At 44.3% G+C, this 72,089-nt stretch overlaps 1 protein-coding gene across 1 annotated transcript; it reads right to left on the bottom strand.

The window, feature by feature from the left end:
• Nucleotides 1–33,813: 33,813 nt before the first annotated feature.
• On the bottom strand, nt 33,814–67,416 carry STMND1 (stathmin domain containing 1). Its single transcript, XM_047797347.1, has 5 exons — nt 67,164–67,416; nt 56,105–56,285; nt 52,436–52,587; nt 35,274–35,405; nt 33,814–34,577 (listed from the first exon to the last, which is right to left on the bottom strand). Exons 1-5 carry the CDS (start codon nt 67,242–67,244, stop codon nt 34,293–34,295), a joined length of 831 nt encoding a protein of 276 aa, XP_047653303.1. The 5' UTR covers nt 67,245–67,416; the 3' UTR covers nt 33,814–34,292.
• Between the last annotated feature and the right edge of the window lie 4,673 nt (nt 67,417–72,089).

The following is a 72,089-nucleotide window of genomic DNA, read 5'->3' as shown; positions in this document are numbered from 1 at the left end:
CTTATTTATTTATTTATCTATTTGCTTTTTAGGGCTGCACCTGTGGCATATGGAGGTTCCCAGGCTAGGGCTCGAATTGGAGCTACAGCTGCTGGCCTGCACCACAGCCACAGCAACACGGGATATCTGAGCCTCGTCTGTGACCTACACCACAGCTCATGGCACGCCAGATCCTTATCCCACTGAGTGAGGCCAGGGATCAAACCCGCATCCTCATGGATACTAGTTGGATTCATTTCTGCTGTGTCACAAAGGGAACTGCAGGACTGTGATCTTATATTTCCCGCTGTAAGGAAAGAGCTCCTTGGAGAGATGACTCCTCCTAGGTCACGGTCAGGAAATGTACAGGAAAAACCTGGAGTATCTTTTTTTTCCTTTTTGCGGCCACTCATGCAGCATATGGAGGTTCCTAGGCCAGGGGTTGAATCAGAGCTGCAGCTGCAGGTCTATACCACAACCACAGCAATGCCAGATCCAAGCCCCATCTGCAACCTACACTGTAACTTGAGGCAACACAGATCCTTAACCCACTGAGCGAGGCCAGGGATCGAACCCACATCCTCACAGACTCTATATCAGGTTCTTAACCCACTGAGCCACAACGGGAACTCCTGGAATATCCTTTCAGATCAGCAGTCAAGGAAGAAAGGAAAATAGTAAAGACATCTTACTAAGGCCTGTCAAAAAGACTTAGGGGCCACCTAAAGAGGCTCTCCCTGACTAAAGATGGAGCGGGTTTAACATTACTGAGGATAATAATTGCAGCGGATTGAAACACATAAAATATGTTAAAATCCACAAGTGTGTAATGGCAACCCCCCACCCCACCCCCCAAATCAACTCAGACTAATTATCAATTGGTCGCCTTTGGAGAATATCGGTGAACCAACACATTGATTGGAAGCCAATAAACAAGGGGGAAATTGTCAGGCATTTATCCTGCTGTTACTGTATGAATCGTACTAGGTAACTACGCAGTAGCTGAGGGCAAGTTTCTCTTTATAGGATTATTCTCACTAGTAAATGAACAAGGATCAATAGCATATTATCATTTTCCATCTCTTAATGAATTCATGGATCTATGTATAAATCATCTGTGGCTGCCAACATCCCACAAAGAAAAACAACAAAATATTTTATTCATTCACACAGAAGATCATACCACCCTTCTCAGACAGTTTTTAAAAAACTCATCCTGAATCTTTTAAAGTCTACAGATCCAACTAGCCATTTATAGGAAATCATAAAAGAGAGAGAAACAGGTTAAGATACCATGAAGATATAATGAGCAAATCCAAACAGGGAAGCCCCTATAGGATTAACCATCTGGCTTTTCCCCACAATAACGTTAACCACAACAATAAATTCAAGGAAATAAAATAATGAAAGAGGACCCAATAGATTGTAAGAGACTTAAGTGATACAGTAACCACTGCCCTTATTTGGATCTTGCTTTAAATAAACAACTTGAAAAAATAAAAATGCACACATTCATGCATTTATGAAAACAATTGGAAACGAATTCTGGATACGAGATAGCTAATGGTGTTGAGGAATTACTGTTAATGGGATGTGATAATTACGGTTATTTTTGAAGAATCCCTTTATCTTTTGGAGATACATACCAAACATTTTATGGATGAAATTTTAAAAAGAGATCAGCCCAGAAATAACAGAAAACTCACCACAGATGTGAAAGAGGTAGAATTAGTTTCAGGCGTGTTTCATTCCCCCCTCACCCCCCACCCCACCCCACCCCCAGAAGCCAGTGTACACTAATGATTCATGGATGAATAAGCAGAGCCTACTTGGGAAGGTGGAATTTCAGCTGCAGACAGAGAAGAGGGTGGATGGGGAAATGCTTCCGCATTGTTTTAATCTTGTCCCTCTGACATGATGCCCCTGCATCCATCAGCTCAGGTTGCCATAACAAAATACCCAGAGATGGATGGCTTAAACAACAACTAATTTTATCATCGTTCCATAGGCTGCAAAGTATAAGATCAAGGTACTAGCTGGTCCAGCCTGCAGACAGCCACCTTCTTCTTTTTTTTCTTTTTTGACAGCCATCTTCTTGATGTGTCCTCATGTGGCATGAGGGGGTGGGGAGAGAGAAATGGAGAGAGAGGCCACAGGTCTACTGGATCCTTATGGACACATTTAACCTTCATTACTTCCTAAAAGCCCCATCTCAAAGTACAGTCATGTTGGGGGGTGAGGGCTTCAACATGTGAGTTTTAGGAGACACAGTTCAGTCCCTACCACCCCCGTGCAGGACTCTTCTGCTCGGCGCTGGGTCCAAGCCAGATCTCTGTGTCCGCAGCCAAGTACCTGGAAGGATCCAGCTACATGAATATTTGCTGGGCTTCATGACAGCCCATATGGCTTTGCACTATCTGCCAGGGCTGAATTAATTAGATCAAATCTAAGAAGAGAGCCCAATAGGATCCTGCTTTTTGCTAATTCTTTCCCTTATATGAACAAATACTGATTGTGATTAATCACGTGACACAAATGGGGAACGTTGGGATTTTGTTTGTTTTATGTTCATCTAGTTTAGTTTAATTTTGCAAGAGTTCTTCTGCAAGCACCATGCCCAAACATTCCATTCACCTGCTTTTTAACATAAGGATAATGAACATAAAACAAATCTCATGAAAGGATAGATCCTACCAGGAAGATTTCACTATTAGGAGCAGTTGAAAGGCAGGGAGGAGCAAGAAAGACAAAAGAAATAAAGGGAAAAAGAATGGTAACTAGAGAGAAGGCCCAGGGCTAGTCTGGAAGGAGAGGGAAGAAGGGGGGAGGGAAGAGGAAGAGGAGGGGGAGGAGAGGGGAGCTCCCTGGAGGAAGGGCCTACTCAAGACAAGAACCAGCAATCCAGAAGGAGAGGGTATGGCTCGGGAGCTCCTAAGCTTGGTATTTTTTAAAAAATAAATAGCTCTTGTTCCTTGCTGAGGTTGATTTGGGCTGAAAACATAAAAGACCAAATCATAATTTTTTCTAATTGTAAGGTTACCTCAATATTGTTCACACACAGCTCTTTAGCCTTAAATCATGGGAGTCTGTTCAAAACACTGGAAGTCTCAAGTGAATGGAATTAGTTTTAGCATTTTGGAATAATGTCAACACGACTGTAGAGTGAAATCCAATCAAGGACTAAAATGTCTTCTTAATGCGCTTTTTAATTAGTAGGATAGACATCATTGGTTGCCTCCCCAATAGCCATTCCCCCTTCTTTGCTAATGGGACAGTGGTTTTGTTTGAATGACAATGTCCCCCACCCCAGGGACCAATCCTGGTGCCGTTGGTAGTGGCAGGACTGGGGGTGAGCAGAGAGGTAGAAGGGAATATTGGCACGTGAGTTTCTGGGAAAGTTTTCCTACTTGGTAAAGGAGAGACTTCCTTCCTGCTCTGGGCGCTGTTGTGTGAGAATGAGCTGCTGCAGCCAGATTGTGACCAGGAGGAATGGGTCATGATTCCACAAAGACACTGCCCTGAAATTCAAGTGTTCTTGAACCACAGCCAAACTTTGCAGGTCCCTACCCCAAGAAGATGGGACGAATTCAGCATCCTCTTGATCAAATTCCCCCTACCTATTCTGTCCCTTGCAGCTAAGCATCCTTAACTGAGGGCATTAAGTTCAAAGCTAGGGGATGGAGTAGGATTTGGTTCAGCTATGAGGGACAAACCCCCAAAGAGCAGTGGTTCAAAGGAGATAGAAATGTATTTCTCTTTCACAGAAGAATCTGGAAACAAACAGTCCGGGATGCCATATACTATCCTATAGCCTCAGAAACTCAGGGTCCTTTGGGCTTAATGATCAGCCATCTATGACTTCATTTTCCAAGGTCACCTCCTGGTCTATGTTGGTGGCTCCAGTTCCAACCATTAAGTCCACTTTTCAACCAATAGGAAACAATAAAGAGGGAGAGAGGGGCATAGGCATGTGGCTTATGTCCAAGTCCTTGAGAAATAAAGGTAATAACCCCAAATAATCATCTACAGAAAGGCTTCTGTGTGATGCATGAGAGAGTCTCCCTTTCAGTAGCATCCCCAAGCAGTGCTTTAGGAGGGTTCTGACCAGAGGACATGCCAGCATTGGTGGGGGGCTGCATGGGGTGGTCTCCCTACTCACCCCACCTGGGGTGGGGGCTCAAGGTGGGAGAGGGGGCAGGAGGGCTAGGGAAGGAGGGGATTGCAGAGCCAGAGGAATAGTTTGTGTCATTGTCATCAGGCCTCGTTCCCCATCCAGGTCAGTGCGAACTGGGAGAGGCAGGCCACACAACTGAGCATCTGAGTCACACTTGGGAGAGACTGAGCCAGGCAGGCAGGGGTGGGGGCAGAAGCAGTGGGAGATGCGAGCTGATTCTCCAGTCCCCAGAGCTCACCCCTCTTCCAAAAGTGACCCCTACCTTCGGCTGGGCCTGATGGAGGCTGGGGTGGCTTCTCTGGCTGATGAGAGACCATGAAGGGAGCAGCAGCCCAGGGCCGAGCTCTCTGGAGAAGGAGAGCTCATCTCCCAGGAGAATGAATGAGACAGAATAGATTGAAACTGAGCTGGGTTTGAGTGGGTCCTTGGACCTCCCAGTCCTTGGTCCAGTTACTCAACGAAGCTCAACTTCAGATTTCTCCCCTACCAAACAGGGTGTCCCCATTGTCCCTGTCTGCTTGGAGTTTTCCTTTGCCTTCCATCCTCTCTCCTCCTTTTCTTTGACCTTCCCCAATTGAGGCGCTGGGTGGGTCCAGAGTAAGATAAGGAAAAAGACCAAGACTTCGGGATTTCCCTGATGGGCTAATGTTTAGGACACAGAGCTTTCACTGCTGTGGCCTGAGTACCATCCCTGGTCCGGGAACTGAGATCCTATATCAAGCTGCTGCATGCATCAGGTAAAAAATAATAATAATAATAATAGTACGACTGAGGCTTTGTGTGGATAACTGCCCAGTCCTTAAGCATTACCACGAACAGCACTCATGTTGGAAAGAGGATGTTTCTCCTGTACATATTCCATGACCGGCATACTTCCCTTTGGACACACCTGAGGTCTTGAAAGCAAACCCTTCCCATGAGAAACAGGACCGACTCTCAGAATACCCAGACCTGGAGTTCCCACTGTGGCACAGTGGGCTAAGGGTCTGGTGTTGCGGTAGCTGTGGTGGGGGTTGAAGCTGCAGCTAGGATGTGGTCCCTGGCCTGGGAACTTCCACATGTCGTGAGTGTGGCTGAAAAAGGAAAAAAAAAAGTATAGACAGAATAAATGCTGGAGAAGGAGTAGAGAAAAAGGAACCCACCTACACTCTTGGTGGGAACAGTAACGGGGCAGCCACTGAATTGGCACAGCCACTATGGAGAACAGTATGGAGGTTCCTTAAAAACTAAATACAGAACTACCATATGATCTAGCAATCTCACTCCTGGGCATCTATCCAGAAAAGACAAAAATTCTAAATCAAGAATATACATGCACCCAGTGTTCACTGCTGCACTATTTACAATAGCCAAGGCATGGAAGCAACCTAAGTGTCCACTGACAGAGGAATGGATAAAAAGGATATGGTACCTATATACAGTGGAATGTCACTTAACCATAAAAAGAATGAAATGCCACTTGCAGCAACACGGATGGACTTAAAGATGGTCATACCAAGTCGAGGAAGTCAGACAGAGAAAGACAAATATATGATATCACTTAGATGTGGAATCTTAAAAAAAAATGATACAGGTGAACTTATTTACAAAGCAAGAACAGATTCGCAGACATGGAAAACAAAGCTATGGTTACCAAAGTGGAAAGGGGGTGCGGGAGAGATGAATTAGGAGTTTGGGATTAACAGACACCCAAGAAAAAGGAGTGGGGCCTATGATATAGGGATGGGAAGGCAGAGGGCAGAGGTGAGATGCATGGGGAGGAAGGAAGATGGTATGGAGGAGAAGGGAGGCCTGTGTGGCCTGGGCAGGGATGCCAGAGGGCTTGGAAATTCTATCAGTGTCCTGTGGCTGCTGTGGAAAAATCTCTACCAACTCGGTGGCTTAAAACAAGACACACATTCTCTCAGTTCTGAAGTCCAAAGTCAAGGTGTCAGCAGGACCACGCCCCCTCTGAAGGAAGCCTTCCTTACCTCTTCCTAGTTTCAGGTAGCTCCCAGCAATTCCTGGCTATGGCAGCATCATGCAGTGTCCACATGCCCTTTGGCACAGCCCTCTTCGCTGTACCTGTGTCCTCTCTTCTTAGAAGGACAGCTGTCATTGGATTTAGGGCCCATTCTTAAATCCAGGAGGATTTCATCTCAAGCTTCTCCACCACTTGCACCTGCAAAGACCCTACTTCCAAACGAGGTCACATTCTGAGATTCTGGTTGGACATGAATTTGGTGTGGGATGCTTCAGCCACTCTACGGGCATTGCGAGAGTCAGAGAGAGGGGAGTGGCCTGACAGGTGGTGCTGGATGGGACGCGAACAAGCCGCCAAGTTAAATGTTTTCTCTAGAACTGGTCTTTTCTCCACTTCTCTTGTCAGGTGAGATGTGGCTTTTCCCTTTGGAAAATGAGGCCCAAGGGGGTAGGAGATGGTTCCCGCAGAGCCCGCCTAGGGGTTGCGCTCTCTTCCATTCCTTAGACCTGCTGTACATCTGAGCAACATTCTCTCCTGTCCCTCCTTCCCCGCCTGCTTGCTCCTCCCTACAGAGGACCTGATTCTAAGATGCCTGGGCAGGCTTCGCAGGGATTGGGTTGTAGTGTGTTCTGCACGTGATCGCCTGGTGTTTGAGCTTCCTGCCCAGAAAAGAACTTACTAGTGGCATTCCCTCATATGCATGGCTTTCTCTGACTGTCTAAACATCATTGTTAATTACTGCCATGCCTTGAAAGTGATCGAATCGCCTCAACCTCGCTATCGAGCCCTATTTTTGAAAAGTGCATCTCTACCTTCAAAGGCTTGAGCTTCCCGGATGTCTCAGTGCACTTCTCTGGAGACAGAGCACAAGCCCTGGCGGAGAGAGTGCTGGATTCCTATTCGCATTTTCCACCAGCCAGGCTGTGCGCTCTTATGCAGATGCGCTGAATGCTTTCCTTTTATGTAAATGTCTGATCAGCAACAGGACTATCCTCTGACTGCTTTCATCTTGCTCAGATCTTACAGAGCCCTTTTAAGGGAGGGACCATTTGGCAAATTTGTCAAAGAAGCTGACCTCCTTATATCAAGAAGTTAAAATTCTGAAACAGCCCTGAAATTTCTTGAGACAAGGAGTTCATATATTTTCAGTTTGATGGCACATTAGTCCTGAATTGTTTTTTGTTTGAATGTGATGAAAGAGTGACTCAAATGAGCTTAAGTACAAGGAGGAATTTAATATGATATGGGGCATAATCATCAAAGGAAAGTGACAAACAGCAAGAGGGGTAAGATGCAGCCCCCCCCCCCCCCCGAAGAGAGGGGAAGATGACAGGGATGTGTGCTTTGTCTATGCTGTTCTCTGATGTTGGCATCATGATCACGAATCACTGGCCCAAATTTTACATCTTGCTGCTCCCACAACTACAACGGGACAGACTCACTGTCTCCCCAGCCCCAAAGTCAAGTGAAATGCCACGGAAGGGCTGTGGTGGGTTCAGCTTGGGCAAGCCCATCACTCCTGGGGGCCAGAATCCTCGAATATGTGGAAAAGTTTTCTTTGGACTGTTTTGCCAATTTATATGAAGTGCTTGCATCTAAATCATCTCTCTGTGTAATGCAAATCTTGATGATTTTGCTGTGTACATGTTGCTTTTTGAAAAATGGACTCTTTGAACACGGTGTTTGCTTCTAGTAGAAGATTCCTGGGACGGGTGGAAATATCCACCTCAGCCAAGAAGTCTGCCATTCCCAGTTGACTAAAATGGGTCAGATATTGTTTAAAATCCTGTGTTAAGTGCTATTGTGTAAAGGATACTTAGCGTTGTAGATAATCTATAGACTTAATAAGTATGGTAATATTGTGTCTAGCAAGAAAAACCAGACCTTTTCTGGGGGTCTTTTTAGGGCTGCACCTGCAGCATATGGAAGTTCCCAGGCTAGGGGTTGAATTGGAGCTGCAGCTGGTGGCCTGCGCCACAGCCACAGCCACACTGGATTGGAGTCTCATCTGTGACTTACATACACCACAGCTCATGGCAAGGCTGGATCCTTAACCCACGGAGTGGGGCCAGGGATCGAACCCAAGTCCTCATGGATACTAGCTGGGTTCCTTACTGCTGAACCATGATGGGAATTGCAATAAGGCTGTTTTAAATGCACTTTTCATTAGTTGGGGAACTAAAGCTGAGGTTGGGGGGAGGGGTTGATAAAAGCAGCTCTGGGCTATGTCCCCATATCTTAAAATAAAGAATGAGCATTGTTTCTATGTGTCACCATCCTCCAAAAAGCCAAGTATTGGCTGCAACAGAAAGGCAAGCTGGCTTCTACCATCAGGATCAGGTTGGTTGCACTTCATGGTCCCTTAACAGAGCAAAATTCTCCCCTTATCCCGCCCGTTCCCCATTCCCAATCCTTGGGGGTAACTAGCACTTCATACAGAAATACAATTTTGCCTCCTTTGAAGGATGTGGATGAAACCGGGAAGACGAAGCTGAAAAGCTTGATCTCACAGAAGGTGAGACCTGGAGGCAGAGGGGCCCGGATTCAGATGGAGACCTGGCCATTTCTGGCCTGGCACCAACTGCCGTACTCATCGATTTTAAGGTTTCATGTTTCCGTTTACAAAGCTGGGACGACGGTCCCCCACCCCCGCCCCCGGGGGGGGGTACGGAGGGGTTAAAGGAGGTCGTTGATGTACCAGCACGTGACAGGCATGACGTAGCAACCATTGTGTTTGGTCCCAACCTGTCTCTGACCTCGCTCCTTGTTCTGGGTCATCCACGTCTCTCCTCTCCCCCGACCGCCCCCCACCCCCCAACCCAAGGGCATTGAGGAAAAGCCTCAGTGCATCCACATCAGCTTTATGTAACCCACGGGGTCCTTCCTCTCTATTGTTTTACATAAACAGCAGCTCATTGCCGGTTGGCGGGCCTCGTGCAGGGTGACCGCCCACCGGATGTGGAGCATCCGCCTGTCCTGAGGGCACAGCCGCCCCCCCCCCCCCGCCCGCCCCCACCATCGAGGTGAGACATCGGCACTGCTCTTTTTGAGAAAAGCTAGGGCTTAGTGGGTGTTCCAGTTCTGTGTTCCCTCATCCTCCATGTTTACTTTTGTGCTCCTTCCAAGGACCGAATGTTCTCTGGGGAAGGTTTCTTAGAAGGAGGAAGCAGTGTTTGCGTAAAAGCCCCACTGCGGATCAAGGGCTCTGCTCTCCCAGGCGAGAGGCTGACTTGGGCTCTGGGAGTGACGGGAAAGAGAATCAACGGGCAATCAGAAAGAGTGCCATGGCAACCCTCGGGCATGGCCACACAACATCCTCATCCAAGGGTCGGCTGTGAATGTCAAGTGCATCATGTTCGCTGAGGCAGGCTCAGAGACCGGCCAAACTCTGGGCCATGCCAGTGAAATATGACTGTCGTTTTCCCTGCTCCTTAATACCCGGCTTTCCTGAGGTGACATTTCTCGGAGTGCAAGACGGGAGCAAACCCATTTTGGCCTCTTCTGGCTCTTGATTATCAAGCTTAGTTTTCTGACAGAAGAGTCCAAGTTCGGTCCAATTGTCTATCCATATCAACAAAAATGGCAGAGAGGATCTGACCCGGCAGGTCCTAAAGTTAGAGGTGGCTGAACACAGGACGCACTGTGGCATTTGGGCTGCTGGATGGTCAAGAAACCTGCCTTTTCCAGGGCAGCTGTAGGGAAGGCAGTGACCAGCTGCCTCTGGAAACTCGGATCAAGCTTCCTGAGAATTGCACAAGCCCGGTGAGCAGCCACTCCATCCTGACTTGCCTTTTGCTGAACACTGTCTATTAGTCTAGCCGAGGCCTCAACCGCCCAGGCCTAGGGCCAAGGATGGACCTATTTCTGTTGAGAAGAGTCAGAAATGCTTTCCATTTAATCCCGTCTCAGATAACATTGCAGATGACTTAACCCATAAAAATAAATTCAATTATTTGAGGTCTAATGTGTGTTTGGATCTTTATAAATAGATGATGTGGGCTATATTTCATTACTGGCTTTAATAGAAAAAGCATGGGCTGAGTGTCTGTAAGATGAAGCCTGTTTAGCCATTTTAAAGCCTATAACCATCTTGATAATTGGAGGGAGATGCCCTAGAATTCAATAACATAATAAGGTAGATTTAAAAAGTTCTAAAGACAGTGTGTGGATTGATAGTATAAATACAGTTCACGCAGGCCTAACTTTGTAAATAAAAGGTAAAACACCATTTCTGATTGTGGTAGGTCCAGACTATGAATGAGTAGCCATTTCTGCCTCAGAAAAATTGAATTTCTCTAAAAGGATATATTAAGGACATGAACCGTGGCAAAGCCCGACAGCTTATGAATTTGCTCAGAGCACCACCTAGTGGACAGATGGGTATTGCTGCAGAAACTCAGGAAGCTGTAGTGGAATGAGTTTAAATTTCTTGAGAAACAGGAAAATCCTTTTAAATCTCTAGTTTCTAAATAAGTTTTCTAATCACTACATATATATTTTTGCTTCAGTAAATATAGCATAGGGAACAATAACAAGCATTTCTTAGGCAAGAAATAGTTCTTCGGAATCTGTGCTTTAAAGGCCATTCTTTGGAAAGGATGCCACTGGTTGATCAAATTATAGGTTATAATTAATTAAGTGGCACATATAGGTATGTATGTGTGAGCATATATACATGTGTATACACATACACACACACACACACATATATATATATACCTCTCCCTTAAACAATTTTTAGAATGTGCTTTGCTACCCCGATGGCCCAGCTGTGAGCTCCCAGAGGGCAGGTGCCACTGCTTATGGGTCTTTGCAGCCTGAGCACCCAGGGTCTTTGGATTTAAAGCAGTGGTTCTCAACCCTGGCTGTATTTCGGAATCCTCAGGGGAACTTTCAAAAACACTGATGCCAGGTGCCACCCCTAGAGACTCTGATTTAATTGGTGTTGAGAATGTGCTGGGTGTTGGGAATTTTAAAAGCTCCCCAGATGGTTCTCATGTGCCATTAGTGCTGGTAACCACTGATTTCAGAAACAAATTCTCCCAGGTGCAGAAATGGCAGCATCGCTCCTCTGAGGCAGCAGAGGGCAGCAAGAAGGAAGGAGGTAACAAAGGCAGGTGGGGATTTGCCTGGAACCTCATGGCAGTGAACTGGTTACCTAGTATTACCCACCGAGTTACCTAGGGTGGGAATAGAGCATTATGGACATTTTCTGGCCTGCTAGTCACAGGTAGTTGAGATGAAAGGAAGAGTTTGAGGACATTAGAAAGTTCCAGAAATAAGCCTGACTTTGGTTTGCACACTATCACGAAAAAATACAAACAATTCACAAAAAGGGAACTAATTAATATATGGAAAATGTAGTAGTAGTAAAAGTTCAGTAGTAATAATATGAGTTCAAATGAATATTTCCTCCCTATTCCAATAATGATTATCTTAATGATACTTAACAGGGAGAGAAGGAACTTGATATTCAATTGATTAAATCCGTTTGGTAAATCAACTGAGTGGCATGGAGCAAGGCTGATAAAAATGTTTACCATCTGACCACATAATTCCTCTGAGAATCTATGGAAATGGTTCACAATATTGGAAAAGCTGCACAGACAAATATATTCATCATGGATATTCCTAACAGCGCAATATCAGGTATAGTCAAAGTATTATACAACAAAAGAAAGGCTAATGAAAGATAAAGTTAGGAGTTCCCTTCATGGCCCAGCAGTTAACAAACCTGACTAGGATCCATGAGGATGCAGGTTTGATCCCTGGCCTCACTCAGTGGGTTAAGGAGCTGGCTTTTCGGTGAGCTGAGGTGTAGGTTGCAGACACAGCTCAGACCTGGCCTTGCTGTGGCTATGGTATAGGTCAACGGCTATAGCTTCAATTCGACACCTAGCCTGGGAACTTCCATATGCCACAGGTGCAGCCCAAAAAAGCAAGAAAAAAAAAAAAAAGATAAAATCATATACCCAGTAAGTGGAACATTATGTGGTTGTCAGAAACAGAAATGAAAATGTTTCACATAAAAATCATTATGCTCTAATGCTAAATAAATCTTGACATAATGCTGTTTGCAAACCATGATTTCAATTTTTTTTTGTCTTTTTAGGGGCTCACCCACGGCATTTGGAGGTTCCTAGGCTAGGGGTCCAATCGGAGCTGTAGCTGCCGGCCTAAGCCAGAGCCACAGCAACGAGGGATCCAAGCCACCTACACCACAGCTCACAGCAATGCCAGATCCTTAACCCATTGAGCGAGACCAGGGATCAAACCCCAGTCCTCATAGATGCTAGTCAGGTTGGTTAACCACTGAGCCATGACGGGAACTCCTCAACTGGATTTTTTTAAAACATCACCTGGAACACTTTCAATTCCAAAAAATTCTTCTCCAGGAAAGCTGCTATTCTGACACCCCATCCATGTGCTGCCTCTATTGATTGGCCCATTATGGTACAACTTGGGTTTTGGGGTCTTTGATCTAAACTGTCCTTGGAAATAGCTGTTGGTTCTTTTCATCAGAGCTTATTATGGGCACAGACTCTTTTTAAAACTATCTTGCACCCTTCTTACAAGAGCTAGATATCAATGAAAGGGGAGCTAATCAAATCCAATGGAAGTTCTCTTTTTGTGCTAAAAAGAGGAGAAGCAAGAAGCCCATTCCATTCATCTTTTAGGTGAATTTTCCCGAGGCCCCTCCCCTTCAGACTGAGATCGCTGGACTTTCTCAAAGGGGCCTGCAGACCACTTCAAAAAGCAGTCCGGGAGCAGGGTGCATCCCCAGCAGATCAGAGTCTCCAGCTTGAACAACGACAAAAATAACCAAGTAGGACAGAGGATGGACAAGAAGGGGAATGGCTACAAAGTGAATATGGATCATCTTGCAAATCCACGTGAGATTTTTAGAATTTACATAGATATTTTTGGTGCTTCGGAGTATTATCAAACAGTTACGTGTGAGAAAGCAAAGCTGTTGCCCCTCACAAAGGTCACAGTTCATTTTTCTGCTCACGAACCCTGTGCTCTTAAACTGTACCGCAAAACCTGTCCCAGACAATCCATCGCCGGTTAGTGAATACATGGAGCTAAATGCACATTCAGTAAACCACTATTCAGTAAAGTACTATTAAACTTACTATGAAAAGGTTAGGAACCTATTATTTAAGAAATTATTTAGTCCAAGTTATTTGTCTCCTTGTGATCTGAAGGATGAAATAGAAGTCAGGCTGGATCCTATAAGATATCTTTCTCTTTTTTGGGGGGGAAAAAAAAAAAAAAGGAGTTTGTCTCTCCAAATTGAAAATGCCAGTGGTTTACTGTTTCAGGTCCAACTTGACCCAGGGGCTCAAATGATGCCACTAAATCTCAGTCTGTTCCCATCTTTTGCATGCTCTCTCTTTTTTGTCCTTCATGACTGCACCTGAGGCACATGGAAGCTCCTGGGCCAGGGATCCAATCAGTGCCTCCAGAGAGACAAGCAGGATCATTAACCCATGGCATCACAGCAACTCCCTTTTTTTTTTTTTTTCACTTCTAATTTTCTTTGAGTTTAGTTTTGTGTAGTTTTGTTTTCAGTCATAGAACACCTACAGAGCAGACAGAAATCCTTCATGCTTTAAATAGCTCTGCTCAGATGTCTAATTGCTCTCATCTGGCGGAATGGATTCTACTTGATCTGCTCCCTACCTTGTTATGTGACGAGTCCATTGTGCCTTTCCATTCTGAAGGCTAGATGTTGCTTTAATTCATTTTTCTGTAGCCTGGTGGTAGGCAGAGGGTGGAGGTGGAATCAAGCTGGGGCTGAAGCCTGAGCCTAGGAGACATGCGTGTGCAAAGTGCTTTGAGATTCTGTCAAATGTAGCAGCACTAACTCAACCCAGCAAGGGAAGTACCCAACTCCCATGAGGTTTGGCGCAATCACCTCAACTCAACCTGATGTCTTGGAGGGTGGGAAGCCCTTGTAGACGTTTTAGCATCTTTCAAGGAGCCCAGGGGAGAAAAGGGCTTCTAATCTTGAAGACTTTTCTAGTCTTTCCCAGGGATGTCCCTCTCTGCCTTTGGTCTTCTTCTCTGCAGATCAGAAGGTGTTAGAGAGAAGATAAGATTTTGTTGGCAGTCACCTTCTCTCTTCAGGGTAGTGCTTCTGGGGAGGGACAAGCCGAAGCCACATCACCTCGTACTCCTCTAGCATCATCTGGTTCTTCCACTGATGGCTCTTTTTCAAAGTGTCTGACATGAAGTTATTCCATTTTTCTTGCCGCTTATTTGAGGCTGGGAAATTTGGTTGTCTTTACTGTTTCTTTGGCTTTTGTGTGTGTTTTCAATATTTTGTTTGTTGCTTCAGCACGTGGGGATCCAGTCCATGAGTTGTCTTGGTTCTGCATCAGTTCCTGGAAGTCCAATTGTATTGTCCTCACCAAATATAATGACTTTCTCTCTGCACTCACTCCCTCCACCTTTAAGCATTTTAATACAGTTGACTATGCTCTTATCTGACTCAAGTTACATGGTCTGCTCCTCTTTGACCTTAGGATCTCTTTCTTTCTCTTTGTCACTAAAATGAAACTGTCGGACTATATTACAAGCTGCATCTTAGAATCACACAGGGAGCATTTGAGAAATACATCACTCCCAGGACTTCTAATGTATTGAGCTTGAAGTTGAGCCTGAGCATCAGGATTTTATTTTTAATTTCTGTTTTTGTCTTTTGAGGGCCACACCCAGGGCACATGGAAGTTCCTAGGCTAGGGGTTAAGTCAGAACTGTAACTGCTGCCTACACCACAGTCACAACAACATGGGATCCAAGTCAATCCAGGAGCTACACCACAGCTCACAGAAATGCTGGATCCTTTAACCCAATGAACAAGGCCAAGAGATCAAACTTGCGTTCTCATGGATACTAGCTGGTTTGCTACCACTGAGCCATGATGGGAACTCCCACCATCAGGATCTTAAAAGAAACCAACTCTCCAAGGGATTTATTGAGTGGTGAGAATTGAGTCATCAGTCTCTGGGGAGTGACACCCCCCCCCAGCTCTGATGTTGGAAAGCTGTCTTCCTCTGTAAAGAAAGCAGCTAGTACTTGCAGAACAATTTTAGCAAGAAGGAAGTTTCCATGAACAAAATCCACAGAATACAAAGATGACCTAGGAAGCGCAGAGGAAGAGGAGCCCAAATACGAGGCTGATTCTGTTTGGTAAAATGAGAGTGGGACCCAGAAGTCATAATTTTTCAAAGCGACCCAGAAAATGCTGGTAACCAATGAGATTGGAACGCTGGTGCTTCAGCTATCTTTTGCTTATCTCCTGCCAAATCAATGTAAGCTTTCAGAAACGTCTCTGATGCATCCTGTCCTGTCCCAACTCATGCCTCTGGCTTTTTTTTCAGGGCTGAGCTGCTTGGAACCACCTTATCGAGCTTCCATCTGCATTTATCCCACCGCATCTTCCATGTTGTTATGAGAACAGTGCTGCTTGAACTTAAGTGTGCCCCGGGATCAGCTGGGCGCCTTGAAATGACACAGATTCCCAAGACGCATGACTGGAATGTCTGATTCTGAGGTCTGGAATTGAGGCTGAGAATTTGGATTTCCATCAAGGTCCCAGTGGAGGCTGCGGCTGGTCCAGAGCCACACTTCAAGAAGTGCCCCACTGAAATGATCCTCCTAAAACAGACTGGTGAGTTTGCCCCTTGCCTAAAATCCTTGCACATTCACAGCAGAAAGTCCAACCACTGAGCAGGGTCTGAAACACTTCATCTTTTCCAGCCACCTCTCCCTCCATCCACATGTCTGGCTCAGGCACACAAAGCATTTCCCTGGGCCCCCACCATGTGCATTCCTTCACATCTGCTGTCTTTGCAGATACAAGTCTCCCCCTGAAGAGATTCTCCTCTATCTTTTTTGGGGGGGTGGTGGAGGGGATTCATGCCCATGGCCTGGGGAAGTTCCTGGGCCAGGGACCAAACCTGTGCCACAGCAATAACCAGAGTCACAGCAGTGACAATGGCGGGTCCTTTACCTGCTGATCCACAAGGGAACTCCTCCAATTTCTGTATTGGGTGGACTCCCTTTCATCAGTCAGGATTCTGCTTAAATGTCATTTTCTCCATGAAACCATCACAGGATCCTTCAGCAATACTGCTTGCTCCTCTCTCTGCCTCTCTGTGCTCTGATCTGGAATCCAGCACCTGGCACTTTCATTCTGTTTGCATATCTAACACATCATGAGCCTTTGACATAAAGCTAAATTTTGTTCTATCCCTTATTCGCTATATCTTCTCTATACCTCTAAGACCTAGCACAAAATACATGCTAGGTGAACACTTGTTGCCTGAAAGACTAGACAGTCAAGTTCTAGTTTTATTTTATTTTTATTTTTTTGGCTTTTTTAGGGCTACACCCGTGGCATATGGAGGTTCCCAGGCTAGGGGGCTAATTGGAGCTTCAGCTGCTGGCCTGTGCCACAGCCACAGCAACGGGATCTGAGCCGCATCCGTGACCTACACCACAGCTCACGGCAACGCCAGATCCTTAACCCACTGAGCGAGGCCAGGGATTGAACCCACAATCTCACGGCTCCTAGTCGGATTCGTTTCTACTGCACCGCAAAGGGAACTCCAAGACTGGATGGTCAAGAACTATATAGGCAAAGAGTTGGTTGACTTTTTCCTTAAAGCATGAAAGGACTTGAAGTGAAAAGACGGAATTGCTCTTTAGATTGCTGTTGAGCTAATAGGGAGATCTAGAAACTATTTTCAAGGCTGGACACTATGGAAAATGTACAGATTTCCATAAAGAACTGCCTTAGACCACTGTCCTCTCCACAGAGGAATCAATGCCACATTCTCCCTTCCCTACATTGTCCCCCTCCAAAAGGCCTTAGCATTTAAAAATCTGATTGGTACCAAAGAGAGTTAGAGTGTGGTTTCTCTCTTCTGAGCAAATAAACTGCAAATAAAATTACTTCACCTGACCAAAAAAAAAGTGTAATAACACCCATCACACTTAAAATAATAGGACACGCTGAAATTTGGACAGATACCCAAGTCTTTCCTTTTTATTAAGATTGATGCAAGTATGGAGGGCTAAGAGACACTTAAGTGGCCACAGGTGAAATTTAGCATGATTGAAAAATAAATTCCAGGAGTTCCCCATTGTGGCTCAGTGGTTAACGCATCAGACTAGGAACCATGAGGACGCAGGTTCAATCCCTGGCCTTGCTCAGTGGGTTAAGGATCCAGTGTTGCCATGAGCTGTGGTGTAGGTTGCCAACGCGGCTCAGATCCGGTGTTGCTGTGGCTCTGGCATAGGCCAGTGGCTACAGCTCCAATTTGACTCCTAGCCTGGGAACCTCCATATGCCCCAGGAGCGGCCCAAGAAATGGCAGAGGCTGAGGAACCCTAAATTTATAGATGATTCTAAGGCTGAGGATGCTCTTTGGTCACTGGCTGGTATTTTATAAAACATGTCATTGTGTTCAGCCTTGTCGAATTTATGCCGTTAGGAGTTGAACATTCAGAGAAAAGCCGGATGAAGGCACGGGGCGTGTTGGCTGAGTATTTGTTGTAAATGATTTACAAAAGCATGCGAGTTGGCTTGTTGGGAGTTTCAGTCTTCCCTTTCAATAAAACCTTGACTAAGGGTTGGAGATCTGCCTGAGCTTGGACCTCAGGAGGAGAAGGTACACTATATCAGGAGAGGTGGCGGGTACTGGTGTGCTGAGAAATATTCTGGGATCCAACCAGTAATTCCATGTCAATTGCTCATTTAGTCATTCATTCAGCAAATTTCAATTAGGGCCAATTACACGCCAGGCACAAACACGAGTCTTTGCCCGCATGGACCCTACACTCTAGTTGGGGAGACACGGGTAAAAAACCAGGTGTGTGTATAAACTACTCTGGAGAATACAGCTGGGAGCAGGCTAAAGGATTATGCAACTGGCAAGACGCTGGTTTTCAACCTGGTAGTCAGGAAAGAGCTCACTGGCTCTTCCACCTGCAGGAGGTGGAGGAGTGACCAATCAGCTGCCTGGGGGAGGAGCCTCTGAGGCAGAGCGAACAAAACCACAAAGGCTCTGGGGTTCCGACTAGGAACCATGAGGTTGAGGGTTCGATCCCTGGCCTCGCTCAGTGGGTTAAGGATCCGGCGTTGCCGTGAGCTATGGTGTAGGTCACAGACTCGGCTCGGATCCTGCGTTGCTGTGGCTTTGGCGTAGGCTGGTGGCTACAGCTTTGATTGGACCCCTAGCCTGGGAAGCTCCATATGCTGTGGGTGCAGCTCTAGAAAAGCCAAAAAGCCAAAGGCTCTGGGATGGAATCAGGCCTGAAGACATCGGGTACCAATGTGGCTGGAGCAGAGGGAACAAGGGGAGAGTATGAGATGATGAGATCCAGGAGAACAGGATGGGGTGGGGGCCTGGTCTTGTAGTTCACTAATTATTTTGGCTTTTACACCACTGGAGATGAGAAGGCTTTGTAACGCTGATTAGAAAAGTGGTAGGAGCTCTATGTTTTAACTGGGTCAATCTGGCTCCTGTCTTCAGAATTGTCTCAAGGGAGACAGGGCAGGAACTGGGAGATGAATCAGAGGGCCATGAGGTCTCTCAACCCAGGTGAGAGATGGGTGTGGCTCAGACATGGATGTAGTGCATAGGCAGTGAGAGGTGGTCAGACTCTGGATATATTTTGAAAGGAGAGTGGGCAGGATCTGCTTAAGGACTAGAGCGAAGACATGAGAGAAAGAGATCAAAGATGATGTCAGGCTTGCTTTGGCGGGTGGAGGTGGAGATGGGAGAGCTTTTGAGAGAAGCAGAGAGCTCAGTTTGGAACCTGCTGAGAGGCTGATGAGACATCCAAGTGGAGCCCAGACTTCGGGAAGCTGTCCATGTTGAAGATATAAATTTGCCAGTCATCTTCAGGTAGACGGCAAATTTATATCTTCAGATATAAGCCATCAGACAGGACGAGATCACCAAAGGTGATTATTACGAAGAAAAAAAAAAATAGTGCGCCAAACCCTTAATGAATAGAGTTGGGAAACCAGAAGGGGGAGCTCTCAGACCCCCAGACATGCTTGAGCCAAGAACAAGAAGAAAACCTCCTTTCCTGGCAAGGACTCAGCCAATGCAAAGTCCTGGATTCCTTGTTTACTACAGCGCTCCCGACATTTTTGTCCCCTTATAAAAGAGATCATTCTCTTGCCCTGTAGGGATTTGCATGCAGCTTTGCCACAGTTGCAGACCCGATTTCAGTTCTCTGCTGATCCCAAATTAACCCATCCTTGTTGGAGAAATATCTGGCGGTCTATTTTTTTCAGGTCAATGTAGATAGAAGAGAGAAATGGGAAAAGATCAGGGAAAAAACAAAGTCAAAGAACTGAACCAAGAAGTGAAGATGTGAGAAGGATCTTCCATAAAAATAGTGAAATCCGGAGTTCCCGTCGTGGCGCAGTGGTTAACGACTCCGACTAGGAACCATGAGGTTAAGGGTTCGATCCCTGGCCTCGCTCAGTGGGTTAAGGATCCGGCGTTGCCGTGAGCTGTGGTGTAGGTTGCAGACGTGGCTGGGATCTGGCATTGCTGTGGCTCTGGCGCAGGCCGGTGGCTACAGCTCCAATTAGACCCTTAGCCTGGGAACCTCCAGATGCCTTGAGAGCAGCCCTAGAAAAGGCAAAAAGACACACACACACACATACACACACACACACAAAGATATATATTGAAATCTCCAAGAATCAAGACAAGGAGTGTTGGAGAACGTAATAGTAACCCAGGAGCTAAAATATTCAAGAAATAGACCATCAAAAGTTTGGATTATTATGCAGCCAGGCAGAATGGCTCAAAAAGCTACAAATGCCAATGGATTTTCAGCCCGCAATGGAGATGCGCCTTGACTTCTATTAACTATCCTTTAGCGCCACCTGCTGGACACAGACCCAAGTAAATAACTAAAGAAAGATGACTCCTTTTAAGAAAAGTCCTTGTGATTAAGAAAATTTCACAGCAGGTGGAAAAAATTAAAAACTTCTCCGTGTACTGTGATTAATCAGATAATCACATTGAATTTCAAAAAACTTGGTTTCTGAAATAGCTAGGGAAAAATAGAAGAATAAATGAGGATGTATAACGAGTGATGCAAAATTTGGGAAAGACTGAAAAACAGACACACCAAGGGATAAATAAAGGAGGAAGTGGAAAAGAGACAGAATTGTCTAATTAGTCTATGACTTGTCTTTTGGGGAATATCCTATCTTTTTAAAAGTTTTTTTTTCATTCGTGTATATGTTGTTCCCCCTACCCTGTAGCTTAAGGTTTCCTGTAATCAGAGAGTTCATTTTCCATGTTACTCTACCACTATATCTGAGACAGTGCCAAGTGGGAGCTGACGATTCATATTTACCAAAGACTGGAGTAACAAGCAGCAATCAAGAGTAAAGATAGGTTATGGAGTTTCCTTCATGGCTCAGTGGTTAACAAACCCAACTAGGATCCATGAGGATGTGGGTTCGATCCCTGGCCTCGCTCACTGGGTTAAGAATCTGGCATTGTCATGAACTGTGGTGTAGCTTGCAGATGGGACTCAGATCCCTCGTTGCTGTGGCTGTGGTGTAGGCTGGCAGCCGTAGCTCCAATTTGACCCCTCGCCTGGGAACTCCTGTATGCTGCAGGTGCAGACTTTAAAAGCAAAAAAAAAAAAAAGACTCATAGGTATAGAGAACAGCCTAGTGGTGAACGGGGGTGGGGAGCAGTATAGGAATAGGGGAATTAAGAGATACAAACCACTATGTATAAAATAGATAAGCCACAAACATATATTATACAGCACAGGGAAATAAAGCCATCACTTTGTTGTAACTTTATATGGAGTGGAATCTATAAAAATACTGAATCACTGTGTTTATACCTGAAACTAACGTAGGATTGTAAATCAACTATATTTCCATTATGAAAAAATAGTTGTACAATATGAACATACTTATTACTGAACTGGACACTTTAAAATGTTAAGATGTTATGTGGTTTTTTAACCCACAATTTAAAAATGTTTAAATAATTTAAAAAGGGCAGCATGAAGGGTCCTTGGGGGGATGGAAATATCCTAGATCTTGATTGAGTTGATGTTAATACTCGGGTTGGGATATTGCACTCTAGTTTGGCACTGTGCTACTCCTGGGGAAGGCTGGGGAAGGAGTACATGAGATCTCTGTGCATTATTTCTTCTAACGGCAAAATAAAAAGTTTCATTAGAAAGAGAATAAAATGCGATTTGGTACTGACACAACGCAGAGGACTAACTGCTGTGTGATCACGGCATGCCACCTCCAAGGCAATGGGATTTGGTCTTGCAAGTAAACTGCTCAAAGAACACAGCATGAATATATTACATGTGGGTAAAATTGAAAATATGGTGTTACACTTTGGTGTAGCTTTCTTGAATTCGACCAAGTCGAAAGCAAATTATTTGAATCCCTTGGGATAAATAGTTGGCAGGAGCAATATCGGGAGACAATTAGACCTTAGACCCAAGTCTAACAGCTTGGGAGGAAGAGGGAGAGTGCAATTTTAGGTTTTTAATAGAAAGATCTTAAAATATCTTATGTAAAATTAACATAGTGAAGAAAACCACATAATCATATGAAAAATTCAATACATGATATTAGCAACATGAATCCAGCATATTAAAATAATAATACCTCACAACTGTGGTTTACATTGCAACTTGCCTATTCAGCATCTATTTGACCTTCTCTCTATTGTGTTTTGAGTTTTTCTATTTTATTTTATTTTATTTTTTGACTGCACTCATGGAATGCAAAAGTTCCCAGGCCAGGGATCAAACCAGTGCCACAGCAGCGACCTAAACCACAGCAGTGACAATGCTGGATCCTTAACCCACTAAGCTACCAGGGGACTCATTTTGTTTCAATGCTTTTTTTTTGGGGGGGGTGGCCACACTTTGTAGCACCTGGGCTATAGTGGTAAAACTGCTGAATCTGAATCACTAGACCACTAGGGAACTCCCTGCCCATCTCTCTTATGAATGGAACCCCACTGTATTCAGTTATCCACCCCTTTCCAACTTGCCTCCGGGAAAGTGATCCTATCCCCAACTTCGACAGGAGATTTGATGGTTCTAGAGGCAACTCCTGTTCCCTTGACAGTGGCTGACTCAGGAATGGGCATGGACATGACCCAGGCTTATGGAATGCAAAGGGACACTTTCAGGGTTCTTTAAGAAATTCCCCCCTTGCTTTTATGGGAGAACTTCCTGAAATGACTCTTTTCTGCCAAAGGTGAGTGAGCATGTAGCCCCAGCTGCTACTGAAAACCAACCCATGACCACAAGGAGTATTTGCCTTAGAACAAAACTGATGCTGTGGGTAGAGGAATAAGAGACAGAAAAGCTTGGATCCAAGGTGACTGCTGAGCATTGGATCCACATACCATGGACTGGCCTTGCCTTTTACGATTCTGGTTATAAACATCAATACCGTTCTTATTAGGTTGGTGCAAGCTGGGCTCTGTTATTTTTAGGCAAAAACATCCTAACTGATAAAATGATTCGGTCGAGGATTCTGGGAGTGACAGTATTGTTCAGCATTGGCAAAGAGGCTGGTGTAATGCGTCCCGTCGATAGGTCGAAGGTGAAAAACATGACTGTATCTATATACACAAAGCATTTGGGAAAATTCAAAATCTACTTTCGAGTTAAAGATTGTCCCTTAGAATAGAAAAATAAAAATACTTATAAGCCCTCCCAGGGGATGCAGAAGCACTTTGGGAACATAGGGATCTGCCTATGTTCCTGTCTTTCCCTTTACTCCCAGCTCCAATCTGTATGGGTCTCCTGAACCAAACAATTTCTGGGGTCTACTGGAAGCTGGATGAGCGCAAAGTCTTCGGTTTAGTTGGATTTCAGCAGAGAACCAATGTAGGGCTTTCTCTCCCAAGGGCAGGCGGATTGCCTAGAGACCAGTTTCAGGGAGCTCAGGGTTGACAATGCTGGATCCAGAGATAAAAGGAGACCTGGGTGAAAAGTCACTACCTTCTCTGACAAAACATGCCAGGTAACAGGGCTTCCATAGTGTTAAGAAGCTAAATGGGTTAATTAATCCCCTCTCCCCCACCTTCTCCCTCCTCAAGATTGGTAAGTACACAGAGACCAGTGTCAGGGAAGCTTCCCCACGCACATCCATGGGGGTTGGCTGTCTGACTTCTATACGCACAACTCCCTGGAATGGAGACTGGTTTGCCTCCCTCCTCCTATGATTTTTTTTTTTTTAGGGCATTTAAACACTCAGGTGCTCCAATCAGACAACCAAAAACAACAGCAATAAATCCTACTTAAGGCAGGTCATCCAAGACAGGCTGATAAGTTGTCACCAAGAGAAGACATGCCCAAGGAAGGGAAGCTGTTGGAGGAGACAGACAATTTACTGAGGAAAAAAAAAAAAATTAGGGGAGTCATGGGCAACACAGAAAATAATTTGTGAAGCTAAAAATATTGTTTACCAATTAAGAAATTCCCAAGATAGGAGTTCCTATCGTAGCTTAGCAGAAACGAATCTGACTAGCATCCATAGGACACAGGTTCTATCCCTGGCCTTGCTCCGTGGGTTAAGGATCTGGTGTTGCTGTGAGATGTGGTGTAGGTCATGGACATAGCTCAGATCTGATGTTGCTGTGGCTGTGGCATAGGCCAGCAGCTACAGCTCTGACTTGACCCCTAGCCTGGGAACCTCCATGTGCCTCAGTATGGCCCTAAAAAGACAAAAAAAAAAAAAAAAAGAAAGAAAAGAAAAAGGAATTCCCAAGATAAATAGAAGAAGAGCAATGTATTATTAAGTGCTAAAGTAGTGGTCTTGAGAAGCAAGTCTAAGAAATAGCTCAATGACCATAGGAAAATTCATGAAAAGAGAAGAGAGACCTGGAGAATAGACCTAAATGCTTAAATCTATAACAGAGCTCCAGAGAGAGGAAATTAAAAAAGAAAAAAAAAAAAAAAGAATTTCTGTATGTTCTGTTTTTCTTTTTTAGGGCCACACATGTGGCACATAGAAGTTCCTAGGCTAGGGATCAAATTCAAGCTGCAGCTGCTGGCCTACACCACAGCCACAGCAATGCTGGATCCAAGCCACATCTGTGACCTGTACCACAACTTGCAGCAATGCTGGATCCTTAAGCCACTGAGGGAGGCCAGGGACTGAACCTGAATCCTCATGGATACTAGTCAGGTTCTTAACCCACTAAGCCACAGTGGGGAATTCCAAGGATTTCTGTAAGGTAAACAGATACTGGAGGTTTACAGATTAAAAATATGTACTTATTTCCAGACTGCATGTATGAGGAAAGACACACATCAAGGAGAATCCCAATAAAATTCCTGGATTCAAAAGAGAAAGGGAAAAATCATCAAACAGCCAGGTAAAAAGAACAAATTTCTTCCCAAAGACAAAGAATCACACTGGTGTTGGACTTCTCATATGTCACACAGGAAGCTAAAATAGAGGAGAAGCAAATCTATAAACTTTGGATAGAAGGGAACAAACCACAGTTCTATACCCAGCCAAGATATACCATCTCACATGTCAAAGAAATTGGATGATACACAGGAATTCAGAGATTCTATCATTTAAGAGCCCCCCAAATGAGGGCTTTTTTCTCAAGGAAATTCTCTAACCAGAACACAGACCCAAACAGACAGCAAGAGAGAGCAAGATGAAGATGACAGAAACAGTGATGAGCATGGAAACTTTATACTTACATCCAAAATATATCTGTATCTATTTCCCTAAAGGAATAAGGTAGACTTTCAAAAGAATCTGTATAGAAGAGCAACTACGGACTCTGGGACAAAAGAGCATGCTTTAGCGATAATCAAACAATATATTTCGTGCTAGTCTCAGGCCAGCAATAGTGATGCTATTGGCTAGAAATGCCTGAGGGTCCTCCCTTAGGCCCCTGGTGAGCCAAGGTTGGCACCAATGTTGTGGCTGGACAGGCCTTTGTGGTTCTTGTTATGACTGCAAGACACCCCTCAGCAATAGCCATTCGGGAACTTGGCAAGAACAAGGTTTATTACTCACTAATCCTAAAGGGTACACAGGACACCTGGGGCCACGTACTGAGGTTGTGGATTAAGAGAGCGAGCTTGGGTTTCTGCTTTTTTTGTTGGGGGCGGGGTGGGGAGGGCTGATGGTGGGATGCCTAGGATTTTGCTGGTTTGCTCTTTATTGGTGAATTTAAAACATACGAGTGGAAATTATAGCAGGGGAAGGGAAAAACTAAAGTCAAAAGGTCACTGATCTCAATCAACCAGAACACTCTAAAACAAAGGCAACTTGGCAGGGGGCAGTCTGTCTCTTTAACTATGTAGCTGGCAATCTGTTGATTTAAGATGGGTGTCTTTGAAGTACACACTTTGGCAATCCAAAGCTTAATGTCAAGCACTTGCATTGCAATTTTTTAAAAAAGTTGTCAGGTGCTTACACTACACCATAATTAAACCAAAAGTCCTAAATCATGTCAGAAAAACTGGGAAATGCAGTAAGAGGATAGTACCTAAAATCATTCCACAACTTTCCATTTTAAGACCCAAGGGAAAGAGAAAAAAAACAACTGAAGAATAGCCACAGATCTCATTGAGGGTGGGGAGATACAGTTCATCAAACAGTCACCTCCGGGAGGCCTCAAGTTGCCTGGTTGCTGGAGGTTGGGGGGGGTGGACCACTGTGAGGGTCCCGAGTCCCCCCACTGAGACTGTCCTGGGAAAGTGGTGTCCGGCAGGCCCTGAAATGCTCCTTGACCATATGAAGAAACAGGCTACTCATATGCCAATGCCTGGACTATATTTAACCTACAATCTCTACATTTCAGGAAGTGTAAAGCCAAGGCTTCAAGGCTGTCTGCCAAAGACGCCACTCTGTTCCTTTGCCGTATAGTATGTTGCACTCAAGAAGTTAAGCCTTTCTGGCACATGATTGGCAGGCCAGCAATTGTTCACCTTGATCTAAGGGCCAAGGTCAATTTCTCTACCTCAGCTGCAGCTGGTAATGACCTGGTTTTGTTTTTTCTGGTGTGGATTTCCCATATTCAAGCTGGGACATTCAAGTCTAGAAGGACAAAGGGGTCGACAGTCCCTCCTGGGAGGATTAGATAGATAGTTCCAAGGCTTCTGGACTAATCAGGCAATAGCTCACTGTCACCATATTCCTGCAGAAATAACAACTCCCTGCATTGCCAATTTTTCTGCCATGGTACGTGTAAGATCCAAAATGCAAATTTTGGAGTTCCTGTCGTGGTGCAGTGGTTAACGAATCCGACTAGGAACCATGAGGCTGCGGGTTCGGTCCCTGCCCTTGCTCAGTGGGTTAACAATCCGGCGTTGCCGTGAGCTGTGGTGTAGGTTGCAGACGCGGCTCGGATCCCGCGTTGCTGTGGCTCTGGTGTAGGCCAGCGGCTACAGCTCCGATTCAACTTCTAGCCTGGGAACCTCCATATGCCGCGGGAGCGGCCCAAAGAAATAGCAAAAAGATGAAATGCAAATTTCCACTTTATGGAATTTATGAGATGAAATGTAAGACCAACTTATAATAGGCATTTTTGTGTCGACTTAGAAGTGTTTACAACAACTTATTGATAAAGTGAAAGTAATCACAATCTAACGAACAGGCATAGGTTAAATAATAGCATCTTCCACCTTTTCAAAAAACTGCGAACCCCTTAAGCAGTCCAAAAAACAGTTTCATTTAGTTTGAATGGCGTGTGAGGAAAAAACTATTTTAAAAATGTTTGGTCAATATACTCGAGATTGTGTTCGAAATTTTCTTAAACATACAATAGATTAATCGTGTGTGGGAGATTATTAATAAAAATAGATGATTAGACAGGGAGTCTTAAACTGTGCATATATATTGTAAATATTTTGATTTAACTTAAAACATTTACATACACCCTCACTTGAAACACTCTTCTGTCTTTTTAAGGCCACAAGGAAGGCATATGGAGATTCCCAGGCTAGGGGTCAAATCAGAGCTGCAGCTGCCGGCCTACAACACAGCCATAGAAATGCAGGATCCAAGCCTCATCTGCAACCTACACCACAGCTCATGGCAACTCCGGATCCTTAAAATGCTGAGAGGGGCCAGGGATCGAACCTGTGTCCTCATAGATGCCAGTCAGATTCGTTTCCAGTGAGCCACAACGGGAACTCCCTTGAAGGACTTTGATGTAAGACCAAGGCACGGTTGGGTGTTAATGCATTGTCTGCAGTTGCAGCTTTAGTTTTCTTGGTGGGTGAAATTTGTACATTTTATGAAAACATGTGAATCTAGAACCTTCACAGATTTTTTTTTCACACTCTTATCTATCCCTTTATAGATCACACTTTTAAAAAAGCTGGGCTGCACCCCTCAGGCCTGCAAGCCTTGTTCATGGTCCAGGTTTTAGACCTAAGAAAGAGCCCAGAGACAGCAACAGAGACATCAATGGTTATTAAACAGGGAATCTTACGAGTCTGAAGCAGAAGGTCCTGGAGCAACACCCTCACCGTGTATGGCAGACAACAGGCAGGACACAGCAGCAATCTCTACTCCTCCGTGAAGGAGGGTACCGTTTATAGGTGGAGGTGCCCTCACATTGGCTCATTAGTTACCAGGGAAACCAGCAGCTGGGGAAGGGGGCAACATGCAAGCAGCCAATTAAGTCCTATAATTAAGAGGATCAGATAGTCTTGTGAGTGACGCAGGGACTGGTCGAGCAGGCGATGTACAGAGAACAAAGGACAGTCATCTTGAGTGGCCTGATCCTACACCAGTACAAATGGTGTTAATCAAGGGTGATAATGATTCACCTTGACCCTCGGGGCAGGTGAAGTAGGACCTGCCGAAAGGTGGCTTTCTAGTCCTAAATAGGCTGCTTACTGTGGGCATGGCTGGGCAGGCTTACAGCATGGATGAACATACAGGGCAAAGCCTGAGTGCCTCAGAACCGCTGGGAGGGCTTGCCAAACCCAGATTGCTCAGCCCCATGATTTGATACAGAAAGTCTGGGGTGGGGCTGAGGACTTGTCTTTATCACAAGTGCTCAAGTGATGCTGATGCTGCCGGGGGTGGGGGTGAGGGTGGGGTAGGGCGCTCACACTGAGAGCCACTGGCACGGGCCACCCTCACAGTGTCGGTTAATCCTCTGTACAGTCCTTCTCCCGTTTAACAAGTTAACTGCTATTTAAGTGAAGGAGGAAAAAGCATGAATTGTCATATATCCTTTTAAGCAATATGTTTGGTTCGGGGATTGAAATGTACATATTAATTACTAGAAAGGACTAGGAGCTGCAGTACTGATTTTATGACCCTGATGTTTAAAATGATTGCAGTTTGGTGCTTACAATAGCCAATCACTTAAGTTTTCTGACAGTAATTTCTTGATTCTAAATGACAAGAAAAAAGGTTTTGGACCCTTAACTGCAAACACTTTTTTTTTTTTTTTGGTCTTTTTGCCATTTCTTAGGCCGCTCCGGCAGCATATGGAGGTTCCCAGGCTAGGGGTCGAATGGAGCTGTAGCCACCTGACTACACCAGAGCCACAGCAACGCAGGATCCGAGCCGCGTCTGCAACCTACACCACAGCTCACGGCAACGCCAGATCCTCAACCCACTGAGCAAGGCCAGGGATTGAACCCACAACCTCGTGGTTCCTAGTTGGATTCGCCAACCACTGAACCATGACGGGAACTCCTACAAACACTTTTCTATCAGTGACCCTTTGCAAATGCAGGTAGCCTTTATATCTGATCAGTGAAAAGTCAACTCAGATATAAGATACCATCATTACTTTTTTTCTTTACTGCAGGGGTTTTTTGCAGCATACTGGAGACCTCAGTGCGCTGAATACAAACTGATGAGACGAATGCAGCTTCCTGAACTGGAGAAGAGTCTGGAGGTGGATTTGCAAGCCTGGCTGCCCCTGACCTTCAGTGCCTCTTTGCCCTCAGAGAAGTGGTCACCAAGAATAAGGATAATGGAAATTGAGGTCCCGGGCGAGCCAGCAGGTCTGTCCTGTCTGCCTTCCAAAGTGTCCAGAATGGTGGTGGTGGTGGTGGGATGGGGGATCTTCAGTTATTTTACTTACCCCCTTAAAAAACAGAAACGGAGCGGTGTTATGACTGTCTTTAAAAATGAGAATCCCTTGCTGCAAAACAGCAAAACTAAACCATGTCACATCATTAAGAACGATACCGGGCCAGTAAATTTATTTACATGAAAAGATATTGTACTTTTGAGTGAAAAATGCAAGTTACAAAACAGTTTATGTTGTATGAGTCCATTCATGAGAGGAAAAAAAAAGTTGAAGTACATACGGCAAAATGTTTCCAGTAGTTTCCTTGTCGGAAAATGCTGGATTTTTGGTGGGATTTTGTTTTGCTTGTTTGTTTTTTGTTTGTTTGTTTGTTGTTTTTGCTTTTTAGGGCCGCACCCTAAGCACGTGGAGGTTCCCAGGCTAGGGGGTCAAATGGGAGCTGTAGCCGCTGGCCAACACCACAGCCACACCAACTCGGGATCCGTGTGTGTCACATCTGTGACCTACACCACCGCTCATGGCCATGCTGGATCCTTAACCCACTGAGCGAGGCCAGGGATCGAACTTGCAACCTCATGGTGACTCGTCTGATTTGTTTCCACTGTGCCGCAACAGGAACTCCCGGATTCTTGGTGTGGTTTTTGTTTTTTTTTTTTTTTGAGTCTCTCTCTCTTTTTTTTTTTTTGGCTGCCCCCTGAGGCATGTGGAAGTTCCTTGGCCAGGGCTGGAACCTTAACCAGCTTCACACTAGAGAACTTTCAAAGTTCGGGATTCTTATACGTTTTTCAGTGCATATTTCCCATTACATGTGATTTAGGGAATTAAAAAAAAAAATTAAAAACAAAGAGGCAGCTATTATTTTTAAGAAGCAGATGCAAGTGACACCAAGACACCATGATGGTCATGAATTCTACCACGCAACGGGAAGGCACCGTTATATCCTGGTTGTGTAGGTGCCAAAGTGACCCATCTGCTGACATACCACAGCATTATATGTTTCTAAAATGCAGTATTTACCTTATTATTATTATTGCTTCAAATACTAGCTATTTACTGATAATGAAATAACAAACATAGAAACAGGCATAGTCATAAATTACTGGTAGTCACTATGGCAACATCCTATGATAAGTTTTATTTTTGTCCTTGTGATTACAAAATTACTTTTGCTAACATAGAAATCTTACATCCTGCATATTTTAAATATATGTGAAACAGTTCAAAATACACCTTTTAAATATTATTTTCAATAAATATAAGTTATCCATAAGTTTCCCCACCCCCAGGAAAACTGGAGGGCTTTTACTCACCATCAAACTACCTTCCATCAGACACAGCACAGCCCTTGTTCATAAGGAAAAGGGTATAGGTGTTTTCCAGCTGTCCTCAATTAAAACGATTACAAAGACGTTTAGCTCATTCTAAGTCTTCCTGATTTTTACCTTCTCGAAGGCTGTGATTTGGTTTTGATGGATATACCTTGGTGAATTTTCAAAACTTCATGTTTTAAGGATGAGAAAACCAATTATGTTCCTTCAATAGATAAAACTGACATTATTCCCAGAGGCTGTATTTTAGAAATCATAATCCATAATGTTCAGTGTAAATCATCTTTAAAAAAGGAAGTTGATTATGGGAGAAAGTCATATTTACATTTGAAATTGTGGGTTTTTTCTTTTCCTTTTTTGGCCGCCCCACAGCATATGGAGCTCCCAGGCCAGGGATCAGATCCAGCTGCAGTCTGGGCCCACCCTGAAGCTGCAGCAATACCAGATCCTTAACCCACTGTGCTGGGCTGGGGATTGAACCTACAACCCAGTGCTCCCAAGAGGCTGCTGATCCCATTGCACCACAGCGGGAACTCTGGTTTGGTTCCTCTGTTTGTTTTATTCATTTTGGCAGGGATGGAGTTAAGAGCTCACTGGCGGCACAGCAGGTTCAAACACGAGTCTTGTGCCCAGCTGATGCTAGTAGTTCTGGGAAGGTGGGAAGGGCTTACCACCACCGACCCTCCAGCTCTTCATCCCTAAACTCTTAGATGCTTTTATGAGCAGCAACACACCTAGAGTTTTAGAGTGGTTCCCAGTGTCCAGATAACCATTCTGTTAATCTGGGTGGTCTTGGAGTTCCCGTTGTGACTCAGCAGTAACGAACCCCACTAGCATCCATGAGGACATGGGTTCGATCCCTGGCCTCACTCAGTGGCCAGGGATCTGGCATTGCCGTGAGCTGTGGCATAGGTTGCGGATGCTGCTCAGATCCCGAGTTGCTGTGGCTGTGGTGCAGGCCAGCAGCTGCAGCTCTGATTCGACCTCCAGCCTGGAGTGTGGCGCTTAAAAAAAAAAAAAAAGAAAAAAAAAGGAAAAAAAAAAGGATTATCTTGCTAAGAGAATATACAGCTTACCATTTGGGTGTGTTACGACCTGGCATGTTTAACTCTATAGAGAGTGGGAAGTTTTCAAGCCGGGCATCAGCGATCATGCTCCCATCTATACTGTATATATTTTAATTCAATAACCACATCTTCCAAGCCACTATAAATAGCAAAGGCAAGAGCGTAAGAGTTCAAGAACAAATATTGTGTGGCTTTTAGCAAATCTGAGGATTGATTTGCAACACCATAGATGTGCATTGAAGGTATTTTTCGGATCACTGAAATTTTATTATTTGCAGATCTGAATGGTAATAATCTGAATGATTGTGTGTGTGTCCCCTGCACCATCATTTTGTACAAGTAAATCACCAGCTCCTCTAATATTTAACAAGACTGGCACATGCCCCTGTGAGATCATCTCCACAGCAAAACCTATGGTCAGATGAAAAACATCATCAGGTTGCACACATAGAATTTTATATAATATGCTGTAAATATCTTGGCATAGTCTAGTTGAAGCAGCATATTCTAGTTTACACAGTACTTTTATTTATTCTTTTATTTTTATTTTTTTGTCTTTTTAGGGCCGTGCCTGCAGCATATGGAAGTTCCCAGGCTAGGGGTCGAATCAGAGCTGCAGCTTCTGGCCTACACCACAGCCACAGCAATGCGGGATCCTAGCCTCCTCTGTGACCTATACCACAGGTTGTGGCAACGCCAGATCCTGAACCCACTGAGCGAGGCCAGGGATAGAACCCGCGTCCTCATGGATACTAGTCAGGTTCCTTACCACTGTGCCACAATGGGAACTCCTGGAAATGAGTTTTGAAAGAAGCAACTACCACCCACCACCACCATCATACCTCCCTGGCTGTAGGGTGCTCAGTCCCACAGGCTACAGGCAGATGAGGTGTCTATTTGCAACACCCCAAAGGGGACGTATAAACAAGAGGTACCAAGTGGGCTTCTGCTCCAGTCAGCACTGCCTCCAGCCACGGGTTCCAGGGAAACAAGCCATCTCTCGGGGCTTCCTCCAGCTTCTGGAGGCTGTATGGATATACTGATTCATCCACTGAAGAGATATTTACATAGCATGTATTAGGTGCCATTCACTTTCCAAGGTACAAAAATGCAACCATGATCAAGACAGGCCCATCCTCTGTCCTGTTAGAACTGACATAGCCAGCGGTGAAGATGGAAACGCATCAGGTAATTCCTACAGGGGGTGGCAGGTGTGACACTGAGTAGCCGGGCTGCCGAAAGGCGACTCTGAGAGAGGGGCACCCACCCAGACCAGGGGCTCTGGAGGAAGGGGTATCTGAGCGGAGACACGAAAAACAAGAAGACATCAGCCAAGTAAAGCAATGAGATTGGGGGAGGGAAGAGCATGTGCAAAAAGACTCGGAGGCTGGGGACAGTGTGCTGAGCTGGAGGAACGAGAGGTTCAGCAGGAGTGAATGATGAAAGCTGAGATCCTTCCCCGTCACAAAAAGGAGTCTGGACTTTATGTTGACCATAAACGGGAGCCACGGATTTTAAGCAGAAGATCACCGACTAAATATTGAGGAGACTGTTGCAGCAGTACCAACTGAATGACGGTCGGGTGGTCTGAACCAGGTAAGGACAGGGACAAAGTACGGAAAGGGCTGCAAGAGATCTCGGGGTTCCCTGGTGGCCTAGTGGTTAAGGATCCTGCGATGTCCCTGCAGCGGCTTGGGTCGCTCGTAGGACTCATAAGACCTGACAATTGATTGGATGGGAACCGTGAGGGGGAGGGAAGTTTAATTCCAGTGAGAGGAGGGCCAGGAAAGTCGGCAGGGAAGTAAGGCACTGGACCGCCTCCAACCTCAGCCCCAATTCAAGTTTTTCTTTTCTCATGTGAAGGAAACCGCAGACTTCATTCTGAGGCGTGGATATGGCTTAAGTTACTTGGATGAAGTTGCAGTGCAACCAACTTCAGGATATTGCTTTAAACACAACACAAAAGGCAGAGAATTATAAAAAAAACAACAACCAGGAGTTCCCATCGTGACACAGCAGGTTAAGAACCCGACTAGTATCCACGAGGATGCAGGTTTGATCCCTGGCCTTGCTCATTGGGTTAAGGATCCAGCATTGACGCAAGCTGCGGCCATAGGTCACAGACTTGGCTTGGACACAGCCTGTGTTGCCGAGGCTGTGGTGTAGGCTGGCAACGGCAGCTCGGATTCAACCCCCAGCCCAGGAACTTCCACAGGCCAAAAGTGTGGCCCTAAAAAACAACAACAACAACAAAACAACCATCTGAACATACAGCATAAGAAGCATACATATGGATCATTAAAATCCTTAACACAAACCCCTACAATTTGTCTTAAAGGACACTCAGTGGACCGACACAGCCAAGGGGCAGGAACCCCAAAGAAGGATTTCATTTGGCACAAATACATTAATGGAAGCTGCAAGGTGCTCATAAATTAAAGAGATCTTCGCAGTGTTTGAAGCTACAGCGAAGAGGAAGAACTTTATACTACCGAAGCTAGTCAAATCCTTGTTTTCTTTAAAGCCATTCCATTCATTCAGCTAAGCACCAGCCCCGGCAGCTCACGCAGTCATTGCCAAGCCCAAGGCACCACCCCTGTGGGCGGGGGGCAGGCAGGTAAAGAAGACACGAGACACACTAAGAATGTCACCCCTGGGGAGAACTGGATGCCTTTGGATGAAATCGACAGAAAACAGCTTTTTAGAATACGTCATCTGCTTGGTTGTAGGACATGTCTGACTCCACGACCCCAATACCTTCGTAACTCTGGTTTCTATCATCGGAGTTCACGTCACTTTCACTCCTCTTCCTTGTCAACAGCTTTTCTTCCCGCAGGTCAGACGGGTTCCAGACGGCAGAGCTCATAGTGTCAAGTCCTTTGGCAAATGGAGCCTCCTCCCGACACGGATCAGCTGAGTCTGAGTGATGGGCTGGGGTCAGAAGCCGGTCACTCCGTAGCCTTTTTCTTATTTCTTCTTCTTTAGTCTGAAAAGCAGTATGAACGAGTGAAAAAGAGTCCAAGTTAACTTCCGCCGCGTTCTCATTCACACTGCCTGCCATGAACATGCCCGGCGTTTCTCTTTGATTATGCAGTCATTCAACAAACATAGGTTGAGAAATTACTGTGGAAGGAGACAAATGGCTCTACCCCATAGCCTCCGGACAGCCTGCAGACACACCCTCATGGAGCTGTGGTCTAGTCCCCACTCTGCCAGGCAGAGAGACAGAAATAAAACGCTCCCAGACCAAAGCCGTGAAGGCTGCTTCCCAGCAGAACGGCCGGCAAAGGGTTATGGGGACCACGTGCGCCAATGCAGGAGTCAAAGGTCTGCACAACTTCCTCCCGGCTCCCATCCTCCACCCCGGGACCTCCGGCCACTCCTGGCCCCAACTCAAGTTTCTCTTCTTCATAAGAAGAAAGCTCCATACGTTGCTTAATTCTCAGAATTGGATCTTGCTTCTTGAGGCTCTAAGGATGAAGCTGTAATTTGACCAACTTCAGGACAGTGATTCCTTTCTTCACACAAAGAGAATTTAAACAGATAAATGGATGGCATAGGAAAGAAGCACATGGACCACGAAGATACTGAATACAGATCCATGCGATCTGTCTGACAGCTGCCGACGGGAAAGAATGAGCTCATCTCAGCGTCGACGGCCCTCAGACAAGAACTCAGGTACCTTCCTGCGCTCCTCGGCCGCCTGCATCTTCGCTTCCACATCCTTCATCGTGAAATCTTTTACTTCCTTTTTGACCTTAAGTTTTTTCAGCCTGGCCGGTGGTTTTTTCAGTGGCTTCTCAGTAGTGTTTACCTGGAGGAAAGGCACTTTTTAAAACGGAGAATCATGAGTTCCCGTTGTGGCTCCGTGGGTTAAGAATCGGACTAAAATCCATGAAGATGTGGGTTTGATCCCTGACCTCACTCAGTGGGTTAAAGGATTTGGTGTTGCCATGAGCTGTGGTTGCAGACATGGCTCAGATCTGCCCTTGCTGTGGCTGTGGCGTAGGCTGGCAGCTCACATTTGACCCCTAGCCTGGGAACTTCCATTTAAGGGATGTGGCCCTAAAAAGAAAAAAAAAAGAGAGAGAAAATAAATAAAATGGAGAAACAAACATTTATTGGCAGAGAAAAAAGATGAATGAGAGAATAAATACTGTAGAAGATGTTAGTCCTCAAAATTTAAACAGATTTTTGGACTTTTTTTTTTTTTGTCTTTTTAGGGCTGCACCTGCAGCATATGGAAGTTCCCAGGCTGGGGGTCAAATCGGAGCTGCAGCTGCCAGTCTAGACCACAGCCACAGCAACTTGGGATCCAAGCCATCTCTGTAACCTATAGTACAGGTCATGGCAACATCGGATCCTTAACCCACTAAGCAAGGCCGGGGATCGAACCTGCATCCTTAATGGATAGCAGTCAGATTCATTTCCACTGAGCCACGACGGGAACTCCATGGATAGATTTTAAATGATGTGAAAGCTGGTAACAACCAAACTAATCCCTAAAGACTTAATTCTTGGTAACAACAGAACTTCTAAAGAAAAAAGTATCTATTAGATATCTGGGGGAAAAAAGCTCTTCTCAAAAAACAACAAACAAACAACAAACAAACAAATCATGAAAGAATGCAGAGTTAGAAGAGGGTTCCTGAAAAGGAAACACCCCCCCCCCCAAACAAAAAAAACCCTGGAGAACAAATGCAAGATGGGAAAAGGTGGCCCATGAATGATGAATTTGTAGTTCAAGGTCAAAAGTTAAACCCCATGATTTTGTAACATTCCACAAACGATACATGACCTTCATCTGGGATGGAGATTAGTTTTAGGACTTCTGGTCCTACGGAGGAGAGAATTAACCAGGACTGATGCAACAAGCCTACATGGGGCTTTGCCGTAGGTACTTAACAAATGCTTTCATGACACAGGAAAAAAAAAAATACAAACAAACCATATGATTTCCTCTGATTGACTGTCCTTTATACAGTTTAGAGCAGTGATAATGACTTTGATTCTAATGTTTAGTTATTTTAAAAGCTTAAACTGTTGTACAGGGTTTATAAAGAAAGTTTAATGGTTTTCTTTTTAGAAACTGCTTTCTAAAAATACGGTATCTTGGTTAGGAGAATATTAAAATGATCCATAAATAGTCCCCTACCTATTTAGGGGACTATGTTTAACCAGTTGGCCCCCAATCCCGCACATTAGCATGAACCACCTTAAAGAGTTTAGTGTGTGCCTTTCTATATGTATATTTTTTTTTCTGTCTTTTTGCCATTTCTTGGGCCGCTCCCTCGGCACATGGAGTTTCCCAGGCTAGGAGTCTAATCAGAGCTGTAGCCACCGGCCTACGCCAGAGCCACAGCAACGCGGGATCCGAGCCGCGTCTGCAACCTACACCACAGCTCACGGCAACGCCGGATCCCTAACCCACTGAGCAAGGCCAGGGACCGAACCCGAAACCTCACGGTTCCTAGTCGGATTCGTTAACCACTGCGCCACGATGGGAACTCGGTGTGTGTCTTTCTAAACACTTCCTGTGCACAGATGTCTCTATACATATGTATTCACAGTGAATTTGTCATATTCGACCCATCAATGGGATTGTCCTATCTACATTGTTCTGCAATTTGCTTTCTTCACTTAGTTTAATATAAATATCTTTCTAGGTCAGTATATAGTTATTCAAGTGGGGAAGGTCTTAATGAACAGCAAGGCTTCATTATAAAACGAACCCAATACAGGTACACCTTGTTTTACTGTGCTTCGCTTAGTTGTGCTTCACAGATATTTACAGATTTTTTTTTTTTTTTTTTTTTTTTTTACAAATTGAAGATTTGTGGCAACCCCATGTCGATTAAGTCTACTGGAGCCATTTTCCCCACGGGGTTTACTGACTTTCTGTCTCGGGTCACATGTTGGTAATTCTTGCGATATTTCAGTGTCTCATGATTATCCTATTTGTTATGTGATCAGTGCTCTTGGATGCTGCTATTGCAAAATGATTATGACTCACTGAAAGATGACGGCTGGCATTTTTTAGCAAGAAAGTACGTGTGAATTAAGATCCAAACATTGTTTTGTTAAACATCACACTATTGCACACTTATCACTACGGCATGGTGTAAACATAACTTTATATGTCCTACGAGACCAAAAAATTCGTGTGACTCCCTTGATTGTGCTGCAACACGCTTTCTTACAGTGGTCTGGAACCGAATCCCCAACAGGTACTCCTGCCTTGTTCTAGATAATTTCTTTCAAGACTTTTAAAGACAAAGGAGCAACAGATATCCACTGTGATATCAAAAAGCCTGTCTCTTCAGACTGCACTACTGTGGTTACTGAGCAAATAAATCACACAAAGAGAGATGCTGCAGCAGAGCAGCAAAGGGCACCAGATCTAGACTCACACAGCCCCCGGTCTGACTCCTGACTCAGTCACCACGTGGCTTTGCACAACAAATTCTTAAACTCGGTAAGCCTTCCCTTCTTTGCTTGTAATATTTATTTCACGACGCTGTTAAAAAAAGGAAAGTATACAATAGCCACTCAGGAAATGGTAATTACTTTTGATTCAGTGAAAGCAGTGACTTTTTTTTTTTTTTTTAATGGCAGCTCACAGAATCATAACCAAATACAGTATTTGTCAGGAAAGAGAGAAATGAGATTCAGAATCACAGGGGCTGGCAGGCAGGAGGCCTGGGCTTTGCTTAACTCCAGGTCTATCACGAATACTTGCTGTGTGAGCTGACACAAAGCTCTTCTTCTCTTTGGACTGACTTTTCTCAAAATTACACTATACACTGCTCTGCAGTTTGCTGAGGACGGCTAAGGTTCCTTCCAGCTTTAAAATCTATAATTCTTGGAAAGCCTTTTAAAGGGAAACATTTATTAAAGTTTTGGCTCAGTTACAGCCTTCAGACAGTTTTATGTGGTGAGAAGTTGTTCCGTACAGGAAAACTGGGAGTCGTTTGTCAAAGCAAGCCCCCCACCCCCTCCATCCTTGTATTATTTTTATGACAATTGGCTCTTAGGATCCCTGCTGACAAAAGCCATCTGCCGAAAAGATGGACTTACTTGCTGTGATGGCTCAACTAGAGCTACTGTGAAATTAGTAGTAGAGAGAGTTTGGGGGGATGTACACTCACAGAGGGCTAAAAGAGAATGAAATAGTCATCTAGGAAGTTCCCTTGTGGCGCAGTGGGTTAAGGATCTGGCACTGCCTTAGCTGTGGCACAGGCTACAGCTGCGGCATGGGTTCGATCCCCGGCCTGGGAACTTCTATATGCAGTGGGTGTGGGCAATTAAAGATATAGTCATCTAAGATCCAATAAAGAAAGTCTCCGAAGAGAGGACAAGATGGCGGAGGAGTAGGGGGACACGCCCGCCCTCTCCCACAAACACAACAAAAAAAAGCACACCTACAGAATAAATGACTCGCACAGAACAGCAACCAATCGCTGGCAGAAGAACCTAAACTCCAATAATGGCAAGAAGTTCGTGACATTACGGGGCAGAATGGGAGAAAAGAGGAGAGTGAGAGAAGGTGAATCCGAGCGGGACGGGCGCTCTCGAAAGGGAACTGCGGAGGAGAAAGGGATCCCGCACCCTGGAAAGTCACCCACACGGGGGAAAGATCAAACGAACCGGAGGAATCTCCAGATGCAGAGAAGAGTGTAGCAGTAAGTTGGAGTACGAAAAAGCCGATCAAGAACCGAACGGACCATCTGAACTACGGGCACAGTCACCAAAAATTGAGATGCCTGGGTGGGGGCTGGGCACCGAGACCTCGCCTCCGAAGCTTAGTTCCCAAGAAGGGGCCTGGGGGACGCCTGGGTGGGGGCTGGGCACCGAGACCCCGGCTCCAGAGGTTAGTCCCCAAGAAAGGGCCGGGGGACACCTGGGTGGGGGCTGAGCACTGAGACCTCGCCTCCAAGGTTGGTCCCCGAGAAAGGGCCGGGGGACGCCTGGGTGGGGGCTGGGCACCGAGACCTCGCCTCCAAAGGTTGGTCCCCAAGAAAGGGCCGGGGGATGCCTGGGTGGGGGCTGGGCACCGAAACCTAGGCTCCAGAGGTTAGTCCCCGGGCCAGGGGGGTGGGGCGGAGCGGAAACTGCTTGAGAGGTCTGGAAACCAATTGATGGGGCAGAGACTGCCTGGGTGACTAGAAAACAAAGCTGTCACAGAGGAAGGGAGCAATACTCTAGGGGTGGGGAAGTGGAAAGCCGCATCAGAGGGAACCTGGGAGAAGAGCCTGGTCTGTGCCGGTGCCAGGGAGGGGAGAGAAGAAGGGGTGGGTCCCCATAGAATACCCCCCATGCCACAGCAAGCTTACAGGCCCGCTAGCTAGCTGAAAGCTGTGCTTCCCAGTGCATCCCCTCCCCCCACCCCCACCACCCCCTACGCTCTCGCTGAACCTGGGGCTGCCTGCCATCCAGGAGGGCTGGCCTCAACAATTGCCTGAAGCCTACCACCACAGGGGCTGTCCCTGCACAGGCCTGCTTGCCCTTTGGAGGGGCTACACTTCCACAGAGTAGCACCAAACACCACCAGCCCCTGAGAAAAGGTCTGCAGCCCAGAAAAGCTAGAACAAGCCTAGCCAGGCAGTGAATAGATCTGCCTAATTCCCAGACGGTTTTTCTGAGTCAGGCTGCCCCGGGGAGGAGCCTCTTCGGTTTCCAATGGCCCTGCTACCCCCCCAAGCCCCCAGGGGGTGCCCTAGTGGATCAGCTGCATAGGACTGCCAGCTCCAGGCAGGACCCCCTCTAGCCCAGAAAAGCTGCAACAAGCCTGGCCGAGTCGGGAAGAGATCTCAGGCGGTTTTTCTGAGTCAGGCTGCCCCGGGGAGGAGCATCTTGGGTTTCCAGTGGCCCTGCTACCCGCCCAAGCCCCCAGGGGGTGCCCTAGTGGATCAGCTGCATAGGACTGCCAGCTCCAGGCAGGACCCCCTACAGCCCAGAAAAGCTGCAACAAGCCTGGCCAAGCTGGGAAAAGATCTCAGACGGTCTTTCTGAGTCCGGCTGCCCTGGGGAGGAGCCTCTTGGGTTTCCAGTGGCCCTGCTACCCGCCCAAGCCCCTAGGGGGTGCCCCACTCCCGCGGAATAGCTGCTCAGCACCACCAGCCCCCTAGAAGAGCCCCTGCAGCCCAGAAAAGCTGCAACAAGCTTGGCCAGACTGTGAAAAGATCTGCCTACATTCTCAGGCCATCCCTCTGAGTTGGGCTGCCCCAGGGAAGAGCCTCTTAGGTTCTCAGTGACCCAGATAGCTGCTCCAGCCCCCAGGGGGTGCTGCACTCCTGAGGAACAGCTGCCCAACACCGCCAACCCCCTGCAAGAACCCCACAGCCTAAAAACACCAGAGCAAGCTCTGCATGACCAAGTGAAATCTGCTACCATCGTGGTGTGGACCTCCCAGTCCTGTCTGCCCTCAGGAAGTCCTCCTTTGCTTCAAAGAAACACTGTTAGCCCCATCAACACTCCAGAAAAGCCACACTGCCTCAGAAAAGATTGACCAACAACGCCAGCCCTCAGGAAATATTCCACAGCAGTGACAAGGCAAACACTGCCCGATAATGGAGAGTACAACTCCCTCAGGAGAAAGAAAACAACAAGCAAGATGAAGAAGCAGAGAAACCACCCCCAGTCAAACCAACAGGAGAACTCACCTAAAACAGTCAACAATGAAACAGATCTCTGCAGTCTGACAGACCTGGAGTTCAAAAGAGAAATAGTGAAAATACTGAAGGAATTAAGAGAAGATATGAACAGTAATGCAGATACCCTCAGAAAGGAACTAGAAAAGATAAGGAGGAGCCAAGAAAAACTAGAACATTCATTTGCAGAGATGCAAACGGAACTAAGGGCAGTAAAAACCAGAATGAATAATGCAGAAGAACGAATCAGTGATATGGAAGATAGAATAATGGAAATCACTCAATCCGGTCAACAGACAGAAAACCGAATAAAAAAACTGGAAAGCAATATAAGAGACCTATGGGATAATATAAAGCGGGCCAATCTACGCATAATAGGAATTCCAGAAGGAGTAGAAAAAGATAAGGGGATGGAAAATATATTTGAAGAAATTATCGATGGAAACTTCCCAAATCTAAAGGATACTGGGTTCAAGATACAAGAAGCACAGAGGGCCCCAAACAAACTGAACCCAAATAGACCCACACCAAGACACATCATAATAAAAATGGCAAAAGTTAGTGATAAAGAGAGGATCCTAAAGGCAGCAAGAGAAAAACAGAATGTTACCTACAAGGGAACCCCCATAAGAATATCAGCTGACTTCTCTACAGAAACACTACAGGCCAGGAGGGAATGGCAAGAGATATTTAAAGTGCTAAAGGAAAAAAATATGCAACCTAGAATACTCTATCCAGCAAGAATATCATTTAAAATAGAAGGGGAAATAAAAATTTTTTCCAACAAACAAAAACTTAAAGAATACTGCAACACAAAACCCAGGTTAAAGGAAATATTGAAAGGGCTTCTCTAAACCAAAAAGAAAGGAAGGAAGGGAAGAAAAAAGAAAAGAAAAAAAAAAAAAGAAGAAGAAGAGGAAGAACTAGGACTGAGGAAACCACAATCAGTCACTCAAATAAGCCAGCATACAGATTTAATCATGAACAGGCCTCAAACAAAATAAAATTAAAAAGAAAAAAATAAAAAAGAGTCATCAAAACCATAAAATGTGGGCAAGGGATGTTAGGAAGTAAATAACCCTTCTTGTTTGTTTGTATGTTTCTCTTCTTAATTTTAATATAGTAATGACGTGTTTGAACTTACAGGACCATCAGCCTAAAACACACAATTATGGGAAGGGGTTAGCATACTTAAAAAACAGGGCAACCACAAGCCAAAACCAAATATTGCATTTGCGAAAAATGAAAAAAAAAAATACACTCAAGCAGATAATAACAGGAGACCATCCAACCAAAAAAAAAAAAGAAAAAAAAAGAAAAAAAAAGAAAGGAAGAATGGAGAACCATAGAATCAACTGGAACACAAGGTTCAAATGGCAATAAATAATCATCTATCAATTATCACCTTAAATGTCAATGGACTGAACGCCCCAATCAAAAGACACAGAGTGGCTGAGTGGATAAAAAGGCAAAAACCTTCAATATGCTGCCTACAAGAAACTCACCTTAGGACAAAAGATACATATAGATTGAAAGTGAAAGGGTGGGGAAAAATATTTCACGCCAATAGACATGACAGAAAAGCAGGAGTCGCAACGCTCATATCAGACAAAATAGACTTTAAAACAAAAGACATAAAGAAAGACAAAGAAGGACACTACTTAATGATTAAGGGATCCATCCAAGGAGAGGATGTTACTATCGTCAACATATATGCCCCAAATACAGGAGCACCCAGATACATACAACAAATATTAACAGACATAAAGGGAGATACTGATGAGAATACAATCATAGTAGGAGACCTTAATACCCCCCTCACATCAATGGACAGATCCTCTAGACAGAAAACCAATAAAGCAACAGAGATCCTAAAGGAAACAAAAGAAAAGTTAGACTTAATTGATATCTTCAGGACACTACATCCAAAAAAAGCAGAATACACATTCTTCTCAAATGCTCATGGAACATTCTCAAGAATCGACCACATATTGGGACACAAAGCTAATCTCAATAAATTTAGGAGCATAGAAATTATCTCAAGTATCTTCTCTGACCACAATGCCATGAAATTAGAAATCAACCATGGGAAAAGGAAAGAGAAAAAACCTACTGCATGGAGACTAAACAACATGCTACTAAAAACCAATGGGTCAATGAGGAAATCAAGAAGGAAATTAAAAACTACCTTGAAACGAATGATAATGAAGACACAACCTCTCAAAATCTATGGGATGCTGCGAAAGCAGTGCTCAGAGGGAAATTTATAGCAATACAGGCCTTTCTCAAAAAAGAAGAAAGATCCCAAATTGACAACTTAACCCTCCACCTAAATGAATTAGAAAAAGAAGAACAAAAAAGTCCTAAAGTCAGCAGAAGGAAGGAAATTATAAAGATCAAGGAAGAAGTCAATAAAATAGAGACTCAAAAAACAATAGAGAAAATTAATAAAACCAAGAGCTGGTTCTTTGAAAAGGTAAACAAAATTGACAAAACCCCTGGCCAGACTCACTAAAAAGAGGAGAGAAAGAACCCAAATAACCAAAATTAGAAATGAAAAAGGAGAAATCACAACGGATACAGCAGAAATACAAAAACCATAAGAGAATACTATGAACAACTATACGGCAACAAGTTTGACAATCTGGAAGAAATGGACAATTTTCTAGAATCTTACAGCCTGCCAAAACTGAATCAAGTAGAAACAGACCAACTGAACAGACCAATCACTAGAAATGAAATTGAAGAGGTCATAAAATCACTCCCTACAAATAAAAGTCCAGGACCAGATGGCTTCACAGGTGAATTTTATCAAACATATAAAGAGGAATTGGTGCCCATCCTCCTTAAACTCTTTCAAAAGGTTGAAGAAGAAGGAATACTCCCGAAGACATTCTATGATGCCACCATCACCCTCATTCCAAAACCAGACAGAGATACCACCAAAAAAGAAAACTATTGCCCAATATCATTGATGAATATAGATGCAAAAATTCTCAACAAAATCTTAGCCAACCAAATCCAACAACATATCAAAAAAATTATACACCATGACCACGTAGGGTTCATCCCAGGTTCACAAGGATGGTTCAACATACGCAAATCAATCAGCATCATACACCACATTAACAAAAGAAAAGTCAAAAATCATATGATCATCTCAATAGACACAGAAAAAGCATTTGACAAAGTCCAACATCCATTCATGATCAAGACCCTCGCCAAAGTGGGTATAGAGGGAACATTCCTGAATATAATCAAAGCCATTTATGAGAAACCCACAGCAAATATAATCCTCAATGGGGAAAAACTGAAAGCCTTCTCACTCAAATCTGGAACAAGACAGGGATGCCCACTCTCACCACTGCTCTTCAACATAGTTTTGGAAGTCCTAGCCACAGCAATTAGACAAACCAAAGAAATAAAAGGCATCCATATAGGAAGAGAAGAGATCAAACTGTCACTGTATGCAGATGACATGATACTATACATAGAAAACCCTAAGGACTCAACCCCAAAACTACTTGAACTGATTCATACATTCAGCAAAGTAGCAGGATAGAAGATTAACATTCAGAAGTCAGTTGCATTTCTGTATACCAGCAATGAACTATTAGAAAAGGAATACAAAAATATAATACCTTTTAAAATTGCACCTCACAAAATCAAATACCTCGGAATACACCTGACCAAGGAGGTAAAGGACCTATATGCTGAGAACTATAAAACTTTAATCAAAGAAATCAAAGAAGATGTAAAGAAATGGAAAGATATTCCATGTTCCTGGATTGGGAAAATCAATATTGTAAAAATGGCCATACTACCCAAAGCAATCTACAGATTCAATGCAATCCCTATCAGATTACCCATGACATTTTTCACAGAAGTAGAACAAACAATCCAAACATTTATACGGAACAACAAAAGACCCAGAATCGCCAAAGCAATCCTGAGAAACAAAAACCAAGCAGGAGGCATAACTCTCCCAGACTTCAAGAAATACTACAAAGCCACAGTCATCAAAACAGTGTGGTACTGGTATCAAACAGACAGACAGACCAATGGAACAGAATAGAGAATCCGGAAATAAACCCTGACACCTATGGTCAATTAATCTTTGACAAGGGAGGCAAGAACATCAAATGGGAAAAAGAAAGTCTATTCAGCAAGCATTGCTGGGAAACCTGGACAGCTGCATGCAAAGCAATGAAACTAGAACACACCCTCACACCATGCACAAAAATAAACTCCAAATGGCTGAAAGAGTTAAATATACGACAGGACACCATCAAACTCCTAGAAGAAAACAGAGGCAAAACACTCTCTGACATCAACATCATGAATATTTTCTCAGGTCAGTCTCCCAAAGCAATAGAAATTAGAGCAAAAACAAACCAATGGAACCTCATCAAACTGAAAAGCTTTTGCACAGCAAAGGAAACCCAAAAGAAAACAAAAAGACAACTTACAGAATGGAGAAAATAGTTTCAAATGATGCAACCGACAAGGGCTTAATCTCTAGAATATATAAACAACTTATACAACCCAACAGCAAAAAAGCCAATCAATCAATGGAAAAATGGGCAAAAGACCTGAATAGACATTTCTCCAAAGAAGATATACAGATGGCCAACAAACACATGAAAAAATGCTCAACATCGCTGATTATAAGAGAAATGCAAATCAAAACTACCATGAGATACCACCTCACACCAGTCAGAATGGCCATCATTAATAAATCCACAAATAACAAGTGCTGGAGGGGCTGTGGAGAAAAGGGAATCCTCCCGCACTGTTGCTGGGAATGTAAACTGGTACAGCCACTACAGAGAACAGTTTGGAGATACCTTAGAAATCTATACATAGAACTTCCATATGACCCCGCAATCCCACTCTTGGGCATCTATCCGGACAAAACTCTACTTAAAAGAGACACGTGCACCCGCATGTTCATTGCAGCACTATTCACAATAGCCAAGACATGGAAACAACCCAAATGTCCATCGACAGATGATTGGATTCGAAAGATGTGGTATATATACACAATGGAATACTACTCAGCCATAAAAAAGAATGACATCATGCCATTTGCAGCAACATGGATGGAGCTAGAGACTCTCATACTGAGTGAAATGAGCCAGAAAGACAAAGACAAATACCATATGATATCACTTATAACTGGAATCTAATATCCAGCACAAGTGAACATCTCCTCAGAAAAGAAAATCATGGACTTGGAGAAGAGACTTGTGGCTGCCTGATGGGAGGGGGAGGGGGAGGGAGAGGGAGGGATCGGGAGCTTGGGCTTATCAGACACAACTTAGAATAGATTTACAAGGAGATCCTGCTGAATAGCATTGAGAACTTTGTCTAGATACTCATGTTGCAACAGAAGAAAGGGTGGGGGAAAAATGTAATTGTAATGTATACATGTAAGGATAACCTGACCCCCTTGCTGTACAGTGGGAAAATAAAAAAATAAAAAAAAAAGGAAAGTCTCCGCCAGGCTTACACAGAGAAGTCTATACACTGATTTAAATGATGAGAGCAATAGTTTCAAGAGAACTTGGGATTTCCGGTTTGGGTGGCTTCTTCCTGTGGCTTCATCTCAAGAAGATGCTTAAGAAACCATGTGCTTCCTCCCCCTTGTGGAAGTTAATCCTACCTCATAGCCCTTGTCCTTTCTCAAGTGTGACATTTGAAGGAAAAGCCTTGAAAGACCTGAGGAAAGGTATCTGCATTCTTTACCCTGGATTGTATGAAGTCGGGATTTCTCAACTGTTGGCATTTAAAATGATAGCAATGGTCGCATTATACATAGAGAGGTGCTACCCATAGAACTCGGAAAAAAAAAACAAAAACAAATTTAAAGACCTATAGAAGTTACTGGTTCAATTATTTTCTTTAAGAACCCCAGAGGAGGATGTCCTCAGAGCTCTCCTAGTTAACTATTGACCTAAAGATAAACCTACTTTGGCCATGCTCCCTTAATCAGAATCCTGGGCACAGAATAAGCCAAGAGATCTGTTATTCCTGCTCGGTCACTGTTAGACCGCCTACGAAGGTCACTCGTGTTAACAGCCATTATTTAGTCTCTACCCGGTCAACTTCCTTCTCCTTAAAAAAACACCCCGTGAGGTTCAACAATAATGTTAGAGACTCATACAGTGTCAACAAACTCCCCAACTGCATCAAAGATTGTCAAGTACAGAAGTCACCTGGAGAGGGGAACAAACTTGGACCAGAGACAGGGTGAAGCAATAGAGAACTGAGTCTTTTGTAGGGAGATCCAGGATGGGAGAAATGAGCTTGGGATAAAAGACATTTTAAAGTGGATATTGCCTGTGTGGATAAATGAGAGCAATCCCATCTTTGTAAAGAGATTGGTACCAATCCATATACATATTTACATGTGTACATAAAACTACTATGTGGTTAATACAACTGGAGTCTCATTAGAGTGTTTTGAAATAAACCAAAAGATTCGCTGAATCTGATAATTTAGCTTCTTAACATTGTATTTCTTTTCTTCTCACTCTCCTTTTTTTTTTTTTTCTTTTAAATGGCTGCACTCAAGACATTTGGAGGTTCCTGGGCTAGGGACTGAATCTGAGCTGCAACTGTGACTCACACCAGAGCTATAACAATGCTGGATCCTTTAACCCACTCTGCGTGGCCAGGGACTGAACCCACGCCTCTGCAGCGACCCAATTGCAGTTGGATTTTTTTTTTGTCTTTTTCCCTTTTCTAGGGCCACTCCCGCGGCATATGGAGGTTCCCAGGCTAGGGGTCCAATTGGAGCTGTAGCTGCAGGCCTACGCCAGAGCCACAGCAACACGGGATCCGAGCCGCATCTGCAACCTACACCACAGCTCACGGCAACGCCGGATTGTTAACCCACTGAGCAAGGGCAGGGACCGAACCCGCAGCCTCATGGTTCCTAGTCGGATTCGTTAACCACTGCGCCACGACGGAAACTCCACTGCAGCTGGATCCTTAGTCCACCGAGCCACAGCAGAACTCATTATATATCTTACGTATCATTATAATTACTTCTGAGAGAACATGACACCTCTTAGCATGAATATGCTGTGCTTGCAAGCAGGCTCTCCAGAGGCGCTGTGGAATGACTGTGGTACATGCCAAAAAGGAGATAATGAAAAAATCAAGAAGAAAGATGTTGGGGGATCTTGTGGACACAGATACCGCTCTGGAATTCCAGGAAGAGACTGGTTCACAGAGCAGTCCTCTTTTTAGTATCCTTTATTACACTTCATTCTAAGGGATAATTGAATTAAAGATAACCACCCGGCTAAGAAGGGGCTATCTAAAATTCCCTTGGGGAGTTCCCTCGTGGTGCTGTGGGTTAAGGATCCAGTCTTGCCACTGCTGCAGCCTGGGTTACTGCCATGGCACAGGTTCATTCGCTGGTCTGGGAACTTCAGCATGCCATGCGCAAGGCCCCCCAAAAAGTATTCTCACGTTTATTGTTCTGTTTTTCCCCACAGTCTTTATTTCAAGGTTTTTTTTTTTTTTAATTTTTTGGTCTTTTTTAGGGCTGCACCTGCTGCATATGGAGGTTCCCAGGCTAGGGGTCGAATCAGAGCTGCAGCTGCCAGCCTGCACCACAGCTACAGCAACACCAGATTCGAGCCACATCTTTGACCCACACCATAGCTCATGGCAACACTGGATCCTTGGCCCACTAAGCAAGGCCAGGTATTGAACCTGTGTCCTTATGGATAGCAGTCAGATTTGTTTCCACTGAGCCATGGTGGGAACTCAAGTTTTTTTTTTTAAAGCAATGAAGAAATGGTGTTTACACATCTGATTGGAGTCATCATATTGCAGCACCTGTTGACATTAACATTCTTTTTTTTTTTTTTTTTTTTTCTATTTTGGTTGCCCCACAGCATATGGAGTTCTTGGGCCAAGGATCAGATCCGAGCCACACACAGCTAGGACCTCCGCTGCAGGTGTGGCAGTGCCAGATCCTTTTAACCTACTGTGCTGGCTCAGGGATCAAACCTTGTCCTGCTGCTGCAGAGACACAGACAATCTTACTGTGCCACAGCAGGAATCCTAACATCCCTTTTTGACCATCTCCTTTTTGTTTCCGTTGACTTGCTTCTTAGTTGCAAGTGCTAACATTCTCATAATATTTCCATTCTTTTTGGCATGTGGACGTTCCTTGGCCAGAGATCGAACCTGTGCCACAGCTCTGGCAATGCCAGATCCTTAACTTGGTGCACCACAGGGGAACTTCCTTTTTTTTTTTTTTTTCATAATTGAACTATATTTCCTTTCTTAATATGGTTCCCCTTTCAAAACTTCAATATCCTTTCTCACCTTTTTACATTGGCCTCATAACTTTCCCCCAAATATTCAAGACATCTGGTGTCTTCTATTCTCAGCTACACCTGAATTGAAAGAGACTTTACCTGTGACACTGAGCAATTATATCTCTTCTTCATTTCCATATGCTCTTTGGGTATCATCTTAGTCCTACACTGAAAATGTGTTCTACTTTCAGGAATATTTTGGGACTCTCCCTCACAGTGGATGGGGGATTTCAGTTTCAAAAGATTTAACCCTTCCCAGCTTGATCATGAACTTGAGGGCTTGGTGTACATTTTTACTGCTCCTTCCTGGCAGTGGTTCTCTGCCTGGGCTGCCCAGGGCAATCACCTGGGAGCTTTCAAAAGCACCATCCTCTGGTTCACCCCCAGCCACTGGTCCCAAGTGGGGCCTGGGTCCCAGCAGTTATGAAAGCTTCCTGCATGATGCAAATATGCAGGTTAAGGCCCTTGCATCGGGAGATAAAATACACAGCTGTATGTTACAGTTCTGGCCTGTTGCAAGTCTGGCTTATGTTGGCTATCTTGGCCTAATTCCAAAGTGAAAACACAAACCAAAGACCACCGACAAACAATGAACTGTTCCATTCTTGCCACCTCTGCAGTCCTTTCCCTTTTAAATCCCTTTGAGAACATGCCAACTATGCTCCTGACAGCCATTCTGTGTCTACATAATCTGAACGCACTCTTCATCTTTGGCTCTCGACATGATGTCATTGAAAGTCAAGCCCAAAGTTTGCTTTTTTTTTTCTTTTTAGGGCCGCACCTGCGGAATATGGAAGTTCCCAGGCTAGGGGTCAAATCAGAACTACAACTGCCAGCCTACACCGCAGCCACAGCAATGCTGGATCCGAGCTGCACCTGCGACCTACACCAGAGCTCACAGCAACACAGGATCCTTAATCCATTGAGCAAGGCCAGGGATTGAACCCGCGTCCTCATGGATACTAGCCGGGTTCGTTAACCACTGAGCCACGACAGGAACTCCTGACGTTTGCATTTTTTAGGTATGTTTTTTGCATGATGTAGCTCATATTAATTAACCTTGCCAGTGCCCTTGCGAGGTCTGAGTCTGTCCTCAGTTCTCTCTGGGGTTCGAATCACTACCCCACTGGCATGAGCACCAAGGTTCCATAGCATCTCCCTTCAGAAGGCCTGGCTTAGCTACTGAATATTTCCACAATCTATCTTCCTCCAGGTGGCTCTCCTGTCTTTTCTCTCTGATCTACCTTTTATTTTCTGATCCCTAGAGACTCAACTACAGTGAGAAAATTCACCTCTTTCCACATGAAAGACGCATTATTTTTTTGGTGCTGTGAAGAGGAGGGATTCTAAAATGCCTTGTATCGTGACAGCTACACTTGTGCAAAGGTAAACTGTCATTAGGCTGGCATCATTTTTTCTATTACACAGTCCATTTTTACCTTCCCCTTCCCCCACTTCCTTTTATTATTGGCATCCCGATAATATCATTTATAAGGCTTAACCATCTCCTTTCTTTCCCCAAATCCTTTCTGCAGGACTTTCTTTCCTTCGTCAAAGGAAAATGCCACTTTGGCTTTTATTCCTGAGTTCTCAGCAGATCCTACACACAGAGAAAGGAATTACCTTTATTCAAACCCTAAGTGACTTGGTCTAGGTGGCAAACTCGATTGAAATAATGAATCTCTTTATTCTCAATTGTTTTCCTTAAAGCACAGGGGATTGGCCACCATTGAAGAGCCTTTAATATAATTTCTGGTCTCAATTTCCACCACTTCTGTTTCTTTTTTTTCCCCCATTCATTTTCCCTTAGGCCTCATTCTGTGTTATTTCTTTTCACCTTCTTTCCTCTGTCTATGCTTTAGGACTAAGGGGTGCTGCTGGGGAGTGGTGGCTTAAAAAGAAACCCAAACAAAAACAAACCAAACAAAACCACAAACCTGCTACTCTAGTGCTGGGTTTACAAAGAACTTATCAAAAAGCCAAGAACTCAAAACTTTGGCCATGATCCGTTAAAATCAGACTGAAAATGTTACTCAGACTATCGAAAACAAGTCAAGATGAATGAACGAAGAAAAATAAGAGTATAATACTTTCTATAATTGTATTTATTTCCTGCGGTTGACCTCAAGGTATGTAAACGAACGCATAAGTGTGGTCTGTTTTAGCTTTGGCTTCTAGGCCTATTTTCTCATGAGATAAGTCAGTGTTCAAATTTATATTCACACGCCTAGTATACAGGCAATGTTTAACAAAAATTGTTAAAAGGATGAAGGTACTTTATTCCATGGGGCTTACTGGGTCTCACCTTTCACAAAACCAAGATATGTTTTATTGGATTCATTTATCATTAATGATCAGGCAATTCCTGAGTCTCTGGAGAAGGATGGTGGGCAGAGGGGTGAGGGAGTTTATCAGAGAAAAAAATGGCTCAGATAAGGCTGTCATCTGTATTGTGACTCTAAGATGCATATTGCTGGAAAAATAACTTGTGTGATCACTCATATTCCACTGCTATTTTATTTTTATTTATTTTTATTTTTTATTTTTTGTCTGTTTTTTTGCTATTTCTTTGGGCCGCTCCCGCGGCATATGGAGGTTCCCAGGCTAGGGGTCGAATCGGAGCTGTAGCCACCAGCCTACGCCAGAGCCACAGCAACGCGGGATCCGAGCCGCGTCTGCAACCTACACCACAGCTCACGGCAACGCCGGACCGTTAACCCACTGAGCAAGGGCAGGGACCGAACCCGCAACCTCATGGTTCCTAGTCGGATTCGTTAACCACTGTGCCACGACGGGAACTCCTCCACTGCTATTTTAAACTATAAGCTAGGGTTAATGACAAAATTACTTGCCATGACGTCATATGATTCTCCATTTCTAAAGACTTTGCTGTGGCTTTGTATTATTCCTTGAACAATTAATTCCTCCAGGATGGCTGATGATGTCTGCCGCTCTCGATTCTCTAAAGGTTGGGGTTTATGCGTTAATCCACTGATCACTAGGTCTTCCAAAGGAAAAGAAAAAAGAAAGCGAAATTTAAGCACGAAGATGTTTATCCATCAAATGCGAAATACATGCCTTATAACTCATGCTCATTACCTGATTCTTACTGGCAACACTTGTGCCTAAATATCTGTTTTGATTACACATTTTTATAATTACCTTGAAGTTCAAATTCAGAAGAATGAAATTCTTACAGAGGATATACATCAACATAATAAACTGTTTACTTAGCGGGTCGAATATTAACATAAAAAGTCTTTCCTGTGCTGCTATGTACTACTTTTTTTGTTGTAACAACACTTATACACTTGGGTACGATTACATGGGTTCTCAGCAATAATTACAAGGCTAAACCACAGCCACGAATGAGAGAGTCTTTCAGTGACTCTTATGAGTTGCAGTTTGGTTTCTATGCTTTGTATACAAAGGATAAACAGCATGATGTTGCCAAGAGACTTCTAGTGCTGCAACCCTGAGTTTACAAATACGCCATCTGCTAAATCTACATAAGTAAAAGCATGCCTTTTCTAAAAGAGTCTTTGAACCAAATCAGAATTTGAGTCAAGTGATAGCTCGATTTTTATTAGTGATTCTAAAAATGGCACCAAAACAGTTGAAAGGGGAGCCTTTATAAACTGCACTGCTGAGCAGGACTACCTCCATTACAAATCACCCAATTATATAAATAAGCAAGCAAGCCTCTCTTTTTACAACCTCATAAAATAAAGGTGCGATGAGAGGTCCTCAGAAATGAGCTTTCTTCTATTTTGTCATGATCAGGAAGCTCTGATGGTTAAGAAGCCCCTTCCATCTAGTGGATGGAGTCTTTTTTTTTTTTTTTTTTTAAATAGTTGATTTACAATGTTCTGTCAGTTTCTGCTGCACAGCAAAGTGACCCAGTCATACATATATATACATTCTTTTTCTCACATTGGATGGAGTCTTTTAATGAAAATGTCTAACCTCACTGGTTAACAAAGAGAATTTCCATGAATCTGTAGTGGGACGACAGAAAAAACACAGACACACACAAACCAGATGTCACTCACTTCAGAATCTTACCCTTCCTGGTATCAGAGAATGCTCTAATTAATCACAGCAATGAACTCCAAGAAATTCCCTATAATCTTATCACCCTTCCAGTGCTGTACCTTCTTCCCAGAAATGTGTCTGAAACAGAGTCAGTTCTCATTTTCAAGTGCTCTGTGCAGATTTTGGTACAGAGCGGTAAAGCATGTGCTTCACAGCAGCGACTGTGCCGAGTCCTTAACCACCAGGACACCAGGGAATGCCCCAAATCAGTATTTGGGAAATGGTAGTTTGAAACTTGAAATTTTTAACAAATATCCTCTGTGGCTGGGAAGAGCAGGACGCAGAGAGGAGACAGGGAATGGAGCAGAGAACAAACAGAAAGCTCAGGGCACTAGTATCTCATTCATCCTATGGGAAGATCTTTCTGGAAAACAACTTTCCGCTACATTTTGAAAACACCTGCTTTGAGAGTTCAGTCCCTCCCCAGCTGGTCTCTCCTAGCACCATCCTGCTTATCTGGGGCCCTCCCTCCTTGCACTGCTTGCAACAGTGTCCAGATGGCAGGACTGCCTGTCTGAGGGCACCCAGGCCCCTGACCTCCTGACAACCTGTAATCTATTAACACATGGATGGTGAGCATTTGGGTTGCAGTCTAGGAGGGATTCTCATCAGCAGAATTATCAGGGAGAAAAAAGTACATGTGCTGGCCCTGCACAGAGGGAGAGGGAGGGGCCATCCCCACGCTCCATCCCCTGCCTGTGACCTCACACTGAGAGGTCATGTCTCCATCCTATAAGAACCATCAGATGAAGGTGCATACGAAATATGTGATGGACCTAGAGAATATTAAGCTTAGTGAGATAAGTCCGAAAAGGACATATACAATAATTGCATAATATCACTTACTTGTGGAATCTAAAAAATAACACAAACAATTGTATATGTAAAATAGAAATAGACTCACAGGTATAGAAAACACACTAGTGTTTACCAAAGGGGAGAGGGAAGAAGGGAGGGGCAAGATAGGGGCAGAAGAGCAGATGAAGAAGAGATACAAACTACTACGTATCAAATAGACAAGCAGGAAGGATATATTGTCCACCACAGGAAAATGGAGCCATTGTTTTGTAATAGCTTTTTTGGGGGGGCCACATCTGCAGCAAATATAAGTTCCCAGGCCAGGGATCAAATCCATATCACCATAGCAACCCAAGCTGCTGCAGTGACACCAGGTCCTTAACCCACTGCACCACAATGGAAACTCTGTCTTAACTTTTAACAGAGTATAATCTGGAAAAACACTGAAACCCTATGCTGTGCTCCTGAAGCTAACATAATATTGTAAATCAACTATACTTCAATTAACAAAATAAAAAGGGCAATTAAAAGTAATTGTAAATCAACTATACTTCAATGAATAAAATAAATAAAGTAGAAATTTGTGATAACCCGAGTTGCCATAGAAGTCTAAGAAAAAGAATCTCATTTATTAACCCATCTCGTTTCCAACCCTAACCTGTCCCTAGGAAAGAAACCATAGCAATGAGGAGTGAAAGGAAAGCCTCTCTCCCCCAAATAAAAGAGAGTCCTTTTCCTTGAAGTCTGTGAAGTCCAATCTGTTTCAAAGGCTGGTGAAATATAACTGAAAGCTCTTAACACCAGAAAGGTAATTCAAGTAAAGTGAAAACACACCAAAGGAAAAACCACAAGTAATTTCTAAAGAACACACCAGGTCCTAATTATGTCTTTTATGTTTTTTTGTTTGTCTGTCTGTCTGTTTGTTTGTGTGTGTGCTTTTTAGGGCCACAACCTACAGCATATAGAAGTTCCCGGGCTAGGGGTCGAATCGGAGCTACAGGTGCGGTCTACACCACAGCCACAGCAACGCAGGATCCAGGCAGCATCTGCAACCTGCACTACACCACAGCTGACAGCAACACCAGATCTTTAACCCACTGAGCGAGGCCAGGGATGGAACCTGCATCCTCGTGGATACTAGTCAGGTTTGTAACCTTTTGAGCCACGTTGGGAACGCCCTGTGTTTTTGAAAGATACTTTTATTGTTTATTCGCTGATAACTTGAATGGGCAGAGACAGGAGAAACATTTTGATGTAGGTCTTATTTATTTTTCCAAATGGAGAACTTTTCCTTGGGAAGACGTTAACACTGGGGGAGTTTTGAGGAATTAACTAAAGCCTATGCAACTCCTTTTCCCAAGGCCTTACCCCAACTACCAATAAAGGCTCTTCGTTGCTTTTTTAAAGATGATTCTAATTATTTCATGGACAAGACGATTAATGCTTAGTATTACTTACTCACATAATGAAGGCCTAAGGCTAAATCCTAATGTCTTAGAAATGGAGACCTTTCCATTTGAAGCACTGCCTGGCTCACAAAGCTGTGATAAGAGTCACCAAACACACATTATAAAATATATTCAGAGAAACAGTGTTTTATAGGGATCAACATGTATGGGGGTCATTACCTGAATTTATTCTTCCGTTTCTTTCACTAGGAGATGGGGAACTTTCTGGAACGGTTCCAGGTAAGCTTCCCAACGGGGCCTGCTTTTCCAGGCCTCTGGGGCTGCCCACAGTACCCGTGGGCAGCTCAGCTTCAATGTGGGGTCTGCAATTCTCCCGGGAGTGAGCCACACCGACATCAGCCTGCGAAGAGGAAATGGCTTTGTGAGAGTCAGGATTTCCTAGAAAATGATTTCTTGGAAAATGAAAATGGTGCAAGGTCTGCTTTGAGAATATTTAGCTAACTAGCATCTGGGGCAGCTGAATAGTACCCAGGGACGTGTCAGTGTGACCTTACGTGGCAGAAGGGACTTGGCAGGTATGATTACATTAAGGACCTTGTGATGGAGGCTTTATCCCAGGTTGACCGGGTGGGTTCTGAACGCAATCACAGGTGTCCTTAGAAGAGGGAGGCAGAGGAAGATGTGACTACAGAGAAGAAGACAGTGATGGGATGATGGAAGCAGGCACACATTTGAAGATGCTTTGGTAGCAGCCATGGAGACGCAGGAAGGCCATCAGCCAAGGGATGTAAGAAATGCAGCTCTAGAAGCTGGAAAAATCACGGAGAAGGATTCTCTCCTCAGAGCAACTGAAAGGAACCAGCCCTGCAAACTTTATGACTTCAGCCCAGTCGAACCGATTTTGGATTTTTTTTTTTTTTTTTAAGGTCACACCTGTAGCATTTGGAAGTTCCTGGTGGGGGGGGGGGGGAGTCTACACCACAGCCATGGCAACACCAGATTCAAGCCGCATCTGTGACCTACACCGCAGCTTGCAACAATGCTGGATCTTTAATTCACTAAATGAGGTCAGGAATCATACCTGCATCCTCATGGACTCTATGTTGGGTTCTTAACCTGCTAAGCCACAACAAGAACACCTGATTTTGGACTTTTGACCTTCAGAACTAAGAGGGGAAAAAATTGTGTTGTTTGAAGCCACTAAACTTTTTTTTTTTTTTTTTGGTCTTTTCTAGAGCCCAGGAGGTTATGGAGCATATGGAAGTTCCCAGGCTAGGGGTCGAATCAGAGCTGTAGCCACCGGCCTACACCAGAGCCACAGCAACTCGGGATCCGAGCCACGTCTGCGACCTACACCACAACTCATGGCAACGCCAGATCCTTAACCCACTGAGCAAGGCCAGGGATCGAACCCGCAGCCTCAGGGTTCCCAGTCAGATTCGTTAACCACTGAGCCACGACGGCAACTCCTGAAGCCACTAAACTTACGACAACTTGTTATAGTGGCAGCGGAAAACTAAGTCATATAAATCTTCCAGGTGCTCATATAAACGTATGTGCTAAGCATTCTGGAGGATACCAAGTTTAATCCTTAAGGGTGAAAATTAGAGATGCTGCTGGGTATAGAAAATGTCTATAAAATAAAACTCCTGTTATTGATTTTGCAGATTAAATAAGTCATATGGACTCATACAGATACTTAAAACAGAAGGTGGTTGTGAGGATCCGTTTCATGGGTTAACTGAGTTAGGCTATGTAGCTAGTTATTCAAACACTCATGTAGGATTCGCTGTGAAGGTATTTGGTAGATGTGGTTAACATCTACAATTACTTGACTTTTTAAGTAAAGGAAATGATGCTCAAAAATCTGGGTGGGCCTCATCTAATCAGTTGAAGGCCTTAAGAGCAGAGCTGAGGTTTCCGAGAGGAAGAAGGAATTCTGTGGATGCAGCTTCAGCTCCTGCCTAGCCTTCCTGACCACCTCTTTTACGGTATGGATTTTGGACTTACTTTGCCAGCCCTCATAATTGCATAAGCCAATTCCTTATAATACATCTTTCTGTCTCTCCAGCAGTTCATCCACCTATCCAGCCCTCCTACTGGTTCTGCTCCTTTGGTAAAACGCTGATTGATACAGAAACACTGTAGAAAATGGGAAGTATCATTTCCTATTCAGAATCACTACTGACATCTTGGATGTGTTTGAGCATATAAACATAGTCTAAAAATAAATTGGAATTGGCCAGTAAACATATGAAAAGATGTTTAATACCATTGGTCATGAGGGAGATGAAAATCAAAACCATAATGAGATATCACTTCACACCCACTAGGATGACTGTCAGGAAAAAGACACATAATAAGAAGTGTTGACAAGGATGCAGAGAAATTGTAACCCTCATACCAGTGCTGTGGGAGTGTAAAATCATGCTGCTACTTTGGAAAACAGTTTGAGAGTTCCTCAAAATTTTCCTCTTAATATAGAGTTACCGGATGACCTAGAAATTGAACAAAATGAAAATGTATGTCCATACAAAAACTGAACACAGGAGTTCTCACTGTGATGCAATGGGATCGGTGGTGGCTCTGCAGCCTTGGGATGAGGGTTTGATCCCTGGCCTGGAACAGTGGGTTATGGATCCGGATTTGCCCCAGCGGTGGCGCAGATCGAAGATGCGGCTTGATCTGATCCCTGGCCTGGGAACTCCATATGCCACAGAGTGACCAAAAAAGAAAAAGAAAAAAAAAACTTGCACACAAATGTTCATAATTATTACTCAAATATCTAAAAAGTGGAAATGACCCAAATGTCCAGCCTTTGATGACTAGACAAATTAAATGTGACCTATCCATACAAAGGAATATTATTTGGCAATAAAAGGACATGAAGTACTGATACATGCTACAACAAAGAGACACCTGAAAACATCATGCTCAGTGAAAGAACCCAGTCACAAAGATCATTCCACTTATACAACATGTTCAGATGAGAGAGATTAATAGAAACAGAAGGTAGATTGAATGGTAACTCTGAAAATGTGTGATCGTTGCCAACGGATAGAGGTTTCTTTTGGGGGAGCGAATGTGTCCCCAAATTAGCCTGTGGTGATGACTGTGAATTGTACATTTTAAATGGGTGAATGGTGTACGTGGATTACATTGCAATAAAGCTGTTTGGAAAACAAAAGAAATCAGATTACACAGCCAGTGATATTATATTGTATTTCTGTAACCTGTTTTTTTCTATTGAAAGTACAGCAGAGACATCTACCAAAGGTCAATACACATTTTATTTAATGGTGAGAGCAGTCGTTTATTTGACGATTGCACTGTAGGCCGCTATGTAACTATACCACAATTTATTTTAACCGATTCCTACTGAATGCCATTTAGGTTGTTTTTAACTTTTCAATATAATAAACATAGTACTGGCATGGTATCGGTGCATGTACATCTGCATGAGGTCACCCAATCCTTCCATGAGAATCAGTTCCTAGATGTGGCCATGCTGGGTCAGAGGGTATACACGTTTTATATTAACGTGTTTTTCCAGGGGGCCCCCTATAACCCCTGTACTGACATATGACCCCACCTCGTCCTCGTAAGGATGTTGGTTTCTTTATACTATGGTTCTACTGCTTGTAAATTGGTCAAAAAACAGCATAAAAAAGGGCCTATCAGTGACTTAGTAAACCACCAACTCCAAAATGCTGCTCCATGTCACATTTTTCATAGTTCCACAGCAAAAGAAAACAAAAAAGAGGAAAATGTAAGGTGTCTTTCATAAAACTCAATTAATTAAAGAGCTGTCATTTGTTTTGAAAGGCAGTAAATTAAGATGTACAGAAAAACGTGTCTTTCCCACTTCTCATTCAATGGAAGCCAAGGCCTCGAGCAGAGGTCATCAGCCAACCTCCTCTCTATCTAAGCCTCACATCCCAGAGGAAGCCCTCTCAGTTGCCCCTAGAAGAGGTACGAACAGAAGCATTTTCTGTAGAGCACGGCCTTCTTGCTATTTTTCAAAAATCCACCGAGTTGTACGTTTTATGTATTTATTTAATTATTTGGCCCCGCCTGCAGCATGAGGAACTTTCCGGGCCAGGGATTGAACCTGTGCCACAGCAGGGACCCAAGAGGCTACAGTGACACCACCGGATCCTTAACCCACTGTGCCACAAGAGAACTCTTCGGCTATTTTTTTAAACGTCTTGATTTTACTATTTTGACCCAAGGGGTGATCTCAGAGACTCCACCCTCCAACTCCCACTCTTGACAGCACAGCCCTGTCACACGGATATAAGTCTGGGTCTTTTCGCAGGTCACGAATGGTGTCAACAAGAAGATGCTTGAATTGGGTCTTGATGAATGAGCTTCCAGTGGGGAAGGAGAAAAAAGGCCATGCTAGACAGAGGAAAAAGTACATTCAGAGAGGCAATGTGAAACAACATTGCATGCCCAGGAACTTGGATTATTCCAGTCGTATGAAAACAGACTGAGGTAGGTGCTTAAGTGGGAAAGAGAAGCCTTCTGTGCCAAGCAAAGATGTGCCATTTTATTTTGAAGGCCACAGGAATCCTTTGTCGGATTTTAATACGTGGACGTACAATAAAATAATCAGGTGTGATTTTTAGAAAAATCACCCCTGGGTTCGTGCCAATGGCAGGAGGAAGAGGAAGGAAGGGAGAGAACAGGGTCACCAGTTCCTCTGCTTGCAACTGTCCAGGTGAGGCTGGATTACACATGAACTAGGACAGAGGCAGTGAAAATGGGGGAAAGAGGTGAGCCCCGAAATATGAGAAAGGTGGATAACAGACCTCTCCGAGCTTCAGCGGAAAGGAGGGAGGTCTCTTCTGGCTCTAAATTTTGACTCTAGGAACTAAACAGAAAACATTCCCTTTAGGAAACTGAAAAAAGAACTCACACTGAAACTTCTGATATTGTCACAATAAAAATCATACCAATTTAAAAAAACCTAAGCACATTTGACCAATTTCGGGAAACATTCCAAAGTGCTCTGCAGTCCCTCCGGGGCAAGGAGAAATCACCAAAGCAGTGGTGTCCCCATCACCCTCAGGTTCTCATAGTTCAATGACCGATTCTCGATTCTCGAATGTTCTAGGGAGGCTCACATTCCTTATCACCATGTTTACACAACAGGATCACTCCAGCTAAACCAACATCGGTTCATTGTGTTGAGAGTTAATTAGTTCTGTGGCTCAGAGCTCCGTGAAAGAATACGAAAAACCAACCAACTGAACAAACAGGCAAACAAAAACTCAGCGGATCTGAAATACAATCCAGCACACACAGAGAAATCTTGAGAAAAACTACATGCTTTTTTCTTTCTCTCTCCATCTCTTTCTTCAGAGTTACTGCCCATGCAGGCCCTGAAGAGTGAGCTGACCCAGGAAAAGTCTTCACATATAACATATTACATGCTATTATTATATAATAACAATCATATTATATCAGAAAGGTCATCCTTTTCTTTTGTTATATGAAATACCTATATTTCTGTCAGATGTATATGTTTCATATTCTATTCATATTTCATGTAACAAGGGAAAAGGAGGCCCTGTCTGATGATTATCTTTTAGGAGCTCACAGTTCACAGTGAACGCATATTAAAAACCAATTATCAGGGAGTTTCCGTTGCGGCACAGCAGAAATGAATCTGACTAGTATCCCTGAGGATATGGATTCGATCCCTGGCCTCACTCAGTGGGTTAAGGATCTGGCATTGCTGTGGCTGTGGTGTAGGCCAGCAGCTGCAGCTCCAATTCAACCCCTAGCCTGGGAACCTCCATATGCCGCTGGTGTGGCCCTAAAAAGAAAACAAACAAACAAACAAAAAAAGGATTTCCCACTGGAAATTCTGAAACAAAAACCCGATTTAACAACTAAAATACCTACATTGAATCCAAGAGCAAATTTGAATGTTTTCAGTCTAAAAAGGCGACTTTTCACAAAGATATTGTCAACCTCAAATCAGAACAGATTTATTTAAATGCTATAAACTTGATCAACCTTCCAATTCTTTCGCCAAAGCAACTCATCCAGGTCTGAGCAAGGATTTTTCCGATTTAAGCTTATTTAGACACTGTCTGCCTTCGAACTCTGTCAGTGACCAAAACTCAAATTGTAGCCAATGAAATTCAATCTTCCAGCATAAGAGAACATATACTGACCTTCAGTTTCCAGAGTGGAAATTTAAAGTTTTTCTTTTTTGCAAACTAAGGATGCTTTTCAAATATCTTATCTATGTGCCACACATTCTGGAAATGTTAACACCCAATTTCATAACCTAGACTTGAGAACTGACATAGTTGAAAGATGAGAGATATTTACAACTTATTTAGATCTATGCCTCTTGGGGATATGGCAGAGACAGTTTTCTTAGTTTATCTATGCATGCAGAGTTTATATTTTCACACCAATAAGAAGCCTATCTGCAATGGTACTGAGTCAGGGGGGGGGGGAGGTGGGCAGAATGTTTTTTGTTTTATTTTTTGCTTTTAGTTGTGGCCACGGCACGTGGAAATTTTGGGACTAGGGATCCAACTCGTAACCAGCGTAACCAGAACCACAGCAGTAGCTGGGACCAATTCTGGGACCAGGGATCAACCTCGTAACAAGCAATAATCAGAGCCACATTAGTGACAATGCCAGATCCTTAACCTGCTGAGCCACCAGGAAACTCTATAATTTTTCCTTCAGATGAAGTTGTAGCAGAAGTAGATTCAATGGTTCTAAGTTTTGTATCTATTTTATTTTATGCTTCATTTTTGGGAGGATAAAAATTTATCCACTTTAATTTTAAAAATTTTTAAATTTTTTTGTCTTTTTGTCTTTTCTAGGGTCGCACTTGTGGCATATGGAGGTTCCCAGGCTAGGGGTCTAGTTGGAGCTGTAGCCACTGGCCTACGCTACAGCCACGGCAACGTGGGATCCGAAAAAATTTATCAATTTAGACAGAACTGAGAAGTTGTGAGTTCCAAAATAACATCTATGCATGGGAATTATCAGCATTCCGAAAAAGGTATTACTTTTAACTATAGAAAGGTGTTTCGTTGGTTGGTTGGTTGGTTATTCTGGCAGTATCACATGTTGTGTTCTAAAGCTTTGTGGAAAAAAATATGCCAAACAATTTCGAAGGAGGGAGTCATTTGTCAAGAATCCCTGGAGCCGAAACCTTCTTGAATCAAATTATTGGCAGATGTATTTTATAAATATATTTGTCTGTAGACATATAGGAAGAATTGTCTCTTCAAATTTTGACTTTTTCTGGCTTACTTCTCATAAATGTAATAAAAGTAGCAACCCTCCAAAAAAACATCAGAAATATGATCTTTAAAAAAATCATGGCACAGTGGATTAAAGATCCAGTGCTGTCACTGCGGCAGCTTGGGTCGCTGCTGTGGTGTGGGTTCGATTCCTGGCCTGGGAAGTTCCATGTACCATGGGTGCCCCCCTCCCAAAAAAATATATATATGTTAGTCCTTTCACTAATTATAAATAAGAACCTTCTTGTAAAAGTTTAGGGGAAAACTGTGAAGGATACTTAATGATCATCTATTCCAATCTAGTCTCTTCCCTTTTATATTTATGTGTATATATTTTGCTTTTTAGGGCCACACCCATGGCACATGGAACTTCCCGGGCTAGGGGTGGAATTAGAGCTAAAGCTGCCAGCCTACACCACAGCCACAGCAATGCGGGATCTGAGCCACATCTGTGACCTACACTACAGCTCACAGCTATGCCCGATCCCCAACCCACTGAGCGAGGTCAGGGATTGAACCCACATCCTCTTGGATACTAGTCAGATTCGTTTCTGCTGCAAAGCAACGGGAACTCCTCCCCTTTTATATTAAGCAGAGAACTTTGAGTTAATCGTGAAGAAGAAGGGCATTTCTCTAAATTAAAAAAAAAAAGAAGTTTCCCGTGTTTTCTTATTGTGCTTTATTTTATTACCATGTCCTCTGGCCCCTTCAGGCCAAGGTCGAATGAAGAGAAAGTTCAAAGGCAGGCCTCAAGAAGTTTGACTCAAAATATTTTAAAGGGGTGCCGCTAATAAATATTTCATGCAAGCATACATGCTCATCTTGTTTTAAAGCTACTGCTGAACTATTGAGCTCTCAGGCCTATGCATTTATGAAGGTAGCAAAAAGTACTATTCTGATAGCCAGACAGCGTTTAATTAACAGTCACACCTTTCCCCAGCTCAGATTTTCCAAAGTCAAATGCTTGGAGGTGGGGAAAGAGAGGGATATATGTGAGTTCAACTCTAAATCTATTTTCAGGTTATTTTAGTATTGCATTTCCTCCTTGCTGACTGTCATTAGTCAGGTTAATGGTACTCAGAGACAGGAAGATGCTAAGGAATCAGAGGAACTGGGAGGGACATGCAGTCACCCAGGAAACACTCGTTAACGCCTGCTCTTCAGCAAGCTCTGTAGTGAGCACTGCAGATACGAAGACAAGGACCAGGTCTTTTCCTTAAAATAGCTTGGGATGGGAGGTAAGCCTGTAAACAAGTAAGTACCATGACATGTTTCAAAACACTCTGCCAACATGGGGCAGGGAGATGGGGAAGGGCAGCGTGGTCTTGAGTTATCTTGAAACCTGGGGGCACATTTGCATGTGGTCCGGGGAGATGAAGAAGGGAAAGTCGGAAGGAGAGATGACAGCGCCTGCAAAGGCACAAGGGTGGAAACAGGGGGGGTTGGAGAACCACAGGTGAGCTTTGCGCAGATTACGAAGGTGGGGAGAGATGAACTTGGAGAATCTGACAGGTTCTCCAGGGTCAAGGGTGGCTAGTAAGGACTGAGGATTTCATCTCATAAAAATAATTGTACTAATAGCCATTGTAATAACTAATAGTAAGCGCTTATTCTGTGCTAAGCATTGGTATGAGCAGTTAATGTGGCCTGAATTCATTTACTCCTCATAATGACTCTACAAAATAATTATTATTACCCTCGCTTTACAGATAAGGAATCAGGGCATGGAGGGGCCAGGTAACTTGACCAAAGTCACACAACAAGTAGTGGTCCAGATATCAAACCTAGGTAGTCACATTCTTGACCAGTGGTTGGTGTGCCTACCTAATGGGCTGGCGACTTTCTTTCCAGCAGAGAAGGGACACAATCAGATTTTATTTTAGAATCATCACTCTGGAGGGCATGGGGAAGACTGGAGCTGGAAGGCAGGTGGAGGCTGTTAGAAAAGGAAGCATCCAGAGAGACTAGTTAGGAGTCTCGCGCCTAAATCCAAGCAAGGGGCAGTAACTATCTTAGACAGGAAATTCAGAAAGAAACCCAGAACCCCTCCTAGACCTCGGGGATGCTTGGGCCAAAGGGACCTAGTGTATTTGACACCTGGAGAGGACTGCTTTTTAGTATTCCTTTTTTTCTCTATACAACAAAATTATTTTCCGGCATAACCACGAAATGGGGCAAATGATAACGGCCAGTAAACAAACTCAAAGAGTGAGAATTTTTCTTCTACTGAAGTTTTATGTCATCACACCAGTAAAATACATTTTAAAAGATTTTTGTGCAACAAAGAGGAAAAGCAGAATGGATTAGTACTATAAAATCACATTAATTTTTTTTGAAAAAAGAGAGAAAGAAAGTATTAATGTTATTCCATAGCCGTGATGAATAATAACAAAGATGATCAAATTGCTCCCAAGAAGCCCCTAAGTCTATGAGGGAGAAGGGGGCTTTAAACAAACATATCACAAGGGAACATCACAGTGTTGGGGCAGTGGTGCTTGGGCTCAGTGGGGAAGGCTAAGTAGGAGTTCACCAGGCAGACTGGGAATGGGGCCCAGGGATGGCATTCTGGGAAGAGGGAATGGCTTGGGAAGCCGGATGAACTGAGCACTGCAGGTTCTTGGTTTAGCAGACCTGAGGACCCACAAAAGACAGCAGCTGACGAAGAGAGGGTGACATGAGAGTGTTGGTGGGACCAAATGTTGACCTTTGCACGCTGCAGGAAATTTTTTCCTTAGGAAGATAGCTGGCCGTGTGGGAGTCAGACTGGTTAGGGTGGTGATGAGAGAGGCAGGAAGACCCAGTAAGAGGTAACAGAGCCCTAAAAGCAGACAGTGGCCATTGAAACAGTGTTGAGATGGGTGGTTATCTGGGCACAGGAGTTCCCCAAGGGGACCAGGTACTGAGCCTGAGTCTCAGCCTGTAGTGTCCTCTGGTTTGTTGTGATGTACTCCAGGGGCCCCAGAGGAGTGCCTCACACAGAGAGGTGCTGTAACTGGCACCAAGGAGTGTTTCGCCCATCACCTGCTGAAAGTGTGTGCTTTTTAAACAGTAGTTCCAAAAACGCCCTTTAGGAAGGGTGACCATAAACTTGGGACAGATAGTGTGGGCTTATATCAGATTATCTGGTCACGTTTATTCATAGTGTTCCCTTCCACTCTTCAGAGTATCCAGCTTTTGATGATAAATTATATGGTAACATGGTAACATCATCTTTGGGTAATCCTTCTTCTAGGGATGCTTGCTGTTCCTGGTTCTGTCTGTGGAATCTCGCAATGGTGGTGAGGATATAAAGAATGATGGCTCTCATTTCTGCCTCCACCAGCCCATTCCTCCATGCCCCACCCTAGGAAAAAAAAAAAAAAAAAAAAAGCCCCTTCTTGCCTCCAGAAGAATTACGAGAGGTGCAACCTTGAGGGAGAGTGGGTAGGGCACTGGGACAAGACTCGAAAATTAGGTTCTATCTCTAGTTCTGCCCCCAAACTAGCTGTGCAGCCTCGGGCAAGCCGTCCACCTCTCTGGGCCTCAGGATCCTCTAGTGAGAAGAGGGAAGGCTCAGTCAGACGGCTGCTGAGTCTTCTTCCAGCTCTAAGTAATTCTCCAAGGGCCCAATTTCCGGAAGCCAATAACACAGGGCAACTCTCAGGAACTCTCACCCTCCTCTGAGAATCACTACTAACCCAGCTCTGCGCAGAACGCACCGCTCATTCGGTTATTCCCGCCACTGCCCTGGGGTGTGACCACCTTCGGGGGCTCTTGAAACACACAAACTAGTCCCTTAGCCACACCAGTCCTGGTTAAGACAGCAGTTAAAACGTAGGCTGAATGAAGTCGCTCCCTCCCAGCCCAGCCCACTGCCCATCCACCAGGCGGGCTGTGAGCCCCAGCAGACCCTGCTCCCAGGCAACTCCAGCCGCCTCCCAGCGTGGGAATCGCCAGCCCTGCCAGGCAAAAGGCTTTATATCTATCCGACTGTTTTTGTTTGTTTGTTTGTTTACCTTGAATCCCTCTTCCCAGCCCTTCTTGGGAGCGGGCACGCGTCTCTGTTCTTCCGTGGGCTGGGAAACTCCGCAGCCCATGGTGCGCGCCGCGCGTTGCTCCTCCCGCCCGGCTGCCGCGTGCGCCCCCGCGAGCGCTCCTCGCCGCGCGCCTGCGCCCTGCGCCCCTGCCCAAGCCCCGCGCCTCCAGCCTCTCCCACCTCCTGCGCTTAAAAGCTCGGCAGGAGGCGCTCGACACCTGGGCAGTTGCCGGGGTTGTTGCCACAATAAACCGCATCACGCGGACCTGGGACCTGGGCTGCGATGGGACTTTTGTAAACGGAAACTGTTGATCAGAGGCATTTAAGTCACAACTGGGATGCTTTCTCCAGAGCCAAGTGAGGGGAGAGCCCGCTGCCAGGCCAAATTCATCTTAAAAGTACCTTAAGGGTCAGCATCCTGCGGCGACCTCTTATTTTTCCCTAAGGTACCGTGGGACACCCCCCACCCCCGCCTCCGCTGTCTGGGCGCGCGCTCAAGCTGTTGGCTTTTGTGCTGCAGACCCCATGGGAACTGTGCAGAAGTGGTTGCGAGGGAGGCGACGTAGGGGTCCAATCAGCGGAAGCAGCGCTTGAGAACAGGTGGGCAGTGGAGGCGGCCCGGAAGGCACCAGACGTCAGTGTCACAGGGTGACCTCGGAGAGGACGGTCACACAAACAGAAACCCACACGGTGAAGAAAACCGGACTTTTAGGATAATAAACAGCTCCGCAGCCGAGAAATGGGTCATGCAAATCATTTTTACGCAAGCTGCATTTTATGAGCTGTTACTTTACAAGGGAAGAGCGTGGATGGGTGTGCATATTTCAGAGAATTAAAAAGGTGTCATCCATCAATAAAAAGACTGGGTGGACTGCCCAAATGAGCACAAGTTGTTCTTTCCTGGATTTTTTTTTTTCCTTTTTATCCTATTTTTATTTTGGAGGATAATTAAAAAAAGAAAGAGCTGATCTTAGATATCATCAATCAGCCCCTTATTCTACAGCCTACAGACTTAGGCTCAGAGAGGTTGAGTGACTTAGGTGGGGAGTTTTGAGGTGTGGGGTTGGTTAATGAGGGGTCTGGGATGAGAAACCAGGTGGCCTGACTCAGCCCCATGTATCCACAACCCAGGAAAATACTAGTGAGGATTCTTGGAAATGTAGTGAAAAGTCCTGGATCCTGCTAAGGAAATTAATGGTCAGCTCTGTTATAGGAAGCTGATTATTTGCTTTACAGCATTTAAACTCATTTCACTCGTTCTCTTTACCTCCGTGATGATGCTATCTGTCAATTTTCCTTTGACTAAAACTGAAGAAGAGGAAAGATGAAACTCGAGTCAGTACATTATAATTACTGAGCAGTGAGCATGAAACATTTGTGAATGAAGAGTTGAAACAAGGCTAAAATAGTGTTTGGGGAACATCTCGGAAAGTATTATTAACTCATGGGTGTATTAAGTCACACGAAGTGCTCCATCTGGAAACTGGAAAATGCTCAACAAGAATAACTCAACAAGAACGCCTATAAAATGTTCTTGAGAAGGTTTAATGAAAGTTCACAGGATGAACTTTAAAGAGTGTAATACTGCAGGCCAGGCCAATTTTTTTTTTCCTTAAAGGCAGTCTGTGAACAGAGGTTTTCTAGGACATCTATGTGAGTGAACGACACCCACATTTATTTATTGTTCAGGCATCTTTTGAAGTGTCCTATGATTTATAGAGCAAAGTTGTGAAAAACACCCTTTTTAAAGGGACATGCTGGAACCTGCTCGCACTGGCTCAGAAAACCGATACTCAGGAATATTTGGACTAGTTGTTCCATACAGCCGTTACTAAAAATTAAATTATATAAACTCATAATTAAATTAGTTATATTAAAAACAAAGGTAATAACAAAATAATGTCATTTGCAGCAACACAGATGGACCTAGAGATGATTATACTAAGCAAAGTCAGAAAGAGAAAGACAAAACCCATATGATATTACTTATATGTGGAATCTAAAATATGACTCAAATAAACTTATCTATGAAACAGAAACAGACCCACACACATGGAAAACAGACTTGTGGTTGCCAAGGGGAACTGGGTGTGGGGGAGGGATGAATTGTGAGTTTGTGATTAGCAGAAGTCAACTATTATATGTAGAACGGGGAAACAATGAGATCCTATTGTATTACACAGGGAACTATATTCAATACCCTGTAATAAACCATAATGGAAAATTTATAAATATGCTTTGCTGGACACCAGAAAATAACCCAACATTGAAAATCAACTATTCTTTAATAAATTTTTTAAAGAGGTAATGAATGCAACTCATCAGTTCCATGCAACTGATTGGTTCCTAATCATTTGATTATAATTTACTCTTACTATGTTTCTGAGTTTATTTATGTCTGTTGTATCTGATGGTGTGCTACTCTGTCTCTTTGCAACTCTACCTTCCGTGCTATTATACTGATAGTCTGAAATCAGCCAAGGTATGAATATACACACCATGAAAATTGATATATGCTACAAATCAGGACTTTCTCCTTACCCCCCTCCCCCACACCACCCCCAGAGGGCCTTTTTTCTTGTATTCCAGATGCCAAGGAATGGCTCTGCCCTCTTCAGCCTCCTCTGGTCTCTCTCTGCAGTGAAGGCCTCTGTCGCCCCTAGCCTGTCCTGGTATCATGTCTGCATCTTCCTCTACTGGAGTTGGGTGCTCTTCTAAGGCTCTAGGCTCTGCGTCCTTAACTACCCAGCTCTGGTCTTGGATAACCAGTTTCCGCCTTGAAGGCTGCTAGAAGAAAAAACCTTCAGTCCTCACCAAAGCAAGGCCATCACTGGTTCACTTTAAAATTTGACTACTCCCCTTGATATTTCTCCTCAGTTTTGAATAATCTCCTCAAAGTCAAGGCCAACTCTTTTTTGCTTTGCTTTGTTTTGTTTGTTTATTTATTTATTTTTTGTCTTTTTGCTATTTCTAGGGCTGCACCCACGGCATATGGAGGTTCCCAGGCTAGGGGTCTAATCAGAGCTGTAGCCGCTGGCCTACACCAGAGCCACAGCAACGCCAGATCCGAGCCACGTCTGTGACCTACACCACAGCTCACGGCAATGCCGGATCCTTAACCCATCGAGCGAGGCCAGGGGTCGAACCCGAAACCGCATGTTTCCTAGTTGGACTCGTTAACCACTGAGCCACGACGGGAACTCCTAGGTCAACTCTTTACATCCCTCCAGAATCTATTTAAAGTCTTGAGCTCTTTTCTCTGGAGTGAGGATATGAGCTTTTTTCCCTGGAATGATGAGACATAAGGACCAATGTCTCTCAAACTTTACAGCGCATGCCCTGGAGATCTTGTTAAAATGCAGGCTGTGTTTGGGGTGGGGCCCCAAACCCTAGATTTCTGAAAATCTCCCAGCAGTTCTGTCACTGTTGGCAGAGGGTCACACTTGAACTTGAAAGGATATAGAACATGTCAGAATATCAAAGCCTTATTTCAAAAAACAGGAAAAAGGAAAAGTGGAAGGAAGGCAAAAGAATTGAGGAGGAAGATGGCAGGAAAGAATAAAATGAAGTCCATTTGACCATCAGGTATAGAGAAAAGAAACACTGGCCTCATTTTATCAAAATAGTCTTGGTCTTGCATAAAATTATAACGAGGAGCCCGAGCGCCATATCAGCTTCTGAACCTTTTCTCTGGTAGAGAAGGGATCTTTGTGAGTTAGCAGGTCAAAGAAGAAAAGAAAATCCTTATATGCCACCACCCAAGCTCTGGAGTTAGTTTGTCCTCTTCTTTCTGTTCTGAGAGAAAGTTACTCTTCCAGGGATGGCAGGTAAACCAGAGAGTAGTGCACTGGAGACAGGAGTAAATCAGGGCGGGGGGTTCAGTGCCCTGCAGCCTAGGGGTTTCAGATTTCACACGGAAAGCATTCCAATTTCAGTCCAGACCCCCAGCTTTTCTAGGAAATGGAACGTCCGAAAACCCCACTTCTGATCCCGCCACCAAATCCATCGTGCTCACCAGCATTCTTCCCACGAACAGAAAAATTATGTGCTGACCTTTGTTCCCAAGCGTGTCCCAACTGACGAATCATGACAGCAATAGGGACCTCTGTGAGCACTTGTTAAGGACTGAGGAACTGAGGGAGGCTGATGGCCATGTTATCGATTTGTGGCAGGAAGGGGGAACCCCTTTCAGGGCCGTTTGTAGGTTCTTGTCTAACACTGAGAAATGAATTGTCCTAGAAGACACACATGCTAACAAAGCAAAAGATTTTGGGGGGAAGGGGCACCTGAGTGGAGAGCAGCAGGGTGAGGGAACCCAGGAGAACTGGCTTGCAGCCTCAGGTTTTATGGGAATGGGATTTGTGTCCGGGTCGTCTCTGGCCAATCGGCTTGCTCGGCCCATATTTGGTCTAAGTCAGGGTCCTTCCTGGTGGCATCTGCACCTCTAGGCCAAGATGAATTCCAGCGCCAAGGATCCTGGGAAATTGGTTGTCTCCCCACCCCCTTTGGCCCCTCCCAAATTCTCCAGGTTAGTTTACAAGAGGCATCATCCTACCTTAGAAATCTATACATGGAACTTCCATATGACCCCACAATCCCACTCTTGGGCATCTATCCGGACAAAACTCTACTTAAAAGAGACACATGCACCCGCATGTTCATTGCAGCACTATTCACAATAGCCAAGACATGGAAACAACCCAAATGTCCATCGACAGATGATTGGATTCGGAAGAGGTGGTATATATACACAATGGAATACTACTCAGCCATAAAAAAGAATGACATAATGCCATTTGCAGCAACATGGATGGAGCTAGAGAACCTCATACTGAGTGAAATGAGCCAGAAAGACAAAGACAAATACCATATGATATCACTTATAACTGGAATCTAATATCCAGCA

The sequence above is a fragment of the Phacochoerus africanus genome, chromosome 9 (assembly GCF_016906955.1).
Source record: "Phacochoerus africanus isolate WHEZ1 chromosome 9, ROS_Pafr_v1, whole genome shotgun sequence".
NCBI classification, from domain to species: Eukaryota; Metazoa; Chordata; class Mammalia; order Artiodactyla; family Suidae; genus Phacochoerus; species Phacochoerus africanus.
This window is presented reverse-complemented; position numbering and strand designations above follow the sequence as displayed.

Bases quoted from the DNA above. Each gene is read 5' to 3' on its own strand.
- STMND1 (XM_047797347.1), bottom strand. From the start codon at position 67,244: ATGGGCTGCGGAGTTTCCCAGCCCACGGAAGAACAGAGACGCGTGCCC. The intron at 52,588-56,104 runs GTAATGACCCCC...TTCCTTTGGAAG, and splicing joins AAACGGAAGAATAAATTCAG to ACCTAGTGATCAGTGGATTA. The intron at 34,578-35,273 runs GTACCTGAGTTC...ACTGCTTTTCAG, and splicing joins CGGCCGAGGAGCGCAGGAAG to ACTAAAGAAGAAGAAATAAG.